Source organism: Ranitomeya variabilis, chromosome 1 (genome assembly GCF_051348905.1).
Source record: "Ranitomeya variabilis isolate aRanVar5 chromosome 1, aRanVar5.hap1, whole genome shotgun sequence".
Classification (NCBI taxonomy): Eukaryota; Metazoa; Chordata; class Amphibia; order Anura; family Dendrobatidae; genus Ranitomeya; species Ranitomeya variabilis.
In genome coordinates this window covers 495,827,945-495,900,033 of record NC_135232.1, presented here as the reverse complement: position 1 = coordinate 495,900,033, position 72,089 = coordinate 495,827,945, and the positions used below count along the sequence as shown (strand labels likewise).

At 44.2% G+C, this 72,089-nt stretch overlaps 1 protein-coding gene across 1 annotated transcript; it reads left to right on the top strand.

The window, feature by feature from the left end:
• Nucleotides 1-36,454: 36,454 nt before the first annotated feature.
• Nucleotides 36,455-45,268, top strand: TINCR (TINCR ubiquitin domain containing). The gene is made up of 2 exons (XM_077280963.1): nucleotides 36,455-36,796; nucleotides 43,926-45,268. The coding sequence occupies exons 1-2, from the start codon at nucleotides 36,534-36,536 to the stop codon at nucleotides 43,927-43,929; spliced, it is 267 nt and encodes an 88-aa protein (XP_077137078.1). The 5' UTR covers nucleotides 36,455-36,533; the 3' UTR covers nucleotides 43,930-45,268.
• The last annotated feature ends 26,821 nt before the right edge of the window (nucleotides 45,269-72,089 follow it).

Sequence of the window (72,089 nt, the reverse complement as noted above, 5' to 3'; positions counted from 1 at the left end):
TAGTAGGCCCTAACCACCATTTTTTTTTTTTAAAACCACTTAATGAGAGCCGGAAGGTTGAAGCTCAGCTTTATTTAGTTGAGGACAACACCAGGCAGGGGCACACAGACAGACACCTTTAGTAGGCCTGAAAAGCCTATTGCATTTTTCAAAATGGTAATTTGGAGCAGAAGGTTGAAGCTCAGCTTTATTTAGTTGAGGGCAACACCAGGGAGGGGCAGAAGCCGTTAGTAGGCCCTAACCACCATTTTTTTTTTTTAAAACCACTTAATGAGAGCCGGAAGGTTGAAGCTCAGCTTTATTTAGTTGAGGACAACACCAGGCAGGGGCACACAGACAGACACCTTTAGTAGGCCTGAAAAGCCTATTGCATTTTTCAAAATGGTAATTTGGAGCAGAAGGTTGAAGCTCAGCTTTATTTAGTTGAGGGCAACACCAGGGAGGGGCAGAAGCCGTTAGTAGGCCCTAACCAAAGTTGAAGGCCAAATGCAGTTTAATTTCTGATACTATAGGCCGAAAGCCAGAAGGTGGAAGTTCCGATTTAGACAGTGGAGGACAATTTGAATTAGGGACTGCAGACAGACTTAGTAGGCTGTCCCCTGTGGACCATGCATCCACCACATTAACCCATTGCGCCGTAATGGACACGTAATCTTCCGTGGCCATGCCTACAGGTCCATGCGTCTGTTGTCAGGTGCACCTTTGTACTCACAGATTGCCAGAGTGCATGGACAATGCGGTCTTCTACATGCTGGTGGAGGGTTGGGATGGCTTTTCTCGCAAAAGAAGTGTCGACTGGTTAGCTTGTAGCGTGGTACAGCGTAGTCCATCATGGCCTTATTAATAGTAAATAAAATATATAACTAGGCTCTATGAACTTTTAAATAGGTTCCAGGGGTACACGGGCAGCATTGGTGTGGTCAGTGGAGGAGTATTGCAAGTAGGGGCTGCAGACAGGCTATCAAAGGCCTAAAATAACAAACAGTAGGCAGTCATGGCAGTTTTACATCGGTTACATGGATACACAGGCAGGCACTCCAGGCAGCATTGTGGTCAGTGGAGGAGTATTGCAAGTAGGGGCCGCAGACAGGCTATCAAAGGCCTAAAATAACAAACAATAGGCTCATGGCAGTTTTACAGCGGTTACATGGATACACGGGCAGGCAGCTTGGTGGTCAGTGGAGGAGTATTTAAAGTAGGGACCGCAGACAGGCTATCAAAGGCCTAAAATAACAAACAATAGGCTCATGGCAGTTTTACAGCGGTTACATGGATACACGGGCAGGCAGCTTGGTGGTCAGTGGAGGAGTATTTAAAGTAGGGACCGCAGACAGGCTTCAAAGGCCTAACATAAGAAAATGGGCTGGCTGTAGGCACTTTATAATTGGTTCCAGGGGTACACGGGCAGCAGTGGTCTGGTCAGTGGAGGAGTATTTAAAGTAGGGACCGCAGACAGGCTTCAAAGGCCTAACATAAGAAAATGGGCTGGCTGTAGGCACTTTATAATTGGTTCCAGGGGTACACGGGCAGCAGTGGTCTGGTCAGTGGAGGAGTATTTAAAGTAGGGACCGCAGACAGGCTATCAAAGGCCTAACATAACAAACAATAGGCTCATGGCAGTTTCACAGCGGTTACATGGATACACGGGCAGGCAGCTTGGTGGTGGTGAGTGGAGGAGTATTTAAAGTAGGGACCGCAGACAGGCTTCAAAGGCCTAACATAAGAAAATGGGCTGGCTGTAGGCACTTTATAATTGGTTCCAGGGGTACACGGGCAGCAGTGGTCTGGTCAGTGGAGGAGTATTTAAAGTAGGGACCGCAGACAGGCTTCAAAGGCCTAACATAAGAAAATGGGCTGGCTGTAGGCACTTTATAATTGGTTCCAGGGGTACACGGGCAGCAGTGGTCTGGTCAGTGGAGGAGTATTTAAAGTAGGGACCGCAGACAGGCTATCAAAGGCCTAACATAACAAACAATAGGCTCATGGCAGTTTCACAGCGGTTACATGGATACACGGGCAGGCAGCTTGGTGGTCAGTGGAGGAGTATTTAAAGTAGGGACCGCAGACAGGCTATCAAAGGCCTAAAATAACAAACAATAGGCTCATGGCAGTTTTACAGCGGTTACATGGATACACGGGCAGGCAGCTTGGTGGTCAGTGGAGGAGTATTGCAAGTAGGGGCCGCAGACAGGCTATCAAAGGCCTAAAATAACAAACAATAGGCTCATGGCAGTTTTACAGCGGTTACATGGATACACGGGCAGGCAGCTTGGTGGTCAGTGGAGGAGTATTTAAAGTAGGGACCGCAGACAGGCTATCAAAGGCCTAAAATAACAAACAATAGGCTCATGGCAGTTTTACAGCGGTTACATGGATACACGGGCAGGCAGCTTGGTGGTCAGTGGAGGAGTATTTAAAGTAGGGACCGCAGACAGGCTTCAAAGGCCTAACATAAGAAAATGGGCTGGCTGTAGGCACTTTATAATTGGTTCCAGGGGTACACGGGCAGCAGTGGTCTGGTCAGTGGAGGAGTATTTAAAGTAGGGACCGCAGACAGGCTATCAAAGGCCTAACATAACAAACAATAGGCTCATGGCAGTTTCACAGCGGTTACATGGATACACGGGCAGGCAGCTTGGTGGTGGTGAGTGGAGGAGTATTTAAAGTAGGGACCGCAGACAGGCTTCAAAGGCCTAACATAAGAAAATGGGCTGGCTGTAGGCACTTTATAATTGGTTCCAGGGGTACACGGGCAGCAGTGGTCTGGTCAGTGGAGGAGTATTTAAAGTAGGGACCGCAGACAGGCTTCAAAGGCCTAACATAAGAAAATGGGCTGGCTGTAGGCACTTTATAATTGGTTCCAGGGGTACACGGGCAGCAGTGGTCTGGTCAGTGGAGGAGTATTTAAAGTAGGGACCGCAGACAGGCTATCAAAGGCCTAACATAACAAACAATAGGCTCATGGCAGTTTCACAGCGGTTACATGGATACATGGGCAGGCAGCTTGGTGGTCAGTGGAGGAGTATTTAAAGTAGGGACCGCAGACAGGCTATCAAAGGCCTAAAATAACAAACAATAGGCTCATGGCAGTTTTACAGCGGTTACATGGATACACGGGCAGGCAGCTTGGTGGTCAGTGGAGGAGTATTGCAAGTAGGGGCCGCAGACAGGCTATCAAAGGCCTAAAATAACAAACAATAGGCTCATGGCAGTTTTACAGCGGTTACATGGATACACAGGCAGCTTGGTGGTGAGTGGAGGAGTAGTGCAAGGAGTGTCTGTCCCAGTACTCCCAAAATATAAATAGATGTTAATGTCTCGCAAAACAACCAAAACAAAAAAAAAAGGTGGCATACTTAGGTACAGGGGTGGGCTCATCTACTGAGTTTCTGACATAGTAATTTGGCAGTAACTATTTAATGGTGCCAATATAGGACACAGACACAGACTACTTTAAGTTGCATCATAGATGTCTACAAATTTGTATTGTCAGTGCCAGACATTGAATGATGTCAGCGAATAGACTAAAGATTGGTGGAGCTGTGCGACATAATTTTGCACGTGGTAGAGCACATTTTGAGCTGGGGTAGGGGGGAACTCTCTTGAGGCCGGCGGGACCGCCCCAGGGCCCCTCATGTTACAACGGTGTGTCTGACGTTGGGTGCGCACCACCACCGCCAGAGACACTACATTGTACTATGAGGGACCCAGTAGCAATGCCGTCAACCAAAAGCGAGCACACCCACCTCTTCAGACAAACAGCAGTCTCACGGGTGCTTGCGCCAAGTCGCGATACCACGGCCCCGTGTGGGGAGTTTTGCCATTTAGGGAGGTGTAAACATGTCGTATGCTGTACAATCAGCTGCAGCAAATTAGACATTAGAAAAGTAATTCACAGGCAAGAGCTTTTCATAGGAAAGCTAGGTGTCGGCCGGGCAAGGTGGGGCAAAAGATTTCGAAATCCAGTTGTGGTTCATTTTAATGAATGTTAGATCGTCAACATTTTGGGTAGCCAGACGAGTCCTTTTTTCGGTTAATATTGAACCTGCAGCACTGAATACTCTTTCTGATAGGACACTTGCTGCCGGGCAAGCAAGCTCCTGCAATGCATATTCTGCCAATTCTGGCCAGGTGTCTAATTTGGAGGCCCAGTAATCAAATGGGAATGACGGTTGAGGGAGAACATCGATAAGGGATGAAAAATAGTTAGTAACCATACTGGACAAATGTTGTCTCCTGTCACTTTCAATTGATGCAGCAGTACCTGTCCTGTCTGCGGTCATAGCAAAATCACTCCACAACCTGGTCAGAAAACCCCTCTGTCCAACGCCACTTCTGATGTGTGCACCCCTAACACTCCTAGTCTGCTGCCCCCTGGAGCTCGTGTGAGAACGATCACGTGCGCTGTGTGCTGGGAATGCCTGAAGCAAACGGTCAACAAGAGTTGATTGTTTGGTTGCTAATATTAGTTCCAAGTTCTCATGTGGCATAATATTTTGCAATTTGCCTTTATAGCGTGGATCAAGGAGGCAGGCCAACCAGTAATCGTCATCGTTCATCATTTTCGTAATGCGTGTGTCCCTTTTTAGGATACGTAAGGCATAATCCGCCATGTGGGCCAAAGTTCCAGTTGTCAAATCTCCGGTTGTGATTGGTTGAGGGGCAGTTGCAGGCAAATCTACGTCACTTGTGTCCCTCAAAAAACCAGAACCCGGCCGTGACACGCAACCAAATTCCTGTGCCCCCGGGAAAGGTTCGGCATTAAAAATATACTCATCCCCATCATCCTCCTCGTCCTCCACCTCCTCTTCGCCCGCTACCTCGTCCTGTACACTGCCCTGACCAGACAATGGCTGACTGTCATCAAGGCTTTCCTCTTCCTCTGGTGCAGACGCCTGCTCCTTTATGTGCGTCAAACTTTGCATCAGCAGACGCATTAGGGGGATGCTCATGCTTATTACGGCGTTGTCTGCACTAACCAGCCGTGTGCATTCCTCAAAGCACTGAAGGACTTGACACATGTCTTGTATCTTAGACCACTGCACACCTGACAACTCCATGTCTGCCATCCTACTGCCTGCCCGTGTGTCCTCCCACAAATAAATAACAGCACGCCTCTGTTCGCACAGTCTCTGAAGCATGTGCAGTGTTGAGTTCCACCTTGTTGCAACGTCTATGATTAGGCGATGCTGGGGAAGGTTCAAAGACCGCTGATAGGTCTGCATACGGCTGGCGTGTACAGGCGAACGTCGGATATGTGAGCAAAGTGCACGCACTTTGAGGAGCAGGTCGGAGAACCCAGGATAAGTTTTCAATAAGCACTGCACCACCAGGTTTAAGGTGTGAGCCAGGCAAGGAATGTGTTTCAGTTGGGAAAGGGAGATGGCAGCCATGAAATTCCTTCCGTTATCACTCACTACCTTGCCTGCCTCAAGATCTACTGTGCCCAGCCACGACTGCGTTTCTTGTTGCAAGAACTCGGACAGAACTTCCGCGGTGTGTCTATTGTCGCCCAAGCACTTCATAGCCAATACAGCCTGCTGACGCTTGGCAGTAGCTGGCCCATAATGGGACAACTGGTGTGCAACAGTGTCATCTGCCGATGGAGTGGTTGGCAGACTGCGTTCTGTGGAAGAGCTGTAGCTTCTGCAGGAGGACGAGGAGGAGGAGGAGGAGGGGGTGCGAACGCCTACAGCCAACTGTTTCCTAGACCGTGGGCTAGGCACAACTGTCCCTAAATTGATGTCGCCTGTGGACCCTGCATCAACCACATTCACCCAGTGTGCCGTGATGGACACATAACGTCCCTGGCCATGCCTACTGGTCCATGCATCTGTAGTCAGGTGCACCTTTGTACTCACAGATTGCCTGAGTGCATGGACGATGCGCTGTTTAACATGCTGGTGCAGGGCTGGGATGGCTTTTCTGGAAAAAAAGTGTCGACTGGGTAGCTCGTATCGTGGTTCAGCGTACTCCATCAGGGCTTTGAAAGCTTCGCTTTCAACTAACCGGTAGGGCATCATCTCTAACGAGATTAGTCTAGCTATGTGGGCGTTAAAACCCTGTGTACGCGGATGCGAGGATAAGTACTTCCTTTTTCTAACCAGAGTCTCATGTAGGGTGAGCTGGACTGGAGAGCTGGAGATCGTGGAACTTTCGGGTGTGCCGGTGTACATGGCAGACTGAGAGACGGTTGGAGACGGTATTGTTTCCGCCGGTGCCCTAGATGCAATATTTCCTCCTACAAAACTGGTGATTCCCTGACCCTGACTGCTTTTGGCTGGCAAAGAAACCTGCACAGATACTGCCGGTGGTGCGGAAAATGGTGGCCTTACAGTGACGGAAGGGATGTTGCGTTGCTGACTAGCTTCATTGGCCGAGGGTGCTACAACCTTGAGGGACGTTTGGTAGTTAGTCCAGGCTTGAAAATGCATGGTGGTTAAGTGTCTATGCATGCAACTAGTATTTAGACTTTTCAGATTCTGACCTCTGCTTAAGCTAGTTGAACATTTTTGACAGATGACTTTGCGCTGATCAGTTGGATGTTGTTTAAAAAAATGCCAGACTGCACTCTTCCTAGACTCGGATCCCTTTTCAGGGATTGCAGACTGAGCTTTAACCGGATGGCAACGCTGTGCTCCAACAGGTTTTGGCTTTGACACGCGTTTTGGTCCAGATACGGGCCCGGCAGATGGAACCTGTTGCGATGTTGATGCCTGCTGCGGCCCCTCCTCCACCTCCGCTTCTGAACTACTGCCGCCTGCACCCTGTTCCCCCAATGGCTGCCAATCGGGGTCAATAACTGGGTCATCTATTACCTCCTCTTCGAGCTCGTGTGCAACTTCGTCTGTGTCACTGTGTCGGTCGGTGGTATAGCGTTCGTGGCGGGGCAACATAGTCTCATCAGGGTCTGATTGTGGATCTGTACCCTGAGAGGGCAATGTGGTGGTCTGAGTCAAAGGAGCAGCATAGTACTCTGGCTGTGGCTGTGCATCAGTGCACTCCATGTCAGAATATACTTGTAATGGGCATGGCCTGTTAAATGTTTCACTTTCTAAGCCAGGGACGGTATGTGTAAAGAGCTCCATGGAGTGACCCGTTGTGTCGCCTGCTGCATCCTTCTCTCTTGTTGTAGTTTTTGCTGAGGAGGACAAGGAAGCGACTTGTCCCTGACCGTGAACATCCACAAGCGACGCGCTGCTTTTACATTTACCAGTTTCGGAAGAGGAGGCAAAAGAGCTAGAGGCTGAGTCTGCAATGTAAGCCAAAACTTGCTGTTGCTGCTCCGCCTTTAAAAGCGGTTTTCCTACTCCCAGAAAAGAGAGCGTTCGAGGCCTTGTGTAGCCTGACGACGAAACTGGCTCCACAGCTCCAGACTTAGGTGGAATATTTTTATCCCCACGACCACCTGATGCTCCACTACCACTACCATCATTACCAGCTGACAATGAACGCCCACGACGACCTCTTGCACCAGACTTCCTCATTGTTTTAAAATCTTAACCAAAGTAACTTTATTTGTTGCTGTCAAACAACTTACACGGTGAGCTATAACTTCAGTATGATTTCAATATCCCTTAACAGGTTGGTGAGACCACAAGGAAAATCAGGCACAATGTTACACACTCTGTTTTCTGTGGCACAAAATCACAGAGATGACACACACGCAGGACTGTCACTCAAGCACTAATGTCAATATTAATCTCCCACCTAATTTATTTTTTTTTTTTTCTCAGGGAGACTTTAGAAACCAAATAATATTAAAAAAAAAAAAAAAAAAAGGCTTTCTATGGCCCACAATTAGAGAGAGAGAGGTGGCACAACCAGGAGTCAAGACTGGCGCACAAGCTGAAAGGGCAATATTACTCTCCCACTGTTTTTTATGTTTTTTTTGTTTTTTTCAGGGAGACTTTAGAAACCAAATAATATTAAAAAAACCAAAAAAAAAAAAGGCTTTCTATGGCCCACTGAATGAGAGGGAGAGAGGTGGCACACCCAGGAGTCAAGACTGGCACACAAGCTGAAAGGGCAATATTACTCTCCCACTGTTTTTTTAGGTTTTTTTTTTTTTTTCAGGGAGACTTTAGAAACCAAATAATATTAAAAAAAAAAAAAAAAAATAGGCTTGCTATAGCCCACTGAATGAGAGATAGCACACACAGCAGTGGCACACAAGCCCTGACTGAGGCCAATATTTTTCTCCCACTGATTGATGTAGTGTTTTTGTGTTGAGGTAGAATTTAGAACACAAATCACGGAAAAAATAAATAGGCTTTCTATGGCCCACTGAATGAAAGGGAGAGAGGTGGCACACCCAGGAGTCAAGACTGGCACACAAGCTGAAAGGGCAATATTACTCTCCCACTGTTTTTTTATGTATTTTTTGTTTTTTCAGGGAGACTTTAGAAACCCAATAATATTTAAAAAAATAAATAAATAGGCTTTCTATGGCCCACTGAATGAGAGGGAGAGAGGTGGCACACCCAGGAGTCAAGACTGGCACACAAGCTGAAAGGGCAATATTATTCTCCCACTGTTTTTTTAGGTTTTTTTTTTTTTTTCAGGGAGAATTAGAAACCAAATAATATAAAAAAAAAAAATTAAATAGGCTTTCTATGGCCCACTGAATGAGAGGGAGAGAGGTGGCACACCCAGGAGTCAAGACTGGCACACAAGCTGAAAGGGCAATATTACTCTCCCACTGTTTTTTTAGGTTTTTTTTTTTTTTTCAGGGAGACTTTAGAAACCAAATAATATAAAAAAAAAAAAAAAAAAATAGGCTTGCTATAGCCCACTGAATGAGAGATAGCACACACAGCAGTGGCACACAAGCCCTGACTGAGGCCAATATTTTTCTCCCACTGATTGATGTAGTGTTTTTGTGTTGAGGTAGAATTTAGAACACAAATCACGGAAAAAATAAATAGGCTTTCTATGGCCCACTGAATGAAAGGGAGAGAGGTGGCACACCCAGGAGTCAAGACTGGCACACAAGCTGAAAGGGCAATATTACTCTCCCACTGTTTTTTTATGTATTTTTTGTTTTTTCAGGGAGACTTTAGAAACCCAATAATATTTTAAAAAAAAAATAAATAGGCTTTCTATGGCCCACTGAATGAGAGGGAGAGAGGTGGCACACCCAGGAGTCAAGACTGGCACACAAGCTGAAAGGGCAATATTATTCTCCCACTGTTTTTTTAGGTTTTTTTTTTTTTTTCAGGGAGAATTAGAAACCAAATAATATTAAAAAAAATAAATAAATAGGCTTTCTATGGCCCACTGAATGAGAGGGAGAGAGGTGGCACACCCAGGAGTCAAGACTGGCACACAAGCTGAAAGGGCAATATTACTCTCCCACTGTTTTTTTAGGTTTTTTTTTTTTTTTCAGGGAGACTTTAGAAACCAAATAATATTAAAAAAAAAAAAAAAAAAAAAAAAATAGGCTTGCTATAGCCCACTGAATGAGAGATAGCACACACAGCAGTGGCACACAAGCCCTGACTGAGGCCAATATTTTTCTCCCACTGATTGATGTAGTGTTTTTGTGTTGAGGTAGAATTTAGAACACAAATCACGGAAAAAATAAATAGGCTTTCTATGGCCCACTGAATGAAAGGGAGAGAGGTGGCACACCCAGGAGTCAAGACTGGCACACAAGCTGAAAGGGCAATATTACTCTCCCACTGTTTTTTTATGTATTTTTTGTTTTTTCAGGGAGACTTTAGAAACCCAATAATATTTAAAAAAAAAAATAAATAGGCTTTCTATGGCCCACTGAATGAGAGGGAGAGAGGTGGCACACCCAGGAGTCAAGACTGGCACACAAGCTGAAAGGGCAATATTATTCTCCCACTGTTTTTTTAGGTTTTTTTTTTTTTTTCAGGGAGAATTAGAAACCAAATAATATTAAAAAAAATAAAAAATAAATAGGCTTTCTATGGCCCACTGAATGAGAGGGAGAGAGGTGGCACACCCAGGAGTCAAGACTGGCACACAAGCTGAAAGGGCAATATTACTCTCCCACTGTTTTTTTAGGTTTTTTTTTTTTTTTCAGGGAGACTTTAGAAACCAAATAATATTAAAAAAAAAAAAAAAAAAAAAAATAGGCTTGCTATAGCCCACTGAATGAGAGATAGCACACACAGCAGTGGCACACAAGCCCTGACTGAGGCCAATATTTTTCTCCCACTGATTGATGTAGTGTTTTTGTGTTGAGGTAGAATTTAGAACACAAATCACGGAAAAAATAAATAGGCTTTCTATGGCCCACTGAATGAAAGGGAGAGAGGTGGCACACCCAGGAGTCAAGACTGGCACACAAGCTGAAAGGGCAATATTACTCTCCCACTGTTTTTTTATGTATTTTTTGTTTTTTCAGGGAGACTTTAGAAACCCAATAATATTTAAAAAAAAAAATAAATAGGCTTTCTATGGCCCACTGAATGAGAGGGAGAGAGGTGGCACACCCAGGAGTCAAGACTGGCACACAAGCTGAAAGGGCAATATTACTCTCCCACTGTTTTTTTAGGTTTTTTTTTTTTTTCAGGGAGACTTTAGAAACCAAATAATATTAAAAAAAAAAAAAAAAAATAGGCTTGCTATAGCCCACTGAATGAGAGATAGCACACACAGCAGTGGCACACAAGCCCTGACTGAGGCCAATATTTTTCTCCCACTGATTGATGTAGTGTTTTTGTGTTGAGGTAGATTTTAGAACACAAATCACGGAAAAAATAAATAGGCTTTCTATGGCCCACTCAGTGAGAGATGGCACACACAGGGATGGCACTGTAGCAGAAATGCCAATCTTAATCTCCCACAAAAAAAAAAAAAAAAAAAAAAAAAACTGTCCTACAATTACTATCTCCCTGCAGTAATGTAAGCCAGGTATGGCAGGCAGCAATAGGAGTGGACTGATGCACAAATTAAATAAAAAGTGTGGACAAACAAAAAAGATAGCTGTGCAGAAAGGAAGGAACAAGAGGATATGTGCTTTGAAAAAAGCAGTTGGTTTCCACAGTGGCGTACACACAGCAATACAGCTATCACGGAGCCTTCTAGGGCAGCCCAATGAGCTACAGCGCTGAGGGGAAAAAAAAAAAAAAATAGCTTCCACAGTCCCTGCACACCGAAGGTGGTGTTGGACAGTGGAAATCGCTGCAGCACAAGCGGTTTGGTGGTTAGTGGACCCTGCCTAACGCTCTCCCTGCTTCTGACGAAGCGGCAGCAACCTGTCCCTAAGCTCAGATCAGCAGCAGTAAGATGGCGGTCGGCGGGAACGCCCCTTTATAGCCCCTGTGACGCCGCAGACAGCAAGCCAATCACTGCAATGCCCTTCTCTAAGATGGTGGGGACCAGGATCTATGTCATCACGCTGCCCACACTCTGCGTTCACCTTCATTGGCTGAGAAATGGCGCTTTTCGCGTCATTGAAACGCGACTTTGGCGCGAAAGTCGCGTACCGCATGGCCGACAAGCACAGGGGTCGGATCGGGTTTCATGAGACGCCGACTTAGCCAAAAGTCGGCGACTTTTGAAAATGATCGACCCGTTTCGCTCAACCCTACTTATGATATGTGAATGTGACATCTTTTTCAAGTGGAGAAAAGCGCTTAGAAAATTATCAAAAGAATGAAAATATGCATTTCTATGTAAAAACGATTTGTTTTGGAACTTTTCAGGCTTTTAAGCGTGTATTAACTGCTTCATTGTTCAAAAGATGAGACGCAGTGAAATTTTTCGCAATGCATGGCCTGGCTGGCAGCTCTCTTGACCCCAGCGTGACAGTTGCTTAGAAATACATGCTGTCATGCTTGGGTCAGGAGAGCTGCCAGCCAGTCCAAGCATTGCAATACAATCGTCTTCTGTATTATACAGCTGTCTCTGCGTGCCCTTATGTCTGTCTGTGTTAAAGTGTCTGACATTTTTCATAGGGGACACCACCCATGTGTGTTCGACTCAATGCAATATAAGTGAATGGCCTTGAGCTGAAATATCAGACACAACTCATGCAAAAGGGTTGGAACAGTTTTTGGCCAAAAAAATAAACACAGTTTTTTAAACTTTTATAAATTGTTAAACATTTAACACTAATTTTACTAAGGCAATCTGTATAAATAAATACAATTTTAATTTTTTTATGTAACAGTAGGGTGGATGTGCACACTGCATGTATGAAGCATACAGTGCTGATGCTAGCTGTGTTATACAGTCAGCACCGGAGAGTAACTGCCGTTATCACAACTAGCTCTGATTGCAACGGTTTGCCTTGTTAATCGAGCATATGAAGGAACTCATCTTGTAGGACATTCACATATAGCTCATCATTGAAATAACCATCAATCCTAGTCAAGTATCCAATGCCTTTGGCTGTGAAAAAACCCTATATCATCAGGCTTCTTCCACCGAACATAGAGTGGGATTTTGTGTGAAATTATGTCCAATTTGCCCATTTACTCTGTGTTTTTTTTGTGTTGCCCCAGTACACACAAAGGAAATAAGCATATGTATAAAAACATATGCATATTGAATTTATTTTCTGGGGAAAAAAACTTTATCTTCTGGAACAATTTCAAGTGTGCCAACACTTTTGGCCATGACTGTATATATATATATATATATATATATATATATATATATATATATATACAGTACAGACCAAAAGTTTGGACACACCTTCTCATTTAAAGATTTTTCTGTATTTTCATGACTATGACAATTGTAAATTCACACTTAAGGCATCAAAACTATAAAGTAATACATATGGAATTATATACTTAACAAAAAAGTGTGAAACAACTGAAAATATGTTTTATATTCTAGGTTCTTCAAAGTAGCCACCTTTTGCTTTGATGACTGCTTTGCACACTCTTGGCATTCTCTTGATGAGCTTCAAGAGGTAGTCACCGGAAATGGTTTTCACTTCCCAGGTGTGCCCTGTCAGGTTTAATAAGTGGGATTTCTTGCCTTATAAATGGGGTTGGGACCATCATTTGTGTTGTGCAGAAGTCTGGTGGATACACAGCTGATAGTCCTACTGAATAGACTGCTAGAATTTGTATTATGGCAAGAAAAAAAAAGTAAAGTAAAGAAAAACGAGTGACCATCATTACTTTAAGAAATGAAGGTCAGTCAGTCTGAAAAATTTGGAAAACTTTGAAAGTGTCCCCAAGTGCAGTTGCAAAAACCATCAAGCGTTACAAAGAAACTGGCTCACATGAGGACCGCCCCAGGAAAGGAAGACCAAGAGTCACCTCTGCTTCTGAGGATAAGTTTATCCGAGTTACCAGCCTCAGAAATCGCAGGTTAACAGCAGCTCAGATTAGAGACCAGGTCAATGGCACACAGATTTTTAGCAGCAGACACATCTTTACAACAACTGTTTAGAGGAGACTTTGTGCAGCAGGCCTTCATGGGAAAATAGCTGCTAGGAAACCTCTGCTAAGGACAGGCAACAAGCAGAAGAGACTTGTTTGGGCTAAAGAACACAAGGAATGGACATTAGACCAGTGGAAATTTGTGCTTTGGTCTGATGAGTCCAAATTTGAGATCTTTGGTTCCAACCACCATATTTTTGTGCGACGCAGAAAAGGTGAACGGATGGACTCTACATGCCTGGTTCCCACCATGAAGCATGGAGGAGGAGGTGTGATGGTGTGGGGGTGCTTTGCTGGTGACACTGTTGGGGATTTATTCAAAATTAAAGGCATACTGAACCAGCATGGCTACCACAGCACCTTGCAGCGGCATGCTATTCCATCCGGTTTGCGTTTAGTTGGACCATCATTTATTTTTCAACAGAACAATGACCCCAAAGGCTGTGTAAGGGCTATTTGACCAAGAAGGAGAGTGATGGAGCGCTACGCCAGATGACCTGGCCTCCATAGTCACCAGACCTGAACATAATCGAGATGGTTTGGGATGAGCTGGACCGCAGAGTGAAGGCAAAAGTGCCAACAAGTGCTAAGCATCTCTGGGAACTCCTTCAAGATTGTTGGAAGACCATTCCCGGTGACTACCTCTTGAAGCTCATCAAGAGAATGCCAAGAGTGTGCAAAGCAGTCATCAAAGCAAAAAGTGGCTACTTTGAAGAACCTAGAATATAAGACATAATTTCAGTTGTTTCACATTTTTTTGTTAAGTATATAATTCCACATGTGTTAATTCATAGTTTTGATGCCTTCAGTGTGAATGTACAATTTTCATAGTCATGAAATTACAGAAAAATCTTTAAATGAGCAGGTGTGTCCAAACTTTTGGTCTGTACTGTATATATATATATGTATATATATATATAAATATATATATATATATATATATATATATATATATATATAGATAGATAGATAAAGTTAAAATCACTCCACTTTTCTGAAGCACAGCTTAATAGTGAAAGCTGTTTGAATTTGGGTTGAGCGAAACAGATCGGACAATTTCAAAAGTCGCCGACTTCGTGCCAAAGTCGCGTTTCTTATGACGCTTTCAGCACCATTTCTCAGCCAATGAAGGTGGATGCAGAGTGTGGGCAGCGTGATGACATAGGTCTCGGTCCCCACCATCTTAGATAAGGGCATGACAGTGATTGGCTTGCTTTCTGCGGCGTCACAGGGGCTATAAAGGAGCGTGCACGCTGACCGCCATCTTACTGCTGCCGATCTGAGCATAGGGAGAGGTTGCTGCAGCTTCGTCAGAAGCAGGGATATTGTTAGGGAGGAAAGATTAACCACCAAACCGCTTGTGCTGTAGCGATTTCCACTGTCCAACACCACCTTTTCTTTGCAGGGACAGTGGAGGCTAGATTTCTGTGCATCAGCTTATAAGGCTCCCTGATAGCTGCATTGCTGTTTGTACGCCGCTGTGCAAACCAACTGCTTTTTTCAAAGCAAAAATCCTGTTGCTTCTTTCTGCACAGTTCTCTTGTTTCTTTGTCCACACTCTTGTGTGCAGCAGTCCTTTTTATTGCTGCCATACTTGTCCTTTGATCATTGTAGGGAGATTGAAATTCTACTACAGCCCTTGTATTTTTTGATATATCTGCCAGCCACTTTCTGCCACTCAAACTGAGTAGTGTAATACAGTGGGCCTGATTTCTTTCTGCATTCTCCCACACATAAAAAGGGAGATTTATATTGCCACTGAGTGCATCTGCGTCAGTCCTGTTTGTGGCATATCTGCCAGCCACTTTCTGCCACTCAAACTGTGTAGTGTAATACAGTGGACCTGATTTTTTCCTGCATTCTCCCACACATAAAAAGGGAGATTTATATTGCCACTGAGTGCATCTGCGTCAGTCCTGTTTGTGGCATATCTGCCAGCCACTTTCTGCCACTCAAACTGTGTAGTGTAATACAGTGGGCCTGATTTTTTTCTGCATTCTCCCACACATAAAAAGGGAGATTTATATTGCCACTGAGTGCATCTGCGTCAGTCCTGTTTGTGGCATATCTGCCAGCCACTTTCTGCCACTCAAACTGTGTAGTGTAATACAGTGGGCATGATTTCTTTCTGCATTCTCCCACACATAAAAAGGGAGATTTATATTGCCACTGAGTGCATCTGCGTCAGTCCTGTTTGTGGCATATCTGCCAGCCACTTTCTGCCACTCAAACTGTGTAGTGTAATACAGTGGGCCTGATTTTTTCCTGCATTATCCCATACATAAAAAGGGAGATTTATATTGCCACTGAGTGCATCTGCGTCAGTCCTGTTTGTGGTTTATCTGCAGCCACTTTCTGCCACACAAACTGTGTAGTGTAATACAGTGGGCCTGATTTTTTTCTGCATTCTCCCACACATAAAAAGGGAGATTTATATTGCCACTGAGTGCATCTGCGTCGGTCCTGTTTGTGGCATATCTGCCAGCCACTTTCTGACACTCAAACTGTGTAGTGTAATATAGTGGGCCTGATTTTTCTGCTGTCTCCCACACATAAAAAGGGAGATTTATATTGACACTGAGTGCACCTGCGTCAGTCCTGTTTGTGGCATATCTGCCAGCCACTTTCTGCCACTCAAACTGTGTAGTGTAATACAGTGGGCCTGATTTCTATCTGCATTCTCCCACACATAAAAAGGGAGATTTATATTGCCACTGAGTGCATCTGTGTCAGTCCTGTTTGTGGCATATCTGCCAGCCACTTTCTGCCACTCAAACTGTGTAGTGTAATACAGTGGGCCTGATTTTTCTGCTGTCTCCCACACATAAAAAGGGAGATTTATATTGCCACTGAATGCATCTGCGTCAGTTCTGTTTGTGGCTTATCTGCAGCCACTTTCTGCCACACAAACTGTGTAGTGTAATACAGTGGGCCTGATTTTTTTCTGCATTCTCCCACACATAAAAACGGAGATTTATATTGCCACTGAGTGCATCTGCGTCGGTCCTGTTTGTGGCATATCTGCCAGCCACTTTCTGACACTCAAACTGTGTAGTGTAATATAGTGGGCCTGATTTTTTCCTGCATTCTCCCACACATAAAAAGGGAGATTTATATTGCCACTGAGTGCATCTGCGTCAGTCCTGTTTGTGGCATATCTGCCAGCCACTTTCTGCCACTCAAACTGTGTAGTGTAATACAGTGGGCCTTATTTCTTTCTGCATTCTCCCACATATAAAAAGGGAGATTTATATTGCCACTGAGTGCATCTGCGTCAGTCCTGTTTGTGGCATATCTGCCAGCCACTTTCTGCCACTCAAACTGTGTAGTGTAATACAGTGGGCCTGATTTTTTCCTGCATTCTCCCACACATAAAAAGGGAGATTTATATTGCCACTGAGTGCATCTGCGTCAGTCCTGTTAGGCGTATATCTGCCAGTCACTTTCTGCCACTTATACTGTGTAGTGTAATACAGTGAGCCTGAATTTTGCAGCAGTCCCCCACACATATAGAAAGGGAGATTTAAATTCACAACAAGTTTACATACACCTTCTACCTTGTTTTACAGTACCATATAACGGTTGTTAGTTTGGTTACATTTTCCAAAGAATGAGGAAGTCTGGTGGAAGAGGTCGTGGCCGTGGGCGGTCATTGCCAGCTGGTAATGATGATGGTGGTGGTGGTGGTGGAGCATCTGGTGGTAGTGGGCAAAGCAAAATAGCACCTAAGGCTCGAGTTGTTGAGCCAGCATCATCGTCTGGCTACACAAGGCCTCGAAGGCTCCCTTTTCTGGGAGTAGGAAAACCGCTTTTAAAGCCGGAGCAGCAGGAACAAGTTTTGGCTTTCATTGCTGACTCAGCCTCTAGCTCTTTCGCCTCCTCTTCCGAAAGTTCAAAATATAAAAGCAGCGAGTCGTCAGTGGATGCACCCGGTCAGGAACAAGTCGCTTCCTTGTGTCCTTCACCCAAAGCAAAAGTGAAGGATGCAGCAGGCGACACTACAGTTTACTTCATGGAGCTCTTTACACATACCGTGCCAGGGTTAGAAAGGGAAATAGTTCACAGCCCATTACAAGATGAATCGGACATGGAGTGCACAGATGCACAGCCACAGCTAGATTATTATGCTGTTCCATTGACTCAGCTCACAACATTGCCCTCGCAGTGTACTCAGCCAGAATCTGACCCTGATGAGACTATGGTGCCCCGTCCCGAACGCTATAGCACCTTACACGGTGACACAGAGGAAGGTGCACAGGACATTGAAGAGGAGGTGATAGATGACCCAGTTGTTGACCCCGATTGGCAGCCATTGAGGGAACAGGGTGCCACTGGCAGTAGCTCTGAAGCGGAGAAGGATGAGCTGCAGCAGGCATAAACATCGCAACAGCTTTCATCTGGCAGGCCCGCATCAGGCCCAAAATGTGTGTCAAAAACCACAACAGGTGTAGGACAGCGTTGCAATCCGGTGACAGTAGCACGGCGTGCAAATCCTGAAAATGTATTCCATAGTAGGACGAGTGCAGTGTGGCAATTTTTTAACCAAGATCCGAATGATCAGTCCAAAGTTATATGTAAGAAATTCTCCAAGACCTTTAGCAGAGGGAAGAATCTACAAAGTTTAAATACAACGTGCATGCATAGACATCTAACCAGCAGGCACTTGGAAGCATGGACTAACTACCAAACGTCCCGTACCATTGATGCACCTGCTCAAATTGAAGTTAGTCAGCAACGCAACATTGCTTCCCTCACTGGAAGCCCACTGGTTATGACACCACCAGTAACAGATGTGGAGGTATTGTCACAAGGCCAAAGCAGTCAGGGAATCACAAGGTTCTTGTTTGGAAACACTGTAGGTAGACCCACATCAAGAATACCATCACCAAGCCTCTCTCAATCTGCCATGTCCACCACCACCCCCGCTAGTTCCACCATATGCAGCTCTCCAGTCTAGCTCAGCCTACAAGAGACTCTCGATAGGATAAGAAAGTAATCTTCCTCTCATACGCGTACGCAGGGTTTTGAATGGCTACATTGCTCGACTAATCTCGTTAGAGATGATGCCCTACCGGTTGGTTGAAAGCGAAGCTTTCAAAGCCCTGATGGCCTACGCAGTACCACGCTATGACTTACCCAGTCGACACTTCTTTACGAGAAAAGCCATCCCAGCACTCCACCAACATGTCAAAGAACGCATTGTTCATGCACTGAGGCAATCGGTCAGTAGAAAGGCGCACCTCACAACTGATGCATGGACCAGTAGGCATGGCCAGGGACGTTACATGTCCATCACGGCACACTGGGTTAATGTGGTGGATGCAGGGTCCACAGGAGACAGCCATAGTGGCACAGTTCTGCCTAGCCCATGGTCTAGAAAACAGTTGGCTGTAGGCGTTTGCACTTCCTCCTCCTCCTCCTCCTCCTGAAGAGAAAGCTCGTCCACAGAGCTCAGTCGCACAAACACTCCATCCGCAGCTGCCAGTTTTGCACCCGTGGTGTCCCATTATGGAACAGCTAGTGGTAAGCATCAGCAGGCTGTGCTGCAAATGAAATGTTTGGGCGACAACAGACACACCGCGGAAGTACTGGCCGAGTACTTGCAGCAAGAAACTCAATCATGGCTGGGCAGTGTACATCTTGAGGCAGGCAAGGTAGTCAGTGATAACGGAAGGAATTTTATGGCTGCCATAGCTCTTTCCGAAATGAAACACATACCTTGCCTGGCTCACACCTTGAACCTTGTGGTGCAGTGCTTCCTCAAGAATTACCCTGATTTACCAGCCCTGCTCCTGAAGGTGCGCAGACTTTGCTCGCACATCCGCTGGTCGCCCGTCCACTCCAGCCGTATCCTTAACCATCAGCGATCACTGAATCTTCCCCAGCACCGCCTAATAATAGACATTGCAACAAGGTGGAACTCTACACTGCACATGCTTCAGAGGCTGTGCGAGCAGAGGCGTGCTGTCATGTATTTGTGGGAGGATACACATACACGAGTAGGCAGTTGGATGGCAGACATGGAGTTGTCTGGTGTGCAGTGGTCGAAGCTCCAAGACCTCTGTCAAGTCCTTCAGTGTTTTGAGGAATGCACACGGCTGGTCAGTGCGGACAACGCCATCATAAGCATGAGCATCCCACTAATGAGTCTGCTGATGCAAAGTTTGATGCACATCAAGGAGCAGGCGTCTGCGGCCGAGGAGGAGGGAATCCTTGATGACAGTCAGCCATTGTCTGGTCAAGGAAGTCTCCGGGACGAGGTAGAGGATGAAGAGGAGGAGGAGGAGGAAGATGGGGCTGAATATTTATGGGAGGAGGATGCTTCTCAGGGGGCAATAGAAACTGGTGGCATATCAAGGTCATTTACAGGGTTTTTGCGGGCCACAAGCGAGGTAGATTTTCAAGAAAGTGCTCCTCAACCCAGCACAAGCAGTGAATTGACACCTGGAACTTTGGCCCACATGGCAGAGTATGCCTTGTGTATCCTAAAACGGGACCCCTGCATTATCAAAATGATGACCGATGACGATAACTGGTTGGCCTGCCTCCTGGATCCACGATACAAAGGCAAATTACAAAATATCATGCTACATGAGAACCTTGAGCAAATATTAGCTACCAAACAAGCAACTCTTGTAGACCGTTTGGTTCAGGCATTCCCAGCACACAGCGGCGCTGATGGTTCTCACACGAGCTGTAGGGGGCAACATGGCAGAGGTGCTAGAGGTGCACAAAGCCGAAGTGGCATTGGACAGAGGAGATTTCTCACCAGGTTGTGGAGTGATTTCGCAATGACCGCAGACACGGCAGGTACTGCTGCATCGATTCAAAGTAACAGGAGACAGCATTTGTCCAGTATGGTTACCAACTATTTTTCCGCCATTATCGATGTTCTCCCTCACAGGTCATTTCCCTTTGATTACTGGGCATCTAAACTAGACACCTGGCCTGAATTGACAATATGCATTACAGGAGCTCGCTTGCCCAGCTGCTAGTTTGCTCTCAGAAAGAGTCTTCAGTGCTGCTGGTTCAATACTGACCGAAAAAAGGACACGCCTGGCACCCCGAAATGTTGGTGATCTAACCTTCATTAAAATGAACCAATCATGGATTTCGAATTATTTTGCCCCACCTTCCCCTGCTGACACATAGCTTGCAGAAAAATTTCTTGTTTTTGGCCTCCTCTTACTGACTGCTCCAATTCCGCCATTTGCAGGTGCCGAATGTCCACCATAGGCCATTTGTATACCTCCCTAAATGGGCTGACTCCCCCCACAGGGCCGTGGTCACAACGTGGCGCAAGCACCCGTGCGAGTGCCGTTTGCCTGGACAGGTGGGTGTGTCCACTCTTGGGCCACGGCACTGGCACAGGGTCCCTCATAGTACAATGAAGTGTCTCTGACGGTGGTGGTGCACAACCAACGTCAGACACACCGTCGTAATATGAGGGGCCCTGGGCCAGTACCGCCGCCCACAAGAGAGTGTTCCCCCCAGCTCGAACTGTGCTCTATCACTTGAAAAACTTACCTCTCCCTGCCCCACCACTGTGTAGTCTGTGCTGTTAAATCCTTAAATGGCACTGCCATAACAAATTTGTTGCAATGATAGATGATAGTAAAAACATACAGGGGCCCTGGCCTCCATTTAGACCCCTTAATACTTTGCGCCATTTACCCCTGTCTGCAACTCTGCAGAGGAGCCCACCCCTGTACCTAGCTATGCCACCAGTTTATTTATGACCAATTCCTTGGCTGACATTTAGCCCACTTTAGTATTTTGGCCTACTAACTGTGTCAGCCACTTCTAACAGTTAACCTCCGCTGAACAAAGGTATGCCACCTCTGTACTCCTGTTACCAATTGTGAACTGCATGTAGCCTACTTACTTATTTGTGCCTAGTAACTGTGTCAGCCTCTCATAACAGTTGTCCTCCCACGCTGAAACAAGCTAGACCGCCTGCTTAGTCCTGTTAGCAGTTTTGAACTGCATTTAGACACCTTTTTTTAGGTTAGGCCTCTGTCTGTCTGTCTGTCTGCTCCACACATTACAACTGTCCCCCCCGAAACAAGCTAGGCCGCCTGGTTAGTCCTGCTAGCAGTTTAGAACTGCATGAAGCCACCATTTTTTATTTTAGGCCTATGTCTGTCTGTCTGTCTGTCGGCGCCACACATTACAACTGTCCCCCCCTGAAACAAGCTAGGCCGCCTGGTTAGTCCTGCTAGCAGTTTTGAACTGCATTTAGACACCTTTTTTTTAGGTTAGGCCTCTGTCTGTCTGTCTGTTTGTCGGCGCTACACATTACAACTGTCCCCCCCTGAAACAAGCTAGGCCACCTGGTTAGTTCTGCTAGCAGTTTTGAACTGCATTTAGACACCTTTTTTTAGGTTAGGCCTCTGTCTGTCTGTCTGTTTGTCCGTCGGTGCCACACATTACAACTGTCCCCCCCTGAAACAAGCTAGGCCGCCTGTGTACTCCTCTTACCAATGTAGAACAGCATTTAGCCTACTTATTTATTTTGTCCTAGTAACTGTCAGACTCTCAAACAGTTGTCCTCCACTGCTGAACCCAGCAAGGCCGCCTGTGTACTCCTCTTACCAATTGTGAACTGCATATATCGTTCTTTTTTATTTTACACCTACTCAGTGTGTCAGAGCCACTAATTACACTTGTCCTCCTCCGCTGAACCACGCTATGCCGACTGTGTACTCCTATTACAAATTTTGAACTGTAATTACCCACCTTTTTTAATTGTAGGCCTACTCTGTCTGTCTGAGCCACTTATAACAGTTGTCCTCCGCTGAACAAAGCTATGCCGCCTGTATACTCCACTAACCAATTTTGAACTGCAATTTTCCTACTTTCTTATTTATGCCTACTAACTGTGTCTGCCTCCCATTACAGTTGTCCTCCACTCAACAAAGCTGAGCCTCAGTTTTCATCCTGTCATGGTTCTCAATGGCAAGAGACCTGTTGTGAATTTGGATTCTGGGCTCCCCCGGTGGCTACTGGTGGAATTGAACTGGTGTTTTCATCTTCTCTGTTCACCTGTTCCCATCAAGATGTGGGAGTCGCTATATAACCTTGCTGCTCTGTTAGTTGCTTGCCGGTCAACAATGTTATCAGAAGCCTCTCTGTGCTTGTTCCTGCTCCTAGACAACTACTAGATAAGTTGGACTCTTGTCCATGTTTGTTTTTGCATTTTTGTTCCAGTTCACAGCTGTAGTTTCGTTACTGTGTCTGGAAAGCTCTTGTGAACAGGAATTGCCACTCTGGTGTTATGAGTTAATGCCAGAGTTTTAAAGTAATTCCTGGATGGTGTTTTGATAGGGTTTTCAGCTGACCATGAAAGTGTCCTTTCTGTCTTCTGCTATGTAGTAAGTGGACCTCAAATTTGCTAAACCTATTTTCATACTACGTTTGTTATTTCATCTTAATTCACCGCCAATACATGTGGGGGGCCTCTGTCTCCTTTCGGGGTATTTCTCTAGAGGTGAGCTAGGACTAATATTTTCCTCTGCTAGTATTATTTAGTCCTCCGGCTGGTGCTGGGCATCTAGAATCAACGTAGGCATGCTACCCGGCCACTGCTAGTTGTGCGTTAGGTTTAGTTCATGGTCAGCTCAGTTCCCATCTTCCAAGAGCTAGTTCCTATATATGCTGATGCTATGTTCTCTTGCCATTGAGAACATGACAGTTTGACCGGCCCACAAAGTGTTAATTGTTTGGGCTGAAGCAGGAGAAAAAGAAGTGTTTAAGGGAATTTTTTTTTTTTCCCCTCAGAGTTTTGCTGCCTAGCCCTTAATTGCTGTCTAGCTGCTTCTTACCTCCTCTTAACCCTTGAATGGCTCTGTGTCCACCTGTTTGTAATGGATCTTCAGAGTGTAACTGCAGGTTTGAATAATCTCGCCACGAAGGTACAAAATTTGCAAGACTTTGTTTGTCATGCACCTGTATCTGAGCCGAGAATTCCTTGGCCGGAATTTTTCTCGGGGAATAGATCTGGGTTTCAGAATTTTCGAAATAATTGCAAATTATTTTTGTCCCTGAAATTTCGCTCTGCCGGAGACCCTGCACAGCAGGTCAGGATTGTGATTTCCTTGCTCCGGGGCGACCCTCAAGACTGGGCTTTTTCATTGACACCAGGGGATCCTGCGTTGCTCAATGTGGATGCGTTTTTTCTGGCCTTGGGGTTGCTTTATGACGAACCTCATTTGGAGCTTCAGGCAGAAAAAACTTTGATGTCCCTATCTCAGGGGCAAGATGAAGCGGAAATTTACTGTCAAAGATTCCGTAAATGGTCTGTGCTTACTCAGTGGAATGAGTGCGCCCTGGCGGCGACTTTCAGAGAGGGTCTCTCTGATGCCATTAAGGATGTTATGGTGGGGTTCCCTGTGCCTGCGGGTCTGAATGAGTCCATGACAATGGCTATTCAGATCGATAGGCGTTTGCGGGAGCGCAAACCAGTGCACCATCTGGCGGTGTCCACTGAGAAGTCGCCAGAGAGTATGCAGTGTGATAGAATTCTGTCCCGAAGCGAGCGGCAGAATTTTAGACGGAAAAATGGGTTGTGTTTCTATTGTGGTGATTCTACTCATGTTATATCAGCATGCTCTAAGCGCACTAAAAAGCTTGATAAATCTGTTTCCATTTGCACCTTACCGTCTAAGTTTATTCTATCTGTGACCTTGATTTGCTCTTTGTCATCTATTACCACGGACGCCTATGTCGACTCTGGCGCCGCTTTGAGTCTTATGGATTGGTCCTTTGCCAAACGCTGTGGGTATGATTTAGAGCCTTTGGAGACTCTTATTCCTCTGAAGGGGATTGACTCCACCCCATTGGCTAATAATAAACCACAATACTGGACACAAGTAACTATGCGTATTAATCCGGATCACCAGGAGATTATTCGCTTTCTGGTGCTGTATAATCTACATGATGATTTGGTGCTAGGATTGCCTTGGCTGCAATCTCACAACCCAGTCCTCGACTGGAGAGCTATGTCTGTGTTGAGCTGGGGATGTAAGGGGGCTCATGGGGATGTACCTGTGGTTTCCATTTCATCATCTATTCCCTCTGAAATTCCTGAGTTCCTGTCTGACTATCGTGACGTCTTTGAAGAATCCAAGCTTGGTTCATTACCTCCGCACCGAGAGTGCGATTGTGCCATAGATTTAATCCCGGGTAGTAAATACCCAAAGGGTCGTTTATTTAATCTGTCTGTGCCTGAACATGCTGCTATGCGAGAATATATAAAGGAGTCCTTGGAAAAGGGACATATTCGTCCATCGTCATCTCCCTTAGGAGCCGGTTTTTTCTTTGTGTCAAAAAAAAGACGGCTCTTTGAGACCATGTATCGATTATCGGCTTTTGAATAAAATCACTGTAAAATATCAATACCCATTGCCGTTGCTGACTGATTTGTTTGCTCGCATAAAGGGGGCCAAGTGGTTCTCTAAGATTGACCTTCGTGGGGCGTATAATTTGGTGCGAATCAGGCAGGGGGATGAGTGGAAAACCGCATTTAATACGCCCGAGGGCCACTTTGAGTATTTAGTGATGCCTTTTGGTCTTTCAAATGCTCCGTCAGTTTTCCAGTCCTTTATGCATGATATTTTTCGCGATTATTTGGATAAATTTATGATTGTGTATCTGGATGATATTCTGATTTTTTCGGATGACTGGGACTCTCATGTCCAGCAAGTCAGGAGGGTTTTCCAGGTTTTGCGGTCTAATTCTTTGTGTGTGAAGGGTTCTAAGTGTGTTTTTGGGGTACAGAGGATTTCCTTTTTGGGATATATTTTTTCTCCCTCTTCCATTGAAATGGATCCTGTCAAGGTTCAAGCTATTTGTGATTGGACGCAGCCCTCTTCTCTTAAGAGTCTTCAGAAATTTTTGGGCTTTGCTAACTTTTATCGTCGATTTATTGCTGGTTTTTCGGATATTGCTAAGCCATTGACCGATTTGACTAAGAAGGGTGCTGATGTTGCTGATTGGTCCCCTGACGCTGTGGAGGCCTTTCGGGAGCTTAAGCGCCGTTTTTCCTCTGCCCCTGTGTTGCGTCAGCCTGATGTTGCTCTACCTTTTCAGGTTGAGGTCGACGCTTCTGAGATCGGAGCTGGGGCAGTGTTGTCGCAGAAAAGTTCTGACTGCTCCGTGATGAGGCCTTGTGCCTTCTTTTCCCGTAAATTTTCGCCCGCTGAGCGGAATTATGATGTTGGGAATCGGGAGCTTTTGGCCATGAAGTGGGCTTTTGAGGAGTGGCGCCATTGGCTTGAGGGGGCCAAACATCAGGTGGTGGTATTGACTGACCACAAAAACTTGATTTATCTTGAGACCGCCAGGCGCCTGAATCCTAGACAGGCGCGCTGGTCATTGTTTTTCTCTCGGTTTAATTTTGTGGTGTCATACCTACCGGGTTCTAAGAATGTTAAGGCGGATGCCCTTTCTAGGAGTTTTGAGCCTGACTCGCCTGGTAACTCTGAGCCCACAGGTATCCTTAAGGATGGAGTGGTATTGTCAGCCGTTTCTCCAGACCTGCGGCGGGCCTTGCAGGAGTTTCAGGCGGATAGACCGGATCGTTGCCCACCTGATAAACTGTTTGTTCCTGATGATTGGACCAGTAGAGTCATCTCTGAGGTTCATTCTTCTGCGTTGGCAGGTCATCCTGGCATTTTTGGTACCAGGGATTTGGTGGCAAGGTCCTTCTGGTGGCCTTCCCTGTCACGAGATGTGCGAGGCTTTGTGCAGTCTTGTGACGTTTGTGCTCGGGCCAAGCCTTGTTGCTCTCGGGCTAGTGGATTATTGTTGCCCTTGCCCATTCCTAAGAGGCCTTGGACGCACATCTCGATGGATTTTATTTCAGATCTGCCTGTTTCTCAGAAGATGTCTGTCATCTGGGTGGTGTGTGACCGTTTCTCTAAGATGGTCCATTTGGTTCCTCTGCCCAAGTTGCCTTCTTCTTCCGAGTTGGTTCCTCTGTTTTTTCAAAATGTTGTTCGTTTGCATGGTATTCCTGAGAATATCATTTCTGACAGAGGGACCCAATTCGTGTCTAGATTTTGGCGGGCATTCTGTGCTAGGATGGGCATAGATTTATCTTTTTCGTCCGCTTTCCATCCTCAGACGAATGGCCAGACCGAGCGGACTAATCAGACCCTGGAGACATATCTGAGGTGTTTTGTGTCTGCTGACCAGGATGATTGGGTTGCTTTTTTGCCATTGGCAGAGTTCGCTCTCAATAATCGGGCCAGCTCTGCCACTTTGGTGTCCCCGTTTTTCTGTAATTCGGGGTTTCATCCTCGATTTTCCTCTGGTCAGGTGGAATCTTCGGATTGTCCTGGAGTGGATGCTGTGGTGGAGAGATTGCATCAGATCTGGGGGCAGGTGGTGGACAATTTGAGGTTGTCCCAGGAGAAGACTCAGCTTTTTGCCAACCGCCACCGTCGTGTTGGTCCTCGGCTTTGTGTTGGGGATTTGGTGTGGTTGTCTTCTCGTTTTGTCCCTATGAGGGTCTCTTCTCCTAAGTTTAAGCCTCGGTTCATCGGCCCGTATAAGATATTGGAGATTCTTAACCCTGTTTCCTTCCGTTTGGACCTCCCTGCATCCTTCTCTATTCATAACGTTTTTCATCGGTCATTATTGCGCAGGTATGAGGTACCGGTTGTGCCTTCCGTTGAGCCTCCTGCTCCGGTGTTGGTTGAGGGTGAGTTGGAGTACGTTGTGGAGAAAATCTTAGACTCTCGTGTTTCCAGACGGAGACTCCAGTATCTGGTCAAGTGGAAGGGATACGGCCAGGAGGATAATTCTTGGGTGAATGCATCTGATGTTCATGCCTCTGATCTGGTTCGTGCCTTTCATAGGGCCCATCCTGATCGCCCTGGTGGTTCTGGTGAGGGTTCGGTGCCCCCTCCTTGAGGGGGGGGTACTGTTGTGAATTTGGATTCTGGGCTCCCCCGGTGGCTACTGGTGGAATTGAACTGGTGTTTTCATCTTCTCTGTTCACCTGTTCCCATCAAGATGTGGGAGTCGCTATATAACCTTGCTGCTCTGTTAGTTGCTTGCCGGTCAACAATGTTATCAGAAGCCTCTCTGTGCTTGTTCCTGCTCCTAGACAACTACTAGATAAGTTGGACTCTTGTCCATGTTTGTTTTTGCATTTTTGTTCCAGTTCACAGCTGTAGTTTCGTTACTGTGTCTGGAAAGCTCTTGTGAACAGGAATTGCCACTCTGGTGTTATGAGTTAATGCCAGAGTTTTAAAGTAATTCCTGGATGGTGTTTTGATAGGGTTTTCAGCTGACCATGAAAGTGTCCTTTCTGTCTTCTGCTATGTAGTAAGTGGACCTCAAATTTGCTAAACCTATTTTCATACTACGTTTGTTATTTCATCTTAATTCACCGCCAATACATGTGGGGGGCCTCTGTCTCCTTTCGGGGTATTTCTCTAGAGGTGAGCTAGGACTAATATTTTCCTCTGCTAGTATTATTTAGTCCTCCGGCTGGTGCTGGGCATCTAGAATCAACGTAGGCATGCTACCCGGCCACTGCTAGTTGTGCGTTAGGTTTAGTTCATGGTCAGCTCAGTTCCCATCTTCCAAGAGCTAGTTCCTATATATGCTGATGCTATGTTCTCTTGCCATTGAGAACATGACAGAGACCGTAGTAAAGCATACAAAAGGACTAGCTCTTGGAAGATGGGAACTCGAGCTGACTGTGAGCCAAACCTACCGCACAACTAACAGTGGCCGGGTAGCATGCCTACGTTTTATCCCTAGACGCCCAGCGCCAGCCGGAGGACTGACTGACCCTAGCAGAGGAAAATACAGACCTGGCTTACCTCTAGAGAAATTTTCCCCAAAAGGCAGACAGTAGCCCCCACATATATTGTCGGTGATTTTAGAGGAAATTGACATACGAAGTATGAAGATAGGTTTAGCAAATTGAGGTCCGCTTACTAGATAGTAGGAAGACAGAAAAGGGAACTTCACAGTCAGCTGAAAACCCTTTCAAAACACCATCCTGAAATTACTTTAAGACTCTAATATCAACTCATGACACCAGAGTGGCAATTTCAGCTCACAAGAGCTTCCAGCCTCAGAAATATTCAAACACAGAGAACTGGAACAAAAATGCAAAACAATCTTAGGACTACAAGTCCAACTTAGCTGATAGTAGTCTAGGAGCAGGAACATGCAACAGAAAGGCTTCTGGTAACATTGTTGGCCGGCATAGAAATGACTGAGGAGCAAGGCTAAATAGACAACTCCCACATCCTGATGGAAACAGGTGAACAGAGGAGATGAAGCACACAAGTGCAGTACCACCAGAAACCACCGGGGGAGCCCAGAAACCAAATTCACAACAGTACCCCCCCCTCAAGGAGGGGGCACCGAACCCTCACCAGAACCACCAGGGCGATCAGGATGAGCCCTATGAAAGGCACGGACCAAATCGGAGGCATGAACATCAGAGGCAGTCACCCAAGAGTTATCCTCCTGACCGTAGCCCTTCCACTTGACCAAATACTGAAGTCTCCGTCTGGAAACACGGGAGTCCAAGATCTTCTCGACAACGTACTCCAACTCACCCTCAACCAACACCGGAGCAGGAGGCTCAACGGAAGGCACAACCGGTACCTCATACCTGCGCAACAATGACCGATGGAAGACATTATGAATAGAAAAAGATGCAGGGAGGTCCAAACGAAAGGACACAGGGTTAAGAATCTCCAATATCTTGTACGGGCCGATGAACCGAGGCTTAAACTTAGGAGAAGAAAGCTTCATAGGGACAAAACGAGAAGACAACCACACCAAGTCCCCAACACAAAGACGAGGACCAGCACGACGACGGCGGTTGGCAAACTGCTGAGTCTTCTCCTGGGACAACTTCAAATTGTCCACCACATGCCCCCAAATCTGATGCAACCTCTCCACCACAGCATCCACTCCAGGACAATCCGAAGACTCCACCTGACCGGAAGAGAAACGAGGATGAAACCCCGAATTACAGAAGAAAGGAGAAACCAAGGTGGCAGAACTAGCCCGGTTATTGAGGGCAAACTCCGCCAAGGGCAAAAAGGCAACCCAATCATCCTGATCCGCAGACACAAAACACCTCAAATAAGTCTCCAAGGTCTGATTAGTTCGCTCGGTCTGGCCATTAGTCTGAGGATGGAAAGCAGACGAAAAAGACAAATCAATGCCCATCCTAGCACAGAACGCTCGCCAAAATCTAGACACGAATTGGGTTCCCCTGTCAGAAACGATATTCTCCGGAATACCATGCAAGCGAACCACATTTTGAAAAAACAGAGGAACCAGCTCGGATGAGGAAGGCAATTTAGGCAAGGGGACCAAATGGACCATCTTAGAGAAACGGTCACACACCACCCAGATGACAGACATCTTCTGAGAAACAGGGAGATCAGAAATAAAATCCATGGAGATGTGAGTCCAAGGCCTCTTCGGAATAGGCAAAGATAACAACAATCCACTAGCCCGAGAACAACAAGGCTTGGCCCGAGCACAAACATCACAAGACTGCACAAAACCTCGCACATCTCGCGACAGGGAAGGCCACCAGAAGGACCTAGCCACCAAATCCCTGGTACCAAAGATTCCAGGATGACCAGCTAACGCAGAAGAATGGACCTCCAAGATGACTCTACTGGTCCAATCATCCGGAACAAACAGTCTACCAGGCGGGCAACGATCAGGTCTATCCGCCTGAAACTCCTGCAAGACCCGTCGCAAGTCTGGGGAAACAGCAGATAATATCACTCCATCCTTAAGGATACCTGTAGGTTCAGAATTACCAGGGGAATCAGGCTCAAAACTCCTAGAAAGGGCATCCGCCTTCACATTTTTAGAACCCGGTAGGTAAGAAACCACAAAATTAAACCGAGAGAAAAATAACGACCAGCGCGCCTGTCTAGGATTCAGGCGCCTGGCAGACTCAAGATAAATCAAATTCTTGTGGTCGGTCAATACCACCACCTGATGTCTAGCCCCCTCAAGCCAATGACGCCACTCCTCAAAAGCCCACTTCATAGCCAAGAGCTCCCGATTACCAATATCATAATTTCGCTCAGCGGGCGAAAATTTACGAGAAAAGAACGCGCAAGGTCTCATCACGGAGCAGTCGGAACTTTTCTGCGACAAAACTGCCCCAGCTCCGATTTCTGAAGCGTCGACCTCAACCTGAAAAGAAAGAGTAACATCAGGCTGACGCAATACAGGGGCGGAAGAAAAGCGGCGCTTAAGCTCCCGAAAGGCCTCCACAGCAGCAGGGGACCAATCAGCAACATCAGCACCCTTCTTAGTCAAATCAGTCAACGGCTTAGCAACATCAGAAAAACCAGTTATAAATCGACGATAAAAATTAGCAAAGCCCAAAAACTTCTGAAGGCTCTTAAGAGAAGAGGGTTGCGTCCAATCACAAATAGCCTGAACCTTGACAGGGTCCATCTCAATGGAAGAGGGGGAAAAATGTACCCCAAAAACGAAATCTTTTGAACCCCAAAAACACACTTAGAACCCTTTACACACAAGGAATTAGAGCGCAAAACCTGAAAAACCCTCCTGACCTGTTGGACATGAGAGTCCCAGTCATCCGAAAAAATCAAAATATCATCCAGATACACAATCATAAATTTATCCAAATATTCACAGAAAATGTCATGCATAAAAGACTGAAAGACTGAAGGGGCATTTGAAAGACCAAAAGGCATTACTAAATACTCAAAATGGCCCTCAGGCGTATTAAATGCGGTTTTCCACTCATCCCCCTGCTTAATTCGCACTAAATTATACGCCCCACGAAGATCAATCTTAGAGAACCACTTGGCCCCCTTTATTCGAGCAAACAAATCAGTAAGCAGTGGCAAAGGATACTGATATTTAACCGTGATTTTATTCAAAAGCCGATAATCAATACACGGCCTCAAAGAGCCATCTTTTTTAGATACAAAGAAAAAACCGGCTCCTAAGGGAGATGACGAAGGACGAATATGTCCCTTTTCCAAGGACTCCTTAATATATTCCCGCATAGCAGCATGTTCAGGCACAGATAGATTAAATAAACGACCCTTTGGAAACTTACTGCCCGGAATCAGATCTATAGTACAATCGCAATCTCTGTGCGGAGGTAGTGAACCAAGTTTAGGCTCCTCAAAAACGTCACGATAATCAGATAAAAATTCCGGAATCTCAGAGGGAATAGATGACGAAATGGAAACCAAAGGTACGTCCCCATGAGTCCCCTGACATCCCCAGCTTAACACAGACATTGCTTTCCAGTCGAGGACTGGGTTATGAGATTGCAGCCATGGCAATCCAAGCACCAACACATCATGTAGATTATACAACACAAGGAAGCGAATAATCTCCTGGTGATCCGGATTAATACGCATAGTTACTTGTGTCCAGTATTGTGGTTTATTACTAGCCAATGGCGTGGAGTCAATACCCTTCAGAGGTATAGGAACTTCCAGAGGCTCTAAATTAAACTCACAGCGTTTGGCAAAGGACCAATCCATAAGACTCAAAGCGGCGCCAGAGTCGACATAGGCGTCCGCGGTAATAGACGATAAAGAGCAAATCAGGGTCACAGATAGAATAAACTTAGACTGTAAAGTGCCAATTGAAACAGACTTATCAACCTTCTTAGTACGTTTAGAGCATGCTGATATAACATAAGTTGAATCACCACAATAGAAGCATAACCCATTTTTCCGCCTAAAATTCTGTCGTTCACTTCTGGACAGAATTCTATCACATTGCATAATCTCTGGCGCCTTCTCAGTAGACACCGCCAAATGGTGCACAGGTTTGCGCTCCCGCAAACGCCGATCAATCTGAATAGCCATTGTCATGGACTCATTCAGACCTGTAGGCACAGGGAACCCCACCATAACATCTTTAATGGCATCAGAGAGACCCTCTCTGAAATTCGCCGCCAGGGCGCACTCATTCCACTGAGTAAGCACAGACCACTTACGAAATTTTTGGCAGTATATTTCAGCCTCATCTTGCCCTTGAGACAGGGCCATCAAGGCTTTTTCAGCCTGAATCTCTAAATGAGGTTCCTCATAAAGCAACCCCAAAGCCAGGAAAAACGCATCCACATTGAGCAACGCAGGATCCCCTGGTGCCAAAGCAAATGCCCAATCCTGAGGGTCGCCCCGGAGCAAGGAAATTACAATCCTGACCTGCTGTGCAGGATCTCCAGCGGAGCGAGATCTCAGAGACAAAAATAATTTACAATTATGTTTGAAATTCTGGAAGCGAGATCTATCCCCGGAGAAAAATTCAGGTAAAGGAATTCTAGGTTCAGATATAGGAGCATGAATTACAAAATCCTGTAAACTTTGAACCTTCATAGCGAGATTATCCAAACCTATAGCTAAACTCTGTGGATCCATTTTAATCAGGTGAAATCAGAACCATTCAAGGATTAGAAGGAGAGAGAGACGAAGGCTGCAGTAAGCAGAGATGCAAGTGAATCAACTAATGAGCAAACTCACAAAAAAAAAAAAAAAAAAAAAAAAAAAAATTCTCTGCAGACTTCTTTTCTCTCCTTTCTTCTACCAATTATTTTAACCCTTGGCCGGCCAAACTGTCATGGTTCTCAATGGCAAGAGACCGTAGTAAAGCATACAAAAGGACTAGCTCTTGGAAGATGGGAACTCGAGCTGACTGTGAGCCAAACCTACCGCACAACTAACAGTGGCCGGGTAGCGTGCCTACGTTTTATCCCTAGACGCCCAGCGCCAGCCGGAGGACTGACTGACCCTAGCAGAGGAAAATACAGACCTGGCTTACCTCTAGAGAAATTTTCCCCAAAAGGCAGACAGTAGCCCCCACATATATTGTCGGTGATTTTAGAGGAAATTGACATACGAAGTATGAAGATAGGTTTAGCAAATTGAGGTCCGCTTACTAGATAGTAGGAAGACAGAAAAGGGAACTTCACAGTCAGCTGAAAACCCTTTCAAAACACCATCCTGAAATTACTTTAAGACTCTAATATCAACTCATGACACCAGAGTGGCAATTTCAGCTCACAAAAGCTTCCAGCCTCAGAAATATTCAAACACAGAGAACTGGAACAAAAATGCAAAACAATCTTAGGACTACAAGTCCAACTTAGCTGATAGTAGTCTAGGAGCAGGAACATGCAACAGAAAGGCTTCTGGTAACATTGTTGGCCGGCATAGAAATGACTGAGGAGCAAGGCTAAATAGACAACTCCCACATCCTGATGGAAACAGGTGAACAGAGGAGATGAAGCACACAAGTGCAGTACCACCAGAAACCACCGGGGGAGCCCAGAAACCAAATTCACAACATCATCCGATGTCAGATATTAAACTGCATTTGGCCTACTTGTTTGGTTGGGCCTACTAACGGTGTCTGCCGCTGCTTGGTGTTCTCCTCCACTGAACAAAGCTGAGCTTCAATTTTCAGGCTTTCGGCCTATATCAGATATTATACTGCATTTGGCCCACTTGTTTGGTTGGGCCCTAGTAACGGTGTCTGCCGCTCCTTGCTTATCTCCTTCACTGAACAAAGCTGAGCTTCAATCTTCAGGCTTTCGGCCTATATCAGATATTAAACTGCATTTGGCCTACTTGTTTGGTTGGGCCCTAGTAACGGTGTCTGCCGCTCCTTGCTTTTCTCCTCCACTGAACAAAGCTGAGCTTCAATCTTCAGGCTTTCGGCCTATAGGAAATTTTAAACTGCATTTGGCCTACTTGTTTGGTTGGGCCCTAGTAACGGTGTCTGCCGCTCCTTGCTTGTCTCCTCCACTGAACAAAGCTGAGCTTCAATCTTCAGGCTTTCGGCCTATAGGAAATTTTAAACTGCATTTGGCCTACTTGTTTGGTTGGGCCCTAGTAACAGTGTCTGCCGCTCCTTGCTTATCTCCTCCACTGAACAAAGCTGAGCTTCAATCTTCAGGCTTTCGGCCTATATCAGATATTAAACTGCATTTGGCCTACTTGTTTGGTTGGGCCCTAGTAACAGTGTCTGCCGCTCCTTGCTTGTCTCCTCCACTGAACAAAGCTGAGCTTCAATCTTCAGGCTTTCGGCCTATAGGAAATTTTAAACTGCATTTGGCCTACTTGTTTGGTTGGGCCCTAGTAACAGTGTCTGCCGCTCCTTGCTTGTCTCCTCTACTGAAAAAAGCTGAGCTTCAATCTTCAGGCTTTAGGCCTATGGGAAATTTTAAATAGCATTTGGCCTACTTGTTTGGTTGGGCCCCAGTAACAGTGTCTGCCGCTCATTGCTTGTCTCCTCCACTGAATATAGCTGAGCTTAAATTTTCAGGCTTTCGGCCTATATCAGATATTAACCTGCATTTGACCTACTTGTTTGGTTGGGCCTACTAACAGTGTCTTCCGCTGCTTGGTGTTCTCCTCCAATGAACAAAGCAGTGCCGCCTGTTTACTCCTGTTACCAATTTTAAACTGCATTTAGCCTACTTTATTCTTTGAGACTATATCTGTGTTTCCTCCTCATCCTGCCCATTGCCCTGCCACTGCTAGATGAGTCTGCTGGTACATTGACCCAGACCACTACATTCCCCTTGCACTCTACACAGCCAGAATCTGACCCTGCTGAAAGTCAGGTTCCCCTTCCCGCATACTATACCACCTTACACGGGGACAAAGAGGAAGGTGCAGATGAAAGTGCAGGTTCCTTCATCAGGTGGGGGAGCATACTCGTTGGGGACGTCACTGGCACAGGGCCCCTCATAGTACGCAAAAGTGTCTCTGCCGGTGGGAGGCGCCAAACACACCACCGTACTTTGAGGGGCCCTGTGCCAGTGCCAATGCGAACAAGTGGGCCCCCCTGCTTGCTCGGGATCACAGCACTAGCAAAGTTTTAATACTTACCTCTCCCGGCTCCACCGCCGTGATGTAATCTGCGTGTCCTGGACCCACAAAAAACTTGAGCCAGCCCTACCCCCCTCCCCACAACTTTAGCCAAATGACCCCCAATTTTCAATGCCTAACTATTATTATAAGGTAAATTAAGATTCACAAGCTTAAGTGACAAGAATTGATGTTTTTGACATTAACATGGGCACTGTTGGTGTTTTCCTGTCCTCCACTCACTGCCGACTTTGATTCCCCATTGACTTACATTGGGTTTCGTGTTTCGGTCGATCCCTTTTCGCGATAATCGGCCGATTTCACTCGACCCGACTTTTGACAAAGTCGGGTTTCGCAAAACCCGACTCGATCCTAAAAAAGTAAAAGTCGCTCAACCCTAGCTTGAATAACTGTCCAAACTAATTGTACAAATAAATAAAATACTCAATCTCCTGATTAACAGAATGTTATGTAAATCCCAAAATATTACTAAAAACTAGAGTTTTTCCTGCACAAAATACCCTGACACAGCTCTATCAATTCAAAAACAGTTATAGCTCTCATATGGAGACAGAAACTACGTTAAAATGAAAAACTTAATTAGTACAATGGTATTCATTTTTATCACGTGACTTGTAGAGGAAAGTTATTCTGTCATTATTATCACAAAGTGAAAGTCATTGAAAAAACACACACAATGGTGGAAATTGAAAATAGGATTTTTTCCCATTTGTCAGTATATTAGATGGTAAATTAAATGATGTCATTCAAAGGTACAACTTATCACACAAAAAAACCCTGATATTAATGTAAGGCATGGAAGAAAAAAAATAAAAGTAAAAAAAAAAATGGATACATCTCCAGTGGCTTAAGGACCAAAATTCCTTAATCATAAATTGCATAAATTATTTTACCATCATTTATCAAGTGATTCAAACCAATCCGCATATTCAATCACGTAGCAGCAGAACATAAAGTGATTAATTTCATTTTAGCTATGTTAACTTATTTCTGGCAAAGTTACTATTCTGCAAGTGAACTTTAACAAGGTAACTCTACTTGAAAATGCAATGCGTTGGGGCAGATGAACGCTTCTTACTATGTAATTATATCAGTCTGTGAACCTACATCTCGACAAGACTGTGCAAGCCTTGCAAGCACATGAGATTGCATAAAGAATGCAATCAATACCAGTCAAACAAGAACACCAGGTATTCATTTATTCACGTTGTCTGAGGTTAGGCCTCTTCCCTGCCTAAAATGTCTAAAGCATGTTGATATGGAAAAGCTGCGAAGATTAAGTTTACATTGGGTAAAGTTTGAGATCTTAGTTCATGTCCCCGAGGACTGCCGGATGTTTCCAGTGGCCGTCAGGCCGACGGACACTATTAAGGACCTTAGAGTCAACCTTGTAAAACAAGGAATCACCTCATGGAAGAAGCATTTTTCCTACAATGGACGAGAATTGGGAGAGTATGAAACAATTAGAGACCTAAACATCAAAAGTGGAGCTGTTATATTACTTGTTAATAAAAAGTCAAGGTAGGCATTTTACAAATTACTGCACTTTAATGATAATGTAAATGAAAAGTATTTTGGCTTAGAAAGCACAAGGATTGAGAGAACATGTAATAGAAATATTACATTGCATTACTATGGAATAATTGTTCCCTACAAGTACCTCCAGATAGTACCCATAAAGCAATTTGTAGTACTATGATAAGTGTTTCAGAATGTCACAAAACGGAAACGGCATTTCATTTATTAGTGCTCTGCATCTAATCATTTCAGATTAATTTGTCTGCTTGCTTTACATATAACATCAAAAACAGAACAAAAGTTGAATCATAAACAATTTTGTTTTGCTGAAAAAAGAGATAGTTGTTTCGAAATTGTTGAATTTCCATCCAGAAAAATAGTGTGCTTGAACATCCATTTGGACTGTTTTTTCATCCACATGCACAATATTGGGTCCATACTTCTGCATCAGGCTCATTTTTCATCCTTATTACTTGCATATCGTATCAGTTTTAATAAGAAAATTCTCTTCTGTATTTTTTCAAGCCACTGATCTTTCAAAAATTAGATCATTAGATGGCTAAAAATTCGTATGCTTTTTTGTGATCTGTTTTATTATTAGCACAGATTTTTTTTTCATTATGTCTATTGGCAATTTTCATCCACAAACCAAATCAGATTATTTTCCTGCATTTTTTTTTCTTCAATTGTATTTTAATTACATTCATGTGATTTCAAAATGATTAATTTGATTGGGAACATTAACTATATTAAGGTCAGTGTGTAGGCCTAACTCTTAAAGGATCTGATGAGGGCAGGTACATTCAGCTGAGAGTGGCCCTTGTCAATGGCCACTCTCAGCTGAATGTACCTGCCCTCATCAGATCACATATGCCAAGCAGCTTGAGGCTAGGCAAGTACCAGCATAGGAGACTGGCTGAGAATCCTGGTACTGTTGACACTAACTCTTAAAGGAGTAGTCTTAAGTATGGAAGTTATTATCACCTATCCCCTTTCCTACAGTTTTGCTATCTTGGCATCCCATTAAGAATGAACGGAGTGGCAGTGCACATGATCATCCACTATTACATTCATAAAGTGCTCTTCACAGCCCACCTACCAGGATTGATGGGGATCAACAGTTGGTCCCCAGAGATCAGGAAGTTGGGATAGGGAAAAACTGACAAACTTGAGGATACCCCTTAACCCCTTTCTGGCATTGGACGTACTATTCCGTCCATGTGACCTGGGATTTAATTCCCATGGACGGAATAGTACGTCATAGGCAATCAGCTGCGCTCTCGGGGGGAGCCAGCTGATTCTCACAGCTCACACTCAGCACTAAGTCCCGGCACTTGATCGCAGCATTCCGGAGCCAGCAGAGAGGCTGACAGAACCTCTGCCTTAGGATCGCATGACACGGGGTCCCGATCGCTGCCATGGAGACCCGATATCGTCATGATGACATCTGGGTCTCCAGACCTGAGAGACTTCCTGTCATGCGCAGTGATGACCAGGAAGTCTCTCAGGTCAGTGTAATAGAAACTGCAGCACTGACAGTTTCTATAGCATGCAGATTTGCATGCTATAGAAGCGATCAGCCTGTACAAAATGAGTGCCCTATAGTGGAACACAGTGTAAAAGTAAGAATAAATGTAAAAAAAATAATAATAATTGTAAAAATATTTTTAAAAAATATTAACAAATCAATATTTTTTCCATCAATAAATACATATTTTAATTAAAAAAAATTAAATAATAAAGGTATACACATTTAGTATTGCCGCGTCCGTAACGACCCGACATATAAAACTGTCCCACTAGTTAACGCCTTTAGTGAACACCATAAAAAAAGGCAAAAAAATGCTTTATCATCATACCACCAAACAAAAAGTGGAATAACACGCGATCAAAAAGATGGATATAAATAACCGTGGTACCGCTGAAAATGTCATCTTGTCCAGGAAAAAACAAGCCACCATATAGGTTCATCACCGGAAAAATAAAAAAGTTATAGCTCTCAGAATAAAGCAATGCAAAAATAATTATTCTTTATATAAAATAGTTTTTATCGTATAAAAGCGCCAAAACATAAAAAAGATATAAATGAGGTATCGCTGTCATTGTACTAACCCGAAGAATAAAGCTGCTTTATCAATTTTACCACACTCGGAACTGTATAAACGCCTCCCCCTTCCCAAAAAGGTATTCTTGAATTTCTGGTTTTAGTTCATTCTGCCTCACAAAAATCGGAAAAAAAAGCGATCTAAAAATGTCTTGTGCCCAAAAAAGGTACCAATAAAAAGTCAACTCATAACGTAAAAAACAAGACCTGACATGACTCTTTGGGCCTAAATATGGAAAAATTGTAGCTCTCAAAATGTGGTGATGCAAAAAATTTTTATTGCAATAAAAAGCGGCTTTTAGTGTGTGACAGCTGTCAAACATAAAAACCCGTTATAAATAGTAAATCAAACCCCCATATCACTGCCTTAGTTAGGGAGAAATAATAAAGTAAAAAATGTATTTATTTCCATTTTCCCATTAGGCTAACGTTAGGGTTAGGGTTGGGCTAAAGTTAGGGTTGGGGCCAAGGTTTTGGATAGGGTTGGGGCTAAAGTGAGGATTAGGGTTGGGGTAAAGTTAGGTTTAGGGTTGGGGCTAAAGTTAGGGTTAGGGTTTGGGCTAAAGTTAGGATTACAGATATGGTTGGAATTAGAGTTATAGATAGGGGTGTGTTAGGGTTAGGTTTGTGGAAAGGGTTATGGTTAGGGTTGGGACTAGGGTTAGGGGTGTGTTGGGGTTAGGTTTGGAGTTAGAATTCTGGGGTTTCCACTGTTTAGGCACATCAGGGGCTCTCCAAACGCGACATGGCGTCTGATCTCAATTCCAGCCAATTCTGCATTGAAAAAGTCAAACGGTGCTCCTTCTCTTCTGAATTCTGCCATGCGCCCAAACAGTGGTTTACCCCCACATATGGGGTATCAGCATACTCAGTACCCTAACAAAAAAAATTTGGTTCCAAAATGGTGCTGATGTAAAGTAGACATGTGGGAAATGTTACTTATTAAGTATCTGTGTGATATAAAGGCATGAAAACTCAAAATTGGAAAATTGTGAAATTTTCAAAATTTTCCCCAAATTTCCATTTTTTTCACAAATAAACACAAGTCATATCAAAGAATGAAGTACAATATGTCACAAGAAAACACTGTCAGAATTATTGGGATCTGTTGAAGAGTTCCAGAGTTATAACCTCATAAAGGGACAGTGGTCAGAATTATAAGAATTAGCCTGGTCATTAACATGCAAACCACCCTTGGGGGTAAAGGGGTTAAAAAAACATGAGTACACTTGAGAGCATTATTCATCAATATTCTATCCCTTTTTTCTTCTTGTAATATGGAGCTAATATTAATCCATTATTCCATGCACACGGCTTGGAAAACACATGCTTGTGTGATAAACACAACAATTTACAATGAATATAGAAGGCTGCCAATTAGTGGCTTTCAGAGAACTGGTAGCTCTGCCGCAGTGAAACAGTGATTTTATCAAAATGATTTTATGCAGCCTAGTAAGAGGCACATTGCTGGAATCAGTGTATTTGCCATTACAGTAGCTTGCAAAAGTATTCACCCCTCTTCCCCTTGGGGTCTTACCTATTTTGTTACATTATAACTTTTGTTTAGACATTTTTGTAATCTGATTTGTGTGTTATACATCAGCAGTAAGTAGTCTAAGTTGGTGACGTGAAGTGAGAAAAATTTAGGCATACACTAAATTTATGAGATCAAACAACTAAAAATTGTACATATGTATTCACCCCTTTTGCGGTGAAGCTCCTAAAATTTTCTGGTGCAAGCAATTATCTTCATATGTCACACTTTTTGAAAGGAAGCCCACCCATGTGCAATCTAAGTGTCACATATATATACATTTTATCTTTTCTGAAAGGCCACAGAGGCTGCAACGCCATTAAGCAAGAGACACCACTAACCAAATACCATTAAGACCAAGGAGATCTCCAAACAAGTCAGGGACAAAGTTGTTGAGAAGTACAAGTCAGGGTTGGGTTATAGAAAAATATCCCAATCTCTTATGATTCCCCAGAGCACCATCAAATCAATTATCATCAAATGGAAAGAATATGGCACCTCAATAAACCTGCCAAGAGAGGGAAACCCACCAAAAGAAGGGGGGCAGCACAGAGACCAAATGTAACCTGAAGAGCTACAGAGTCCCCAAGCAGAGACTGAAGTATCTGTCCCTATGACCACAATAAGGGCTTATACTCATTTGTTTGAGAAATGGACGAGTGCAATCCAATGTTATTCAGTAGGTGACAAGTCATTTGCAAGTTTTTTCTCAGCCGAAATTGGACTGAGAAAAAAAATCGCAGCATGCTGCGTATTGCTGCGATTCTCGGACGAGACTCGCCAATGTTAGTCAATGTGTGCGAAAAAATAATCGCACAGCACTCGCACCAATTTTCACGCACCGGTGTCAGTAAAAGCCGGCAATTCATGACCGGCATACAGTAAAATCACACTGACAGGTTAGAATAGAATAGATATATACACATAGAATGTATATATACTATATACACTCACCGGCCACTTTATTAGGTACACCATGCTAGTAACGGGTTGGACCCCCTTTTGCCTTCAGAACTGCCTCAATTCTTCGTGGCATAGATTCAACAAGGTGCTGGAAGCATTCCTCAGAGATTTTGGTCCATATTGACATGATGGCATCACACAGTTGCCGCAGATTTGTCGGCTGCACATCCCAAAGATGCTCCATACAAGGCAGGATGGATCCATGCTTTCATGTTGTTTACGCCAAATTCTGACCCTACCATCCGAATGTCGCAGCAGAAATCGAGACTCATCAGACCAAGCAACGTTTTTCCAATCTTCTACTGTCCAATTTCGATGAGCTTGTACAAATTGTAGCCTCAGTTTCCTGTTCTTAGCTGAAAGGAGTGGTACCCGGTGTGGTCTTCTGCTGCTGTAGCCCATCTGCCTCAAAGTTCGACGCACTGTGCGTTCAGAGATGCTCTTAGGCCTACCTTGGTTGTAACGGGTGGCGATTTGAGTCACTGTTGCCTTTCTATCAGCTCGAACCAGTCTGCCCATTCTCCTCTGACCTCTGGCATCAACAAGGCATTTCCGCCCACAGAACTGCCGCTCACTGGATTTTTTTTCTTTTTCGGACCATTCTCTGTAAACCCTAGAGATGGTTGTGCGCGAAAATCCCAGTAGATCAGCAGTTTCTGAAATACTCAGACCAGCCCTTCTGGCACCAACAACCATGCCACGTTCAAAGGCACTCAAATCACCTTTCTTCTCCATACTGATGCTCGGTTTGAACTGCAGGAGATTGTCTTGACCATGTCTACATGCCTAAATGCAGTGAGTTGCCGCCATGTGATTGGCTGATTAGAAATTAAGTGTTAACAAGAAGTTGGACAGGTGTACCTAATAAAGTGGCCGGTGAGTGTATATATATATATATATATATATATATATATATATATATATATATATCAGTGACACACACATATGTATATCTTAATATTTCATAGAGAGATAGAGAGCAGAATAGTCGATAATTCATTTGTCAGCTTCTGCATAAACATTGCAGAAGCCGACAGGATATGAGACATGATTTACATACAGTAAACCATTGCAGAACAGTTAGATTTTTATATGTCCCTCACTAATAATGTTAGTAGTGTGTGTGTAAAATTTTGGAGTTGTAGGTTTTAAATTAAAGGATTAATTCATGGAAAAAACTGCCGTGGGCTCCCACGCAATTTTCTCTGCCAGAGAGTGAAAGCCAGTGACTGAGGGCAGATATTAATAGCCTAGAGAGGGACCATTGTTATTGGCCCTCTCGGCTAAAAACATCTGCCCCCAGCCACCCCAGAAAAGGCACATCTGTAAGGACTTAGCCTCTCTCTTCCCATTGCCCTGTAGTGGTGGCATATGGGGTAATAAGGGGTTAATGAGCTATTGTGCTGCTCAAGGAGTTTGGGAGCAAACGGGGGCAAAGATATGGGGCGATAGCTGGTCTTAGTGCTCGGGTCAAGGGATGGCTTTTTGAGGATAGGTGTGATTGTGGCATCTTTGAAAGCAGAGGGGAAGGTACTAGAAGTTATTGATAGGTTGAAGAGATGGGATAGGGATGGGATAAGTTGGTGGTGAGGTTGGGGAGGAGGTGCGATGGGATGGGGTCAAGTGCACAAGTGGTGAGGTGTGATTTGGAGAGGAGAGATGAGTAAGCTCTCCTTCAGTGATTTTGGAGAGGGAAGTTATGGAGTTAGGGCATTGATCTGGTATACAAAGGGGTTGGGGTAATCGGACAATAAATACTTGCTTTGTTTGGTCTATCTTATTTTTGAAGTGTGTGGCAATGTTCTCGGCAGAGATTAGGGAAGTTGGAGGGGGCAATGGTGGGTGGAGGAGGGAGTTAAAAGTGTTCAACAACTGTTTGGTGTTGTAGAATAAGGAAGATACGAAGGATGTAAAGTAGGCCTGTTTAGCAGAGGTGAGAGCTGATTTGAATGTGAGTATTGCTTGTTTGAATGTGGTGAAGTCATCTTGCAAATGCATTTTCTTCCAACGCCGCCCTGCAATTCTGGATACTTGATGTTATTGTGCCAGGGTTGTCTATTAATTCGTTGCACTCTTCTATGTATGAGAGGGGAGACCGAGTCAAAAACTGATGCAAGAGTGGTACTGTAGAAATTAGTGGCAGTGTCTGTGTTGTGGAGTGAAGATATGGAAGACAGAGGTAGAATAGAGTCAGAGGTTGTGCGAGTGTCTAGATGTGCAAGGTTTCTGCCAGGGTGCTCAAGTTGGTGGACATGGGTGACAGGTGAGGAGGACAGTGATGAGAACATGAGTAGATGGTGGTCAGACAGAGGACCTTTAGCTTAGGAAATAAGCAGAATGAAAATCAAACATTGATTCCCATTAGCAAGAACCTAAGTGTGTTTGTCATCCCACCTATACAATAAATGATAAATTAACATTTCCAAGAATCTATGTTATGGAATCTATTATGTACGAACAACTGCTTTTTATAAATCTGTTAAATTTAATAATTAACAAAATATTTACTGTTGTATTTTTCTGCATCACAGGTAAATATTTTTACATTCTGCATATGAAATATAAGTATAGCCTTAATATGTTGCTCAGACTTTGGGAAAATGGATCACCATCTAGAAGAGAATCTCGACCAACTGGATATACAAGATAAGTGACCATGCCAGATCAGACTGAGGCCATTATCACAAGTCAAGCAATCCACGGGAGTTTATGACTTAATGTTGATGAACAACTTCAGAAATGTGATAGACGTTTTCAATATGGGGTCTAGAACATCAACATTCCTAGAATGAAAAGTCAAGACAAACAACATCTGATGACTACTTCCACAGAGCAGGAAACTGTACATGTTTTGCAAGCCAGACTGACATATATATTGTTTAATACATATTTACACTATGTTTCTGTGGCACATTTAACTTCTTCTACGACAATCATTGTCCCACCACTTGTAAGCACTTGCAAAATTATACTACTTCTTATTTTCTTATTGGTTTAAATGTTTGTAAAAGAAACAATTAATTTTGAGTGGTTTGAATTTTTTTTAACATTGTTTTTGAATTTTGAAATATTTAATGTGTTTGTATTCTTCAAGTCCTACAGGGAAGACTATGGGAACAATGTGAGAAAAAAAGCATACCAAAAACGTCATGCATTAAATAGAAAAAAAACTACTGACCCCCAAAACGTTACAGAAGTGCCAAAACTCCAAATATTTGGAATGCGTACAATTTTTCAGTATAGAAAAATCAACTGGCAACAGTACTTTTAACGTTGAAGATAAAAACACATTGAGTCCACTTTCACATGTTGAGTGGTGAGTTTTTTTACCTCGGTATGTGTAAGCCAAAACCAGGAGTGGGTGATAAATACAGAAGTGGTGCATATGTTTCTATTATACTTTTCCTCTAATTGTTCCATTCCTGGTTTTAGCTTACAGATACTGAGGTAAAAAGAAATCACCAAATATTGAACATATGGTCTAAATGTTACAATGAAAACACAAACAAAACTACAAAATCCTATCCTGGAACAAACAAAAAAATTGACATTGTTTATTTTCAGGATTTCCAGATCATTGTAAATAAAAAAAAAAATACGGTAAGTATTCATATGGAGTTGATACAAAAATGTCTAGCTTTTTTCAGCTGTCGGCATAAATATACTTGCTACAGGACAAAGAGAATGAGGGGGTCTACTCAGTTGCAAGAACATTATACTTTTATGTAGGAAATAAAAGTTGGTTAGTTTTCTGTTAACCAGCACTACAACAATGGTTATCTGATATAAGGTGCTATATTTTGAAGTATTGCTACAGAAGGGAGGACGTACTGGGCCACAGGCCTATCAAGGGAGGATGACATGACAGGGGTTGAGGGGGGCTATAGTGAGTGAATAGCAAAGGGGGGGTAGTTTACTAAAGGGTAAATGATTTGAATTGTAGGATCAGGATTGGATGTGAGAAAGCAAGGGGGGAAGGGGGTGGAACTAAAAGGGGGCTGGTATAAATGGGAACACACATTTCAGTGAAGCAACCATTTTAGGTCACCTCAAATCAGAGAAAAGAACTGCTCTGCAGGGTACTTTTAGTCATGGATATTGAAGCGATTTTACAAAACCTGAGGGAGGCTGCCAGTACCAGAGGCGCAGGCTGGCTACAGGCATCATTACAGTGCCTGTTATCTGAGGGGGGGACCGGGCCTTCTCAGTCCCAGAATGAGGGGCGCCGGCCTCGGAGATCTAGGCCTCTGGAGCGCCTTAGCCCTGACGTTACCCCTCGGGCCCGGCGCCGTATAAGGAGCCCCTCTGGGGACCCTCCGGTGGAGACCGTGTGCCGCAGGCCTAGGGTGCGCGGTCAGGGTGGGAGGAATCCTCCATTTTGGCGGGGCCTGCATCGGGGGAGGTGTCAGCCTCCCCTTCATCTTGAGCAGCTGGATCGGAGAGGGAACGAGGATCAGGTGCGGCTGGTGCCCAGCCAGGAATGGGCCCAGCTCGGCAGCGAAGTGCAGCGTAAAAGTCCAAGCGGGGGCCCACTCAGCAGGTGCCTCTAGTTTCTACACAGCGGGGAGGATCCGCCTACTCACCGGTGCCGGCGGATGTGTTGGAACCAGGTACTGGAGCGGCGGGAACCCTGTCTTCCCGGGCACCCGCTCGGCATAGCGGGGGAGAGCGGTGTGTTATATCAGCGCAGGCCCCAGAATGCGGGGCAGCCAGCGAGGGGAGTCGTTATAGCTTCGCCCACCCGTCGGCTGCTGCTGGGTGCAAAAATTGCAGTGGTCAGCATGATGCTGTGGCTCTGCTAGCAGTTAGGAGAGGTAGGGCTGGGGAGGGATCTTCCAGGGCTTCCCAGCCACTCGATGCGGCGGCCAGTGCAGGGTTAAGGGGGAGGGGGATATTAACATGAATGCACATCTTAGAATGCCCATGATGCCTGGATCATTTGGGGGCCATGAATCAGCACAGGACAGCATGATGGAGTCTGGCGGCGCAGCGGTTTCTTAGGACCGGCTGTATGGCGCATCTGGAACCTCGAGTCCACGTCATCAGAGAGGATCGCACACAAATTGGTCGCTTCTGGATCCTGGATCGGCGGCTGCTGGGGACACAGCACCCAGGCAGCCAGGTGAGAGAGGCACTCTTAATTCATTATTACCGTCATTAGCCCCTAGCGTTAGCGTGGGAATAGGGGATTTGTCAGTGGGGGGGCTAGTGCTAGCATGGGTGTCATATTTCAGGGATTAAAGGATTTGGTTGGGTTGTGGGATTTGAGGGGTAGCGAAGGTGAATCGTCACCATTGTCCGCATGGTTGGGTAATGCGAGGGACAGGGAAAGGATAGATGTAGCAGGGGAGGTGGGATCATTTAGGACGGAACAAAGTACAATGACGGGGGCTCCGCTGGTTGCTGGGGAGGTAGCGGCAGTGAGTAGGGAGGTAACGGGTCAGGGATCTTCAGTGTTAGATGGCGGGGAAAAAGAAAAGGACGAATCAGTACGGGTAGATGATGCGGCAAAAGGGGAAGTGTACGTCTGCTTTGAGGGGCCTTTGGGGTGCTCATTTAAAACTGGAAGTAAAGGAAAGAATCTGGAAGGGGGAATATGTGGAAATATTTTCTTTACTCCTGCTAGAACACTTTAATTTAGATAGGAGTCATAGGGACGATTCTAAAAAAGAAGATGAAGACAGGAGGAGGTTTAGGTTGATTCCACGCACCTTTTCTAATTAGCTTCAGGCATTTGCTATTTTAGCTAGTGTCATCAGGGAAAAGTCACCAGAGACTTGTGCTCCATTGTTTTGTTACATGGATACAATCGGTGAAGCATATAGAGTTTATGGGGGTCAGGGTTGGCTTTGTTATGACGAACAATTCCAGCAGAGGAAGGCGGTCCGACCAAACATTCGCTGGGACTATAAAGACATTTCCCTATGGATGAGAGTGACAGCTCCGGGTAGATCGGGACAGGGATCTCAGTCATTTCCCGGGGGCACCAGGGGCTCAGGGCAGTCAGGGCACTCGGTGGCAATGCAAAAGGGATTGTGTTTTTCCCTTTATCGAGGGGGCGTGCAGGTTTGGTGCAAAATGTAAATTTAAACACGAATGTTCTGCATGCGGAAGCAATCATGGGTCATTGAGATGTTTCAGGGGAGGAAAACAGAAGGGGTCAGATGGATTTAACAAAAGGAGTGACGCCGGTGTGTCTGGCAGAGATGGAACAATTTCTAAGTAGGTATCCAAATAAAGAAGCAGCATCTATTTTGCAGGACGGCTTTAGGGATGGGTTTACAATTCCTTTTGTAGATGTTAAGGTGCGGCTGTCAACAAAAAATTTGAAATCAGACTATGAAGTTCCGGAAGTAGTTACGGAGAAGTTGTTTAAGGAAGTGGCCTTAGGTAAAGTGGTGGGTCCATTTCAGTCGATTCCCATTGAGAATTTGTGGGTATCACCTTTGGGGGTAGTTCCGAAAAAGAAGGCTAACAAATTTAGGTTGATCCACCACCTTTCATTTCCAAAAGGTTTGTCAGTTAATGATGGTATTGACCCTCAATTGTGTTCGGTTTTGTATACGTCCTTTGATGCGGCTATGAGCTGGATTAGGTTTTGTGGGCAGGGGGCATGGTTGGCAAAAACAGATATTGAGGCTGCGTTTCGCTTGCTACCAGTTAATCCGAATATATTGCATTTGTTGGGGTGTTTCTGGAACAAGGGATTTTACGTAGACCGTTGCCTGCCGATGGGGTGTTCCCTGTCATGTGCGTATTTCGAAATGTTCAGCACATTTTTAGAATGGACAGTAAAAGACGTATCGGGGCTTCGGTCTTGTATTCATTACCTTGATGATTTCTTGTTTGTGGGTTCGGCGCAGTCTGCAGATTGTTCGGTTTTGCTTCACACCATGGAAGGGGTAGCAAAGAAATTCATAGTCCCGTTGGCAGCTGAAAAAAACGTGGGGCCTGTAACATCATTGAGCTTTCTGGGTATTGAAATAGATACGGTCTTGATGGAGTGCAGGCTGCCAGAGGAAAAAGTGGGGGACATGAGAACAGAAGCAAGGCGGGTTATTGGAAAACAGAAGGTAACGTTGCACGAGGTTCAATCATTGTAGGGAAACTGAATTTCGCATGTAGGATTATGCTGATGGGCAGAGCGTTTTGTCGTAGGCTGTCTTTAGCTACGGCAGGAATTCAAGTGCCGTCACATTTCATTAGGCTTCGCAAGGCGGTAAAAGATGATCGGAAAGTGTGGGCACTTTTCTTGGACTCATATAATGGGAAGTCGCTGAGGAATGCGCCAGTGGTGCCGGCCGAGTCCTTGGGCATTTTGGTGGGTTCATCTGAAGAGAAAGGATTTAGCTTATTTTTCAGGAACAGTTGGTTGGTGTGCCACTGGCCACGAGCGTGGATTGAGAAGGGCCTAGCGTCCAATCAGGTGTTGTGTGCGGTGTTTCCTGTTGCTGTGGCGTTATCATTGTGGGGAAGAAATGTTCAGAATAAAAAGATTTGTTTTGGTTGTGGATCAGAAGGGGCTGTGAAGGCTGTGAATTCGTTGACATCAGCTGATCCGGCACTGCTGAAAGTTTTACAGCACCTGGTGTGGGTAGGCTTACAGTGTAATTTATGGGTCACGGCGGAACATAGGCCTAAAGCTAATTACCCTATCCTTGATGCTATTTTTCATTCGCAGTGGGATCGTGTGCGGGAATTGGTGCCTCAAGCGGAACTCACAGGATTGGTGTGTCCAGAGAATTTATGGAATCTTCCGTTGGGGCAGTAAGAAGTTTGATATCCTGATCCTTGGCAGCAGGGACATGGTCGCATTACGATAAGGCATGGAACATATGGGAGGATTGGAAGGCAAATTTGCGGTCAGGCTTAGAGGATGAGAGCAAGTTGATGTTGTTGATAGGGCATAATTGGGACTCAGGATGGTCGGTCCCAAAAGTTAATAACTTCTTATCAGGTGTAGCTTTTGGCTTCAAGTTTAGAGGGCTACAAGATTTAACCAAATCGTTTCTGGTTCTTCAGGTGGTTAAGGGGTGGTGAAAAGGTTGGAAGGTCACGGACGGGAGGCGTCCAGTTTCTTATAAAATACTATTGATTTTAGGGGAACAATTGTTGGTGGTTTGTTCTACTCCATCGGAGGTGAAGCTGTTCAAACCGGCGTTTTCTTTGGCATTTTTTGGAGCATTTCGTTTAGGTGAGTTGGTTAGCCTTTCTAAATATAGTAAAGGGGTTTTTTTGAGACATGATGCGGATTTGTATGAGGACAGGTTGGAGATAATTTTAAGATATTCAAAGACAGATACTGAAGGAAAGGGTTGTAGGGTTGTGCTTTTCAAAGTAACCAGTTCCCCGTTATGTCCAGTACATTGTTTTAAACAATTCTCGGGGGGTTAGTTTTTACGTAATGATCCGCTGTTAAGACACGAGGATGGTTCATTTTTATCACGTTATCAGTTCATAACGGTATTTAAGCACTGTTTAACACAAGGGGGCATTTCAACAAAGAATTTCAGTGGCCACTCATTCCGAATTGGTGTGGCTACTGAGGCAGCCAGAAGAGGTTTAAGTGACGAATTAGTGCAGAGGATTGGTCGTTGGGAATCCATGAGATTCCGTTCGTACATTCGCCCGTCTTTGATCTAGGGGGCGTTATCTGATTGTTGATGAAGGTAATGATTTTCAGTTGTTACTAGTGTTGAGCATTCCGATACCGCAAGTATTGGGTATCGGCCGATACTTGCGGTATTGGAATTCCGATACCAAGTTCCGATACTTTTGTGGTATCGGGAATCGGTATCGGATCCATATTAATGTGTAAAATAAAGAATTAAAATAAAAAATATTGATATACTCACCTCTCTGGAGGCCCCTGCACCTTACCGCTGTTAACCGGCAGCCTTCTTTGCTTAAAATGAGCGCGTTTAGGGCCTTCCATGATGTCACGGCTTCTGATTGGTCGCGTGCCGCTCATGTGACCGCCACGCGACCAATCACAAGCCGGGACGTCATTCTCAGGTCCTAAATTCCTAATTCTAGGAATTTAGGACCTGAGAATGACGTCGCGGCTTGTGATTGGTCGCGTGGCGGTCACATGAGCGGCACGCAACCAATCAGAAGCCGTGACGTCATGGAAGGCCCTAAACGCGCTCATTTTAAGCAAAGAAGGCTGCAGGTTAACAGCGGTAAGGTGCAGGGGCCTCCAGAGAGGTGAGTATATAAATATTTTTTATTTTAATTCTTTATTTTACACATTAATATGGATCCCAGGGCCTGAAGGAGAGTTTTGTTATGACCCCAATGGCGAGGGTCTCAGAGGAACGTGGAAGTCTGCAGAATACAAAAATCCAGCTCATAGGGCAGTGGTAACTGGGTTGACCATATATCTACTCCTAACGCCAACACTAGAAGTAGCCGGGGATCATTCCTACGTTGATTCTAGATGACACGCGCCAGCCGGAGAATCTAGCTACCCCTAGTAGAGGAAAACAAAGACCTTTCTTGCCTCCAGAGAAGGGGACCCCAAAGCTGGATAGAAGCCCCCCACAAATAATGACGGTGAGGTAAGAGGAAATGACAAACACAGAAATGAACCAGGTTTAGCACAGAGAGGCCCGCTTACTGATAGCAGAATAAAGAAAGGTAACTTATATGGTCAACAAAAACCCTATCAAAATCCACACTGGAAATTCAAGAACCCCCGAACCGTCTAACGGTCCGGGGGGAGAACACCAGCCCCCTAGAGCTTCCAGCAAAGGTCAGGATATAGATTTGGAACAAGCTGGACAAAAATACAAAACCAAAACAAATAGCAAAAAGCAAAAGGCAGACTTAGCTGATATAACTGGAACCAGGATCAGTAGACAAGAGCACAGCAGACTAGCTCTGATAACTACGTTGCCAGGCATTGAACTGAAGGTCCAGGGAGCTTATATAGCAACACCCCTAACTAACGACCCAGGTGCGGATAAAAGGAATGACAGAAAAACCAGAGTCAAAAAACTAGTAACCACTAGAGGGAGCAAAAAGCAAATTCACAACAGTACCCCCCCCTTAGTGAGGGGTCACCGAACCCTCACCACGACCACCAGGGTGATCAGGATGAGCGGCATGAAAGGCACGAACTAAATCGGCCGCATGAACATCAGAGGCGACCACCCAGGAATTATCCTCCTGACCATAGCCCTTCCACTTGACCAGGTACTGAAGCCTCCGCCTGGAGAGGCGAGAATCCAAGATCTTCTCCACCACATACTCCAACTCGCCCTCAACCAACACCGGAGCAGGAGGCTCAGCAGAAGGAACTACAGGCACAATGTACCGCCGCAACAAGGACCTATGAAATACATTGTGAATAGCAAACGACACAGGAAGATCCAGACGAAAAGATACAGGATTAAGGATTTCCAATATCTTGTAAGGCCCGATAAAACGAGGTTTAAATTTGGGAGAGGAGACCTTCATAGGAACAAAGCGGGAAGAAAGCCATACCAAATCCCCAACGCGTAGTCGGGGACCCACACCGCGGCGGCGGTTGGCAAAGCGCTGAGCCTTCTCCTGTGACAACTTCAAGTTGTCCACCACATGATTCCAGATCTGCTGCAACCTATCCACCACAGAATCCACCCCAGGACAGTCAGAAGGCTCCACATGACCCGAAGAAAAGCGAGGATGGAAACCAGAGTTGCAGAAAAAAGGCGAAACCAAGGTGGCGGAACTAGCCCGATTATTAAGGGCAAACAAGTCAGACAACAGCGGTAAAGGATACTGAAATTTGACAGTGATCTTATTTAAAAGCCGATAATCAATACAAGGTCTCAAAGATCCGTCCTTTTTTGCCACAAAAAAGAATCCCGCACCAAGAGGGGAAGAAGACGGACGAATATGTCCTTTCTCCAGAGACTCCTTGATATATGAACGCATAGCGGTATGTTCAGGTACCGACAGATTAAACAGTCTTCCCTTAGGAAATTTACTGCCTGGGATCAAATCTATAGCACAGTCACAGTCCCTATGAGGAGGCAGTGCACTGGACTCAGACTCACTGAAGACATCCTGATAATCAGACAAATACTCCGGAACTTCCGAAGGCGTAGAAGAAGCAATAGACACAGGCAGGGAATCCCCATGAATACCACGACAGCCCCAACTTGAGACTGACATAGCCTTCCAGTCCAGGACTGGATTATGGGTCTGTAACCATGGCAGCCCTAAAACAACCAAATCATGCATTTTATGTAAAACCAGGAAACGTATCACCTCGCGGTGTTCAGGAGTCATGCACATGGTAACCTGTGTCCAATACTGCGGTTTATTTGCTGCCAATGGTGTAGCATCAATACCCCTAAGAGGTATAGGATTTTCTAATGGTTCAAGAGTAAAACCACAGCGCTTAGCAAATGAGAGATCCATGAGACTCAGGGCAGCACCTGAATCTACAAACGCCATGACAGGATAAGATGACAGTGAGCAAATCAAAGTTACAGACAGAATAAATTTAGGTTGCAAATTACCAACGGTGACAGGACTAACAACCTTAGCTATACGTTTAGAGCATGCTGAGATAACATGTGTAGAATCACCACAGTAGTAGCACAAGCCATTCCGGCGTCTATGAATTTTCCGCTCATTTCTAGTCAGGATTCTATCACATTGCATTAAATCAGGTGTCTGTTCAGACAACACCATGAGGGAATTTGCGGTTTTTCTATCACATTGCACCGAATTAGGTGTCTGTTCAGACAACACCATGAGGGAATTTGCGGTTTTGCGCTCCCGCAACCGCCGGTCAATTTGAATAGCCAGTGCCATAGTATCATTCAGACCTGTGGGAATGGGAAAACCCACCATAACATTCTTAATGGCTTCAGAAAGGCCATTTCTAAAATTAGCGGCCAGTGCACACTCGTTCCAATGTGTCAGCACGGACCATTTCCGAAATTTTTGGCAATACACTTCAGCCTCGTCCTGCCCCTGAGACATAGCCAGCAAGGCCTTCTCTGCCTGAATCTCAAGATTGGGTTCCTCATAAAGTAAACCGAGCGCCAGAAAAAACGCATCAAGATCAGCCAATGCCGGATCTCCTGGCGCCAGCGAAAAAGCCCAATCCTGAGGGTCGCCCCGTAAGAACGAAATAACAATTTTTACTTGCTGAGCAGAATCTCCAGATGAACAGGGTCTCAGGGACAAAAACAATTTACAATTATTCACGAAATTCCTAAACTTAAACCTGTCTCCGGAAAACAGTTCAGGAATCGGTATTTTAGGTTCTGACCTAGGATTTCTGATAACATAGTCTTGTATGCCCTGCCCACGAGTAGCCAGCTGGTCCACACTTGTAATCAAGGTCTGGACATTCATGTCTGCAGCAAGCATAGCCACTCTGAGGTAAAGGGGAAGAAAAAAAAAAAAAAAAAACCTCTGAATCTTCTTTCTTATAATCCCTCTTCTGCAATGCATTAAACATTTAATATTGGCCTGGCAAACTGTTATGACCCCAATGGCGAGGGTCTCAGAGGAACGTGGAAGTCTGCAGAATACAAAAATCCAGCTCATAGGGCAGTGGTAACTGGGTTGACCATATATCTACTCCTAACGCCAACACTAGAAGTAGCCGGGGATCATTCCTACGTTGATTCTAGATGACACGCGCCAGCCGGAGAATCTAGCTACCCCTAGTAGAGGAAAACAAAGACCTTTCTTGCCTCCAGAGAAGGGGACCCCAAAGCTGGATAGAAGCCCCCCACAAATAATGACGGTGAGGTAAGAGGAAATGACAAACACAGAAATGAACCAGGTTTAGCACAGAGAGGCCCGCTTACTGATAGCAGAATAAAGAAAGGTAACTTATATGGTCAACAAAAACCCTATCAAAATCCACACTGGAAATTCAAGAACCCCCGAACCGTCTAACGGTCCGGGGGGAGAACACCAGCCCCCTAGAGCTTCCAGCAAAGGTCAGGATATAGATTTGGAACAAGCTGGACAAAAATACAAAACCAAAACAAATAGCAAAAAGCAAAAGGCAGACTTAGCTGATATAACTGGAACCAGGATCAGTAGACAAGAGCACAGCAGACTAGCTCTGATAACTACGTTGCCAGGCATTGAACTGAAGGTCCAGGGAGCTTATATAGCAACACCCCTAACTAACGACCCAGGTGCGGATAAAAGGAATGACAGAAAAACCAGAGTCAAAAAACTAGTAACCACTAGAGGGAGCAAAAAGCAAATTCACAACAGAGTTTCCTCTCCTTCAGACCCTGGGAACCATCAGGATAACTTCCGATACTTTATGTCCCATTGACTTGTATTGGTATCGGGTATCGGCGATATCCGATACTTTTCGGGTATCGGCCGATACTATCCGATACTGATACTTTCAAGTATCGGACGGTATCACTCAACACTAGTTGTTATGGTTGTGGTGTTTTGTTTTCTCTCTCTTTCAGGGCAGAAACCATTGCTTACGTGGATCATGGGTCATTCATTCGTTTTTTGGGCAGCGCTGAGGGCGGACGTCTGGCCAGAAGGGAGACAGCTGGGTGTGCAGAAGTCATCGGCAGTCTTAAGGTGGATTGGAAAACGAGGGATGTCATGGAAATTTGTTCAGGTAAGTCACATAGGTTTTCCAAAGGTGGGTTGATAAGTGAAACTCACAGGCATCACGAATACCCTTATGTCAAGGGAGGACGTACTGGGCCACAGGCCTATCAAGGGAGGATGACATGACAGGGGTTGAGGGGGACTATAGTGAGTGAATAGAAAAGGGGGGGTAGTTTACTAAAGGGTAAGTGATTTGAATTGTAGGATCAGGAATGGATGTGGGAAAGCAAGGGGGAAGGGGGTGGAGCTAAAAGGGGGCTGGTATAAATGGGAACACAAATTTCAGTGAAGCAACCATTTTAGGTCACCTCAGATCAGAGAAAAGAACTCCCATCCACCCTCCCTTATTTCATGGAATTTTAGTAAGTTAATTGTGCGAATTGTAAGTCGTAGCAAGATCTTTGAGGGAAGTTTGAAAGAATTTGGTTGGGTTTTTAAATGTCTTCATGGGTTCGCTTTGTCGCGGCAGTATGGCGGGGGGGGAGGAGGTCCTCGAAGTTGGTGGTGCTAGTAAATGGCGGCTCAGAGGGGGGGAATTTAAAGGTCCTGGACTCCCCCTGGTGTGGTTTAAAATAGAATGGAATATAGTGGTCACATGGATGAGATGACTGGGTCCGTGGGGATTTTGGCCGGGCGAGTCTTTTAGTGTCTTTGAGCTGGTGCTTAGCGGCTAGAGGCAAGATGCGACCTGGAGGCCAAGTTACTTATTGGGGCTTCGAGGACCACCCTCCCCAGGGACAATGTAAAACAAATAAATTGTTATGTTTTAAATGTTAATAAAGGCTGCTGTGGCCAATTTATCCAAATAAAGGTATATTGAGTCGTTATTTGGTGGGGTCGGGGTTATTTGTTCGGGTAAGTCACATAGGTTTTCAAGAGGTGGGTTGATAAGTGAAACTCACAGGCATCACAAATACCCTTATGTCATGCTGCTGTTTCAGTTCCCTGTCAGTAGGTGTGAAGGCCCATCTCATTGTTCAGCTCCCATGAAGGCCGTTTTGTCTCCATCACACCAGACAACAAGCTCTGTGTAGTCTGATCCAGCAGTGAAGAGTTGGCGTGCAATCAATGGATGACTCAAGGTGTGGTGGAAGGGGGTGGTGAGCCCCTAAGACATCGAGTACAGTAAATTCACTGCACACTGAAGTTGGATGCCATTTCTTACTGTTTTTATTTCAGAATACACACAAGATCAGTATAGGTATAGAGGAATGGTTGTGAGTGGGACCTATAGACGTTTCGACCTGGTGTTAGGGCTAGCGGAATGCACTAAATAATTAGAAGGATGGTATAAGGTGCGTTCGCAGCCCAGTTTCCACCGTGCAGATATTTAACCTGTTGCTGAGTAATGACAGACTATATGGCGGTATAATGTGGATACACACACGGGTTAGCTTCACCCGGTATGAAGGAAGCGAACCCTGTTGCATCACAGGTAGTGTTGAGCATTCCGATACCGCAAGTATCGGGTATCGGCCGATATTTGCTGTATCGGAATTCCGATACCGAGATCCGATACTTTTGTGGTATCGGGTATCGGTATCGAAACAACATTAATGTGTAAAATAAAGAACTAAAATAAAAAATATTGCTATACTCACCTCTCCGACGCAGCCTGCACCTTACCGAGGGAACCGGCAGCGTTGTTTGCTTAAAATTCGCGCTTTAACTTCCTTACGCGAAGTCCCGGCTTGTGATTGGTCGCGCGCCGCCCATGTGGCCGGGACGCAACCAATCACAGCAAGCCGTGACGTAATTTCAGGTCCTTCAGGATTTTAAAATTACGTTCCGGCGTTGTGATTGGTTGCGTCGCGGTCACATGGGCGACGCGACCAATCACAAGCCATGACGTCACGGGAGGCTGGACACGCGCACATTTTAAAATGCGCGCGTCTCCTGCCTCCCGTGACGTCACGGCTTGTGATTGGTCGCGTCGCCCATGTGACCGCGACGCAACCAATCACAACGCCGGAACGTAATTTTAAAATCCTGAAGGACCTGAAATTACGTCACGGCTTGCTGTGATTGGTTGCGTCCCGGCCACATGGGCGGCGCGCGACCAATCACAAGCCGGGACTTCGCGTAAGGAAGTTAAAGCGCGAATTTTAAGCAAACAACGCTGCCGGTTCCCTCGGTAAGGTGCAGGCTGCGTCGGAGAGGTGAGTATAGCAATATTTTTTATTTTAATTCTTTATTTTACACATTAATATGGTTCCCAGGGCCTGAAGGAGAGTTTCCTCTCCTTCAGACCCTGGGAACCATCAGGAATACCGTCCGATACATGAGTCCCATTGACTTGTATTGGTATCGGGTATCGGTATCGGATTAGATCCGATACTTTGCCGGTATCGGCCGATACTTTCCAATACCGATACTTTCAAGTATCGGACGGTATCGCTCAACACTAATCACAGGGCCGCTGTACCGCACAAAGAGCACAAGCAAGTAGTCACAGAACTCTGTCCCAAGACTCAGAGAAAGAGTCCCTCTACACCTCTTGTGCTCGAAACCGCTACTGTGGTGTCAGAGTTTAACAGAAATAATCTCTTAATTAGCAGAAATAATCCAGACTTGAGTCAGGAAAGCGCTCTATTAGCGCACAGCGCCACACTGCAATCACTGCTATCAGATGCTGTATCGTGTGCTAGCTGTTAAATATGCTTATTTTGCACATTTATTTGATCAGGACTTAACCAGGTGCATTACTCTTAAAGAAAAATGTCATGATATTCTCATAAAAGAGGTAGTGGTTTATTGAATTGTCCACAGAAAAAACACATTGCAGCAAAACATAAAATAGATGAAATAATTACGAACAGATTGTCCATGTGTAGATATCAGCACTTGATACTCATCTTTCCCAAAGTTCTGAATGGTAAAAGCCATCTGTCTGTGTGAAATCTGAAGGTCATCATGGCTACCAGCTGTTGCTTTCTTGTCTGATGTCCATGGAGAATGATGGTGAAGGCAGGAGGTGACAGCCCCCACATGACAACAAGCCCCCATACCCTCCTAAGAGACGTTTATATATGTGTCCTACAGACCACGTGTTGTCCTTTATATGGTGTTGACTTATGCTCTGAGCTTCATACACAGAAATAGCCCTTTGTACTGTCAGCAAGAAGCAATGTGCTCAGTACTGAATTGAATAAGAATAATTCAATTAATAATTAATATTTAACACTAGCTGTGCGGGATAGTGTCAGGTGCTAGGTAGCTTCCAACATTCACGAACAGTCAACAACACTAGGGATGGGAATGATTCGGAGCTTTCATCCATCGACAGGCATACATCCACACACACACGTTAATAAGTTTATACTAGCGCATGGCCATGCGGCCATGCAAACCTTTTATAGTGGAAGCTCTCCAGGACCTTCCTAGTGGTCCAATAGGAGCTGCTACAGGGCCTGAGCATGTGTCCCCCGACCTCCAATGAGAGGTCATCCCTTGGGCATGCTCAGAAGAAGAAAAGCAGGACTTAGTCCCAGGGACACCTGCTCGCCTCTGATCAGTACTGGTTACAATGACTGAGCCTGGAAGGATAGCAGCAACCAGCCATACAGTATCAGCTTGAGCCAGACGCTGGGACTGACATCTCTGTTGAGCAGGCTCCACTGCAGCTGGAGGAGAATGGGAGACCGCAGCGGAGATAGTTCAAGATTCCCCCTGAGCAGCGGCAGGAACTCGTCACCTAACACCTGGTCCCGAGTCTTGCTCAAAGAGTTGCTCTGGGTGAGAGGGGAAGCGATAGACAATATTAGAACTCCTATACAAACAACACGTACAAGTTATATACATACTATATATACAGTAGAGACCCAAAGTTGGAGTCTATGGTAGATAACAACAACGTAAATTTTCAGCTTTATCACATATTGTAAAATGTTTGACTAGAGGTACATTACTTTTGTATCTTTAATACAAATAGTGATCCTGAAGGTATGTAAAAACAGCAAAAGCACAAATAATATTAGAGGTGCTACAGTTACAAGGTGGAGTGGACTGCCAGTGTTGGCAGAGGGGCAGCTTGGGGTTGGCCAGTACAGAGAAAGAAGTAGGAGGGAGTGGGGTTACGGAAGACTGTGGGCTGGTGTAAGTAGGTGCAAATGAAAAGGAATGACCCCACTATATATGTGTGAAGAGGTCACGTCTGCAGAAAAGATAAGTTAGTACCTTTAGGCTATGTGCACATGTTGCAGATTTGTTGTGGATCCGCAGCATTTTTTCTGTGCAGAATTGCACTAAATCTGCCAAGGATTGCTCAAGCAATGTTAATCAATGCGAATCCAGAATTGGTATGCACATGCTGCAGAAAATTCCTTCCTGATTCTCAGCGTTTTATTTTTCACAACATGTCAATTCTTTTTGCGGATCTGCAGTGTTTCTGCGCCTATTGACTTACATTGAGTCTGTCAAATCCGCAGCCAAACTGCAGATGTAAAAAGGATTGCAGATTTTCTGTGGATATGCATGCCAAAAACATTGTAGAAAGGAAGGAGCAAAAGTGTGTGGGCAGAGAATATGTGTGTAGGCGGAGAATATGTGTGAGCGGAAAATATGTGCATGTCTGTCTGTGTCTGTCTGTGGGTGTCTGTCTGTGGGTGTCTGCGAGTGTCTGTGTGTGTAGCCAGGCGTAGTCTGATGGGACTACTACTCCCATTAGGCTATGTCTGCTGTCACATATAGAAGTGACAGCATGAGCCGATGATGGGACAGTAGTTCCATCATCTGGCAACTGTGTTCAATTGTAAAACAAAAAAAACATTCATACTCACCAAACGCCTATTCCCCGACACCCGCGTCTCCTGCAACAAAAATAAAATAATAAACCAGCACATACTCCATGTCCAACATAGTCCAGGTAATCCAGATTGTCCCACGACGATCTCACATGTAGAACAGTCACATCGGGAGATATGACTGCTCTACCTGGCCTCCTGTGATACACTGACAGGAGGTGATCCCTCCCATAGTGTATCACTGCATTGCCATGAGATTTCACCAGAGTACATCAGCTGATCAGTTCCGGTTCTCACTTGTGGCTCCGCTGCATGAGAAAATTCTCACTCAGCAGTGCCGTAAGTGAGAGCACGAACTCCGGTGAACTTACAGTGATACACTGTGGGAAAGATTATCTCCTGTCAGTGTATCACTGGAAGCTGGGTAGAGCAGTCACATCTCCTGATATGACTGTTCTACACCTGAGATCATCGTGGGACACTCGGTAAATGGACTATGCCAGACAGGGAGTATTTATGTTGGTTTATTATTTTATTTTTCTTGCAGGAGATCGAGGGAGTTGGGGATTAGGCGATGCAGTAAGTGTGGTAAATTAAGATTCAATAACAGAGTCTGTGTGATTATTTCAATTAAAGGACTTTATTCTTGCCATATCTTTATTTACCATATAACTATAGGATTAGTAATGGATAGGTGTCTTATAGATACCTCTCCATTACTAACCCGTGGGCTTGATGTCACCGGACAATACAAAGGTGACATCAACCCCACAAATATTACCCTACTTGCCACCGCTACAGGGCAAGTGGGAAGAGCAAGGCTAAATGCCAGAATTGGGGCATCTATAAGATGCGCCATTTCAGGGGTGGCTGAGAGCTGATGTTTTTAGCTTAGGGGGATGCCAATATCCATGGCCTCTTCCCACACTATTATTATCAGCCCGCACCTGTCTGCCTAGCCTTTGCTGATCCGACTTTATAGGGGGACCCCATATCAATTTTTTTCAGGGGTTCCCCTGTAAACTAGCCAGTAAAGGCTAAGCAAACAGCTGTGAGCTGATATTAATAGCCTGGGAACCTTTATGGCTGTTGGCTCCTTCCCAGAATATTAACATCAGCCCTCAGCCATTAGCTTTCCCTCTGCTAGTTAAGAAAATTACGTGGAAGCTCACGTAATTTTTTTTAAATTTTTTTGAAAAATAAATAGATCTTTATTTAATTCTGTATGTACCGTTTTATTAATGAGGGTATCTGGCTGACACCAGTTCATTACTAAACCACGGGCTTGGTATTACATTATATATATATATATATATATATATATATATATATATATATATATATATATACATATATATAAATATATATACACTGCTCAAAAAAATAAAGGGAACACTCAAATAACACATCCTGTATTTGAATGAATTAAATATTCTCATTGAATACTTTGTCCTGTACAATGTTGAATGTGCTGACAACAAAATCACACAAAAATCATCAATGGAAATCAAATTTATTAACCAATGGAGGCCTGGATTTGGAATAATACTCAAAATCAAAGTGGAAAATCAAATTATAGGTTGATCCAACTTCAGTGGAAATGCCTCAAAACAAGGAAATTATGCTCAGTAGTGTGTGTGTGGCCTCCACATGCCTGTATGACATCCATACAATGCCTGGGCATGCTCCTTATGAGGAAGCGGATGGTCTCCTGAGGGATCTCCTCCCAGACCTGGACTAAAGCATCCGCCAACTCCTGGTCAGTCTGTGGTGCAACATAATGTTGGTGGATGATGCGAGACATGATGTCCCAGATGTGTTCAATCGGATTCAGGTCTCGGGAACATGCGGGCCAGTCCATAGCTTCAATGCCTTCATCTTGCAGGAACTGCTGACACACTCCAGCCACATGAGCATTGTCCTGCATTAGGAGGAACCCAGGGCCAACCGCACCAGCATATGGTCTCACAAGGGGTCTGAGGATCTCATCTCGGTACCTAATGGCAGTGAGGCAAAAACAGGATGGTTAGTAAATTCAAATCAACAGATCCAGTTCTCTATTGAGGCCCAGGGGCGTCAGAGTCTGGTGTTGGTGAATCCAGAATGATTCCCTTTCATTTAGTAGTTTAATATGGCTACCCCCTCATTGTGGTCTGAGAGATAATGTATGGCTCTGAAAAAGTGTAAGGGGAGAGGAAACCGAGGCTTACCGCAGCGAATAGTAGATTTATGGCTGGCTATGCGATCTCTAACATGCTGCGTTGTTTCGACAACATAGAAAAGTCCACAATTGCACTTGATGATATATATTAAAAAGTTAGATTCTCACATAAAAGTATCCCGAATAGGAAATGAGTGGCCTGATCTAGGATGTAGGCCCTCACTGAATTTTATAACATTTGAGCATGTCGCACAACTCAGAAGAGGGAACGTGTCCATTCTCCTACTTTCTAGAAACTACTAGGTAGAAGAAGCTGGCAGCGAAACACGCGTCGGGGTGAGGGGACGCCAGGACCGTCCACTCTATAGGTAACTATTAACCTTAAAACATATAACACTACATTGGTAAATGCCATTCTGTGCCGAGTATCACCATATTGTGTTAAGTACCACCTGATTATAGAGAGCATGTAGTAGGTACAGATATGATTTTGTATGGTCCTGTATGTTAATTTAACACAGGTCTTTTCTGTTATCACTGAATTGCTTTGTAGTGGATACAAATTGGCTGATAACTAAGTTAGGTTACTAGATGTGGGGAATTTTCCTAGTGTTTATCTGGCGTCCCCTAGACGGTATTTTGCTTTTTTATTGTTGGTTCTTATTATGTGTTGTTATTTGTAATTTAATAAAAGTATTGATTTTAATAAGCATGTGGGATCTCTTCTTTGTCCCTCGTATTGTTTACATGGGATTTGGTTTTGCAAACTACTAGGTAGGTAATAGTTTGGTGCTGTCTATGTTTGCTTTGAAAAAGTTGTCTTTGATGTTCCTGGGTTCTACTTAAATTGAATTTATAGCTCAAATAATAGGCAATTAAGAATTGGTGAAAAATGGGGCCTAAGATTTTGAATAACTCACACCTGGCAGGTATTAATAGTCATGCACATTGGCTCAATGGTTATTTCTGTAGTCTTGCGATGCTTGGGTTACAATCTCTGCAAGCAGTTTGTATGTTCTCCCTGTGTTTGCGTGGTTTTCCTCCGGGTTCTCTGGTTTCCCACTCTCAGAAGACATACCGATACAGAATGTAGATTGTGAGCCCCAATGGGAATGATAATTACTGTAAAGGGCTGTGGAATATGATGGTATCATATAAATGAGTACAATAAATAAACTGAAACCTCTGTGACGTCACAGCTTGAAAACAGTCTATGTAATAAGGGTATTCACAGCTGCGCAACACCAGTATAGGAAGGTGACAATAATGAGAAAACACAGTCTGATTTGAATGCTAGGTGCCCTCCAAACACTTCTTAGTCTTTCTGCCTATGACTTTGCGTGTCAACTTGTCAATGCTCTTTGCACAAGTTTCAAGTCCATTCTTGTTCTTCTCTGGCACTGACACTCTGTGACCCTGATTGTAAACATGATTACAATCTCTGTCTCTCTGTTCAGTGTTTACCACCGTTTTCTCTTCTTCCTAGAAATCTTTCCCCAAATCATGCATGCCTTTGAAAGCTCTACACTGGCTCAAATACCACACACCGGCTCAAATACCGCACACCAACTGCTTTTGTAAGGAACTTCCATGGCTGAGGATTACTTCGGAAGCCCTAAACACCAAACAGATGGATCCCTGGGTGTGGCACTAAATTTTTTTACCTTGAATGTCACTCTCAAGGTGGACTCTGTCATGTGATGTGGAGCTGGGGACTATTGATGAGCGAGAATACTCGTTGCTCGGGTGTTCTCCGAGTATTTTGGCGTGCTTGGAGATTTAGTTTTTGTCGATGCAGCTGCATGATTTGCGGCTGCTAGACAGCCTGAATACATGTGAGGATTCCCTAACAAACAGGAAATCCCCACATGTATTCAGGCTGTCCAGCAGCCGCAAATCATGCAGCTGCATCAACAAAAAAGAAATCTCCAAGCACGCCAAAATACTCGGAGGACACCTGAGCAACGAGTATACTCGCTCATCACTAGTCCCCAGCATCACCATCACGGTCATGCAGCTTGGAAAAACACGAGCAACAAGTATACTCACTCATCACTACTGGGGACCCTTTACATTCTTGGAGAATAAGTTGGAAAGTTTTAGAGAAATAAACGCTTCTTAACTAAGTGTTGGAACTATTTACACATAGTAGCAGATACAATTCTTGAATACATTTTCTTCTGCCTCACTGGACAGAGACACATATGTGGCAATTACAAACAGTGGCACAAAATGTGCAGTCAACATTGCCGGTTTACATCCGACTACTCTGGGGAACTCCATCTTCCTGGTACAGGGCTACTTGGGTCAATGTGTTTCGCTGTGTATACAGCCCATTTTGCACACATTAAAACAACAGGGGTCTTCAGAGGGGGTGTTAGCAATCTTCTCCACCTTTACACCCTCTTGATCAGCATGCCACCTTCTCACTGGTGTAAGGAGATGGACACAGTTAACAGGGGCAGTTAGAGTTTCGTTTGTGAGTAGAGCATAGTAAGAGGGGCTAAGCTGAAGGGATAGAGACAGTTTCCTGTCAGAACATTAGAAAGGGCCCAGTTTGCATAGAAAGCAGACCTAAGGTCTGATAAGTAAGCAGTGCCACATGACATGGGTATCCCTATTGTGAGAAGAGGCTGAGAGAAAGCAATAGCGAGATCCTAGAGGAAAGAGGATGAGAAGTAACCAAAGGAATAAAGTGATCAATCAGAGATGGGTCCTGGGATAGGAAGCCTAGAGTTTATAACTCACAGAGGTAACGGGCCTAGACAGGACATAGTATGTAAGTGTGCCACCCCTGAGGGCTCAGTCACCACAGAGGTGCATCCAGAGGTGTGGTATTCCACTTTTTTGGGGTTACAAAAATATGTGAGAAGCCCTATTGTCACCTTAGCCCCTTACAAACATTTGAGGTATATTTACATCATATGTCGGCTCCCTGACTTTGATGCATGCTCGGAACTAAGCCCAAATTTTTCCCAGCAGATGATAACTGTGATATTCAGCTATCATGTGCCTCAAACAGCTTAAAGTGCAGCGGATGTCCACCCTCGGCTGTTCACCTTTTAAATACTGCTGTCAATCTCTGCTGAAGACCCCAGTGCCTAACATGATGATTCTCCTGTGAATGCCAGCTTCTGGCAGTTGTTCATAGGACACCTTGATTTTTGCTATATACAATACATTAGTCCAGTGAGCAAGTACAGGGAAAAGTAGAAAAAAAGTTTTAAAAAATATAAAAATATCTAAATTTCAAATCACCTCTCCCACTTTTTACTACCATTAAAAAAACAATAAAGTACACATAGGTGGTATGATAACATCCATGAAAGTCAAAATATAAAATATAAAATGAACCAACCCGATTGGTAAATGGTGTAATGAGGAAAAAAATGTAAATACCAGAATTAAGGGTTTTTGGCCACCACAACACTGCAAAAAATTGAAATAAGAGGCAATCAATATATATCTTCTTCATAAAAGATCTTAATAAAAACATCAGCTCAGTGTGTAAAAACAACAAGCCCTCACACAGCCCCCTTGATAGAGCAACATTTTTTTATTTATTTTTTGCAAATTTACATATTTTTGTTTGCCATTTCCAAAAAATTGATAGAAGTTTGGTATCTCAGTAATTGTACTATCCTTGAGAATTATATTGCTAGCTCATTTTTACCATATAGTGAACATGGTAAAAAAAAAAAAACAATTTTGTGGCACTTAGAATATTTTTCCCACTTTCCTGTATATCACATGATCACATGATATAATGAATAGTCACTGAAAAGTGTGACTCATGCTGCAAAAATAAGCCCTCATACGGCTATGTGGACAGAAAAATAAAAACGTTATGGCTCTTGGAAGAAGAGGAAAAGACCAAAACGCAAAAACAGAAAATAGCCATGTCTGGAACGGGTTAAAATAATTTCATATTGTTTTATAGCTTCCTACTGAGGTTATGAATCTGATTGCTCTCAATTAATGATAGAGTGTTAGGGTATATTGAAATTTTTTAATTTCTTCAATTAAATGAAGACCATCAATCTCAAGACCAACAGGGTCGTGGTTTCCTACTTACTTATAAATGTCAACACACTAGTAAAAATTCCCACCAAGACCCTGATTGATTTTGATAAATGTTTACATTTCGAAAAACCCTTTAAGCAACCAGTGAACATTTCCTCAGACTTGTGGAACACATTTGTTTGGAGGTTAATATCACTTGACAAAAATTACTTGTTTTGCCAAAAAAGCAGTTTTAATTACTCTTAAAAAAGAACATGACAGCAAAATAGAAACAATTGCTTTTCTGTCAAAAAACAACATATTGCATAAGATTTGGGTAGTTTATTCCCCTGTCATTGAAACAGATGGCACTCTAAACACTGCCTGTTTAACTCCCTCTTGCAAGAGAACAGACGTGTGCGTTGGTGTGGGAGGTTTACTCGATAACATGCATTTAACTGCCAGGCATTACTGGTGAAGCTATTCTGTCTTATCACTTGACTTGCTTTACACAACTCGGCTGTAGAAAATAAGGATAACATTCAAAGTAACAGAGATTGTTTATCCTTTCTAAATTACTGTTGACCCATAAATAACCATACATTCTGAATGCTCTATATATTGGAGCTCAGCAGTTATATACAAAATAGCTTTAAAACTCAGAATAAAGAAGTTAAAGGGAACCTGTCATATAAAAAAATGTTATTAACCTGCAGATATAGGGTTAATCTGCAGGTTATAGCTTTCTCCTGCTGGGAGAGGGAATTAGCTTTATTCCTCCCAGCAGGCTCCAGATTTCAGTTGTAGGGGTGTGGCCAGCCTGATTTCAGTTACTTCTCTGAGCATATGCTGAGCTGGCTGTCAGTCAGTGCTGCGGTGCGGTTACAGTCGCTGTTCACTACATACTGAGAGATGACTGAAGCAGCGGCAATCATGCCCCTATGAGGGAAAGTCCGAGGCTGCCAGGAGGAATAAAGTTAATTTCCTCCCGGCAGCGGGACTCTACGTGCGGATGCCAGACAACACAAAACAACAACACAAAAAAATTCACAAATTCACATGATTTTCACAGCAAAAATTGTATTGGGAGAAATATCTTTTTGTGGATGCTTCTACTCTTGGATTACTCCATACCATTCATTTATTTATTGTATAGTTTTGTATCGTTTCTTATGAAGTTCAGGAAACATCAGAAGAGCCTTAGCAATATCAAAAATTACAAAACCTAAATTAACTTCAATATCTTTTGATATTTTTTTATACATGTATTTATTATTACATCTATTATTCCCATGACATTATCAATAATATTCATGCATTTTATTGAAGCCTAGGGAATCTGTCATTGTTTATTTGTTTATGGCATTAAGACATATCTTGTCAACGGGGCATTCAATGTCTCTGTTGTATGAGGCACAAACACATGGAAGTAGCAAATGCTCAAGCATCTGAGCTCTAATTGTCAACTATAATTATACTTGTCTTTCCATGGAGGATACAAGAATATTCCAACTGCGTAATCAGAGCCAATAAAATATATTCACTAGCTGTAGCTGCTCATATTTGGATGCGCCAGAAGTTAAAGGACATCATATAAAGTTACAACACCTCACTACAAGATGTCATCATTTTATCATCAATGGAGGTTTGACCTTGTGAGATGTAAATGGGGCTGCACAGTGGTTCCTTACATAGGTAGTGGCCGGGGCATTGTTGTGTAGGAGAACTTGTAAAGGGACATAGCATTGTTCAGAGTCTTATAGACTATAACATAATGGCATATTTTATCAATTTGTCTTTCTTTTATAAGATAGAAATTCCCTTTAAATATTGTTTAAGTTAGTCATTAAAATGCTAACCACCTCTGTTTACCTATGATATGGACATCTCTCGCATGCGACTATGCTCCTGATACAACGAAAAGGGGACAGATCATAGGTCTTGTCCTTTGACTTAAAAAATGGTCCTCAGTATGAGGATGGAGTCAGTAAGAGACAGATATGAGATTAGGGACCAGAAACCTTGTCACGCAACAGCTGGGCACAATTCTTGATGGTTACCAGTCAATGTTTGGGTACTAAGCGTGGCAATTACACAATGATGGGAACAATCAGTCTCAGGACTAGCAGGCCGGCATAGTCAAATGATGTAAGTGAGTTTAGGATGCCTGAACAGAAAAAAATGCCTGAAGATTAAATAATTTTAATAGCATACTGATAATGGTGTACTTGCTCAAGTAACCAAAGACATTCATTAGCTTAACATTTTAATTTAACTCTCTCTCCCCTCTCTCTCTCTGCAACGGACTTTCCGCAAAACTCTGAACATTGCAACGGACTTCCAGAAGAAGTCCGTGCTCAGTGTTTAGCCCCAGACACTAACTGCCCGATACAAACCTCAAACTTTTAAGTTCAGGTTCACTCATCTCTACTGAGCAGAGTAGGTGACTATTTGGACAGTTGGTTACCTGTCATCTTCTCCTCATCTGCTGCTCTGGAATGACACATGCGGAGGCAGAGACTTGTGAGTCACTAGAAGGCATCGGGAACTGACCTTTCGATTAGTCACCTAGCTCAGTAGCTTGTGTTTGGTTCATGCTGCCCATGGATTAGGCAGCATGTATCACCATCTCAATTTCTGTAAGATAGAATTGTGAAGAAGGTTTATAATATTTGTTAAAATCTCATCTACATGCCTTTTCATGTAAACCACAGTGGATTTCACCTGCACATTTCCATCCCATTTGGACATACACTGAAAGATCAACCTACAGATTTCCAGTTTTTAAATTAATCTGGTTAAAAAATTCAAAGTAGTCATTGATATGACATAGCCATGGGTCAGCCCAACCGGTGCTTTCAAAGAGAACTTGAAATGTTTTAATAGGCACTTCTAGTAGAATTGAATGTTATACTTGTAGGGTTGTGATTCACCAAAGGTTTTTCATGCACGGCCAATTACATATTACTTTCTTTTATGCATATTTTGTCATACTTAAATCCCACTGCCTTTTCAAGGATAAAAAGAATTGCAAAAAAAAAGAAGAAAAATGGAGGGCTCACCTGGTACTTAGATCACTAACAAGGATCCTTTTCCTAGCCTTGTATGAACCAATGCAAATGGATTGAAATTGTTTCTGAGAGAATTATGCCGCCGGGTTCTAATTTAGCCTTTGTATGAAATTCAGCAGCAAGCCAGGTCTATGTCTATTCACTGATTCCAGGTGACAGAATGCAAAAAAAGTGAAAAAAGTATAAACAATAACAATGGCAACTTATATTTTCCAACAGTAAGATATCCCCCTAAACTAAGAAATAGCAGAAGTAAATTCAAACTGTAAACCTATATTCTACTATATTATGTTGTATACAAATTTATAATATTGTTGTCCCTCTGGCAAACAAAAAAGCATCCTGAGCCTTTTAGTGCCATGAACGCGGATGCCAGCCTATATAGTAGGGTTGTCTATAAAATCATGAAGGGGAATCCAGGGAGCTTACAGTGGGGCAAAAAAGTATTTAGTCATTCAACAATAGTGCAAGTTCCACCACTTAAAAAGATGAGAGGCGTCTGTAATTTACATCATAGGTAGACCTCAACTATGGGAGACAAACTGAGAAAAAAAAATCCAGAAAATCACATTGTCTGTTTTTTTTATCATTTTATTTGCATATTATGGTGGAAAATAAGTATTTGGTCAGAAACAAACAATCAAGATTTCTGGCTCTCACAGACCTGTAACTTCTTCTTTAAGAGTCTCCTCTTTCCTCCACTCATTACCTGTAGTAATGGCACCTGTTTAAACTTGTTATCAGTATAAAAAGACACCTGTGCACACCCTCAAACAGTCTGACTCCAAACTCCACTATGGTGAAGACCAAAGAGCTGTCAAAGGACACCAGAAACAAAATTGTAGCCCTGCACCAGGCTGGGAAGACTGAATCTGCAATAGCCAACCAGCTTGGAGTGAAGAAATCAACAGTGGGAGCAATAATTAGAAAATGGAAGACATTCAAGACCACTGATAATCTCCCTCGATCTGGGGCTCCACGCAAAATCCCACCCCGTGGGGTCAGAATGATCACAAGAACGGTGAGCAAAAATCCCAGAACCACGCGGGGGGACCTAGTGAATGAACTGCAGAGAGCTGGGGCCAATGTAACAAGGCCTACCATAAGTAACACACTACGCCACCATGGACTCAGATCCTGCAGTGCCAGACGTGTCCCACTGCTTAAGCCAGTACATGTCCGGGCCCGTCTGAAGTTTGCTAGAGAGCATTTGGATGATCCAGAGGAGTTTTGGGAGAATGTCCTATGGTCTGTTGAAACCAAACTGGAACTGTTTGGTAGAAACACAACTTGTCGTGTTTGGAGGAAAAAGAATACTGAGTTGCATCCATCAAACACCATACCTACTGTAAAGCATGGTGGTGGAAACATCATGCTTTGGGGCTGTTTCTCTGCAAAGGGACCAGGACGACTGATCCGGGTACATGAAAGAATGAATGGGGCCATGTATCATGAGATTTTGAGTGCAAACCTCCTTCCATCAGCAAGGGCATTGAAGATGAAACGTGGCTGGGTCTTTCAACATGACAATGATCCAAAGCACACCGCCAGGGCAACGAAGGAGTGGCTTCGTAAGAAGCATTTCAAGGTCTTGGAGTGGCCTAGCCAGTCTCCAGATCTCAACCCTATAGAAAACCTTTGGAGGGAGTTGAAAGTCCGTGTTGCCAAGCGAAAAGCCAAAAACATCACTGCTCTAGAGGATATCTGCATGGAGGAATGGGCCAACATACCAACAACAGTGTGTGGCAACCTTGTGAAGACTTACAGAAAACGTTTGACCTCTGTCATTGCCAACAAAGGATATATTACAAAGTATTGAGATGAAATTTTGTTTCTGACCAAATACTTATTTTCCACCATAATATGCAAATAAAATGATAAACAAAACAGACAATGTGATTTTCTGGATTTTATTTTCTCAGTTTGTCTCCCATAGTTGAGGTCTACCTATGATGTAAATTACAGACGCCTCTCATCTTTTTAAGTGGTGGAACTTGCACTATTGCTGAATGACTAAATACGTTTTTTGCCCCACTGTATATGCTTACCATTGCAGCTTGCGTAAAAGGCACTTTGGGGGCTTATAGGTAAAGTTATCATGTGAAGCTTTACAATCAGCATTTTCTATACACCCTCTAATGTTTTTATTACCATCTATAATTGTATTTTTTTTTATTAAAGAAGAAGCATTTGCATTGATTCTTCCTGTTCTAGCCAGTGGCAGCAACTTTTGCACTCATTATACTGTACCTAGAGTCCCCACATAGCCATTATCTATATTCCCCAATAGCTGAGACCATAACAGTCAGGAAACTGATAGTTCTCATCAATTACGTAGGTCTTGAGGGTTAGGGGGCTTGCACTGCTACATGGCGATGGGGTGACAGAAGATGCAGGATCACCTCGCTGGCAAGCCAATGTGGTACATACAAATATCGACACTTTTTAGTTAGAAGATGGGGGATCGCGCTGAGACAAGTTCATTTGCAATGATGTAGCATCACTAGAACAGGCATAAGTGCTGCACAGGAGTCCAGATCGCAGCACTGGGAAAGCAGACGTTTAGGAACTATTTTTTATAACTGACAGTGGGAGCATTGGAGAAAACATGTTAAATATAATGGTTTGAATGTGTATTCTGGTTAATGAAGTAGTGGTGTTGCTTGGCAGTGCTGAAGTGACACAGTCTGTGGATGGCACAACATTTTGACTCCCTACACATTCCCCATGTTGCCTGCACTGTGAAATGATCAGCGCCTGCTAGCGCACTACGAGTGTTTGCCCGAAGCTGCTTGTCATCAGCTGCTGCTGCAATTTATTCTGCCCGCAGCATTCCGATTTCAGTCACGGTAACTGACAGTTCGCTCTTTCATGGTGACTGGTTTAGGGTTAGGGATAGACTTATGCTAGATTCCCACATCTATGGGTGTGGTACCATCCAAGAGGAGCAGACTTATTTTTTTTCAGGTTTCATCCTAGTTGCATCAGTTTTTTTCTCATCCCTTTTTTTCACTGAAGCTGATAGACTCATAATACTGTATCAGTTAAAAACAGGAGAAACTCAGATGGATCTCTGTAGTCCATGTTTCATCTGTGTCTCACAGATCCCCATAGACT

Coding starts and splice junctions, on each gene's coding strand:
- TINCR (XM_077280963.1), top strand. CDS start 36,534: ATGGAAAAGCTGCGAAGATTAAGTTTACATTGGGTAAAGTTTGAGATC.